The following is a 72,089-nucleotide window of genomic DNA, read 5'->3' on the forward strand; positions in this document are numbered from 1 at the left end:
TCACTATTAGGCATAAGAATAATACGAATATAAACATGTCACGACATGTATATTCTCCCGCGTTTTGCTGGTGTCTCACTCTAGTTTGGTAGTTTATTATACATCAGGATTAAAATGTGATAGCAGCAAACACGAAAGAATACATGGCAAAATGTTTATATTCATATTATTCTTATGGTGAGGAATATACTGCATGTGATTCACATTTCATCAGGTTCCTATTAGCAACCATCTCTTCTCACAGGTAGGACAAAATTCAGATCGTAGAGTTTGCCACATTGACAAATATCCCAGTCTTGCCAGTCGGATTTTCGTACTACATTGAAGTTCTGCTACATTCGAAGATGAACAATACGGAATTTATATTTACTTCGTTGGATAATGTATGAAAATGGAGTGGTCGAAACTCTGGGCGGAGAAAAAAATCTAGTCTTCCACATTTTTTTAAAAATTTATTTACTGACACAGAGGTTTTGGCACCAGTATTTATCCTTGTGCCTACAAAGCATGCCTGTGCAGCGCTAATTATATACGACGGCAGAAGTTAGTTGTGGCGGCACCTAGCAAAGAACTTCCGCTTGCTTAGCACTCGATTCTAAACCGCAGGCGTTTTTTGGATTACAAAAAGCGGGAGATAGTGCGGCTTAGATTCGAGTAAATACGGTACTATGGCTTAAGTGGGAGGTGAGAGAACTTAGATATCATGGACGAGCAGCTGCTCATAAGCCACACCACACAGCTAAATAAGACGCCACCTCACCTGGCAAAGAGTGTAAACACTGGCAGTATGTGTGCGAGTGATGAATCACGGTACACAATGTGGTCATCCAATGACAGGGAATGGGTACGGCAAATGCCCGGTGAATGTCATCTGCCAGCGTGTATAGCGCCAACTATAAAATTTGGAGGGGTTGGTGTTGTGGTCATGTTTTTCATGGGGGGGGCGGGGGGGGCGGCTTGCACCCCTTGTTATGTGTGGTACTATCACAGCACAAGCCTACAATTTTCTTTTAAAACCTTACTTCCCATTGTTTAAGAGCAATTCAGGGATCGGGATTGCATCTTTCAACATCATCGAGCACCTGTTCATAACGCACAGCCTGTGGCAGAGTGGTTACACAACAATAACACCCCTGTAATGGACTGGCCTGCAGTCCTGACCTGAATCCTACAGAACACCTTTGGAATGTTTTGGAACACAGACTGTGCCAGGCCTCACTGTCCGACATCTGTACTTCAGTGCAGCACTGCATGAAGAATGGGCTGCCATCCCCCAAGAAAGCTTCCAGCACCTGATTGAACACGTTGCAAAACCAAATTTAATTCCTGCATTACCGACTTAGGGCACCATGAACATTATCACGTCCTCTAATTTTTCTTCAAAAGTTACTCATAAATTTCCCGAGCAGCATGAATGTTGTTTCAAGTGTACTGTCCATATAGACTAGCAATCAGTCACCTTCATAGTAAAAACCTATGAAGCTATAAAACAAAGTTTTTGGGGGGGGGGGGGGGGAGAAAGACAATGAAACCGTTCTAATTTTTTAACTGTACAAGCTTGTCCGGCCATTTTCCAGCACAAAGTTGCCTATAATTATGTTCATCTCAGCAATGAGAGTTCCTACACCAACAAAGGGACATTGCAGATAGCAATCAAGACATATTCAGCAAATGTCGAAAGGCAAAACACCCACATAGCCCCACTGCAAACAGAAGCTCTAAACTACACATTCAAGCATGCTTGCCACTGGTAAATGGAAATACCATCACAGTTATGGCAAACATTCATGAATATGCAAGGGTCAGCATCTAAACCTAATACACAAACTTCTACTGAAACTGAATAGTTAGCACTCCAACTCTAGCTTTCGTAACTTCAACTGACAGCATGCATATCTTGGCACACAATAATCCAATTTTCTGTTGCATGCACTAGCAGTGGAAGAGCATGACAAGTTCAGACAGAAGTGCAACAGGCCTCGAGTTTCCATCCTACCAAAGGCTATACCAGTATGCAGGTGACAAATTTTTAAACTAACAAACTGTACAGTTTCAAGACAGCTCAATCTCAAGTTACACAATTACGTACAACAAACTTGCTTTGTAATAGTTACTCTGCTCTACAGTGACCCACAAAATAATTTCTACAGCATCCGAGATCTGTTTTACACTCTGTAGCCAAAATTACACATCACATACACAGCAAGTTGCTCATACTGTCAAATCACAATTAAGAAGTGCCAAACATGAAGAGAAATAACATTGACATGTTTACGAACTTCGGAAAGGACAAATCTTTGAATCTCAACTTCATTGATACAAGAAGAGCGGCTGTAAAGTTGTATTTCCACAAGTCCAACACCAACATTCTGCAAAGATTCAAAAGCTCCTCTACACAATGAAGCTAAAAGAATTTTGTACATTCAGCAGTTAAAATATCTATTCAGTATTTACTGCCATAATGTCTGCTTCCTATACTGCAATACAGAAATTTAGTTTATCACACTCAATAAAAACTCGTGCAGCAGCTGCCAAGGCTGTGTATAATTGTCTACTCTTTCAATTGTGAAAGTATATTTGCACTGAACATTATCTATTCTGCTATGGTTTAAAATGGTAGATAACCAGTTTTTCAATACAGATAAAATTTTTTGATAACATGCAGGCTCAGGCACACCAAAAATTGTTTTAGGCTTTACAAATTTCTTGATATAGAGTAGTTGCAATACAAGAAACCCAGCAAGCTACAACCTGAGCATGCATACAAAGGGCAAGGGTAAGCCTATTCCAAAAGGGTAAGCTTATTCCAAAACAAAATGTTTGCCAATTCTATTATACTGGCCACATCTATTTCTTTTAGCTGTTTATTGGAGCTGAAATGGGAGAATTTAGAATGAATGTGCAAAAACTTCCTAGTATCATTTGGTTCTATTTATTTTACTTACATGGGTATGTCCATACACATGCTCAAAGACAAGTTTTCACTGCATTTTGTTTGTGCAAAAAATTATAATGGTGAAAAATGTAACTACAATTCAGGTAGTTACTTGTCTGTCCTCATAATAACCAACAGCTTATGTTTGTGGTAAGTATATCCAATACAAATTTGTACCGTCTCACAAGCAAATCCTTAGTTTATGTCAATAAAAAGTGGAAGAACCAGTATGTTCATTGAATCTGAACAAATTAAACCACTGGTATATATGTGGGGATTTTAACTTTATTAATAAACAATGCATCTTGTCAATTCCATTTTATTTCAATCAAAACATTATGCAACAGCTGTATCTTCCTTAATACGATCTTTTTTAAGCAAGCCCATAAATGATGTTTTGTCAGCAGCAGTTTGGAACCGTCCATGGCCAAACTTTGATGAAGTATCAATGAATTTCAAGTTTATCTTTTCCAATGCCTTCCTCTTCGTGTGCACAAGGAGCGACTGCAAAAATAAATACATGTTGTCATACATTTGCAGTTCTTAGTACAGCAAACTTCATTAATCAAGTTGAACTCAGTCCTATCATTGATCATCAAATTTATAGCAGAATCCTTTTGGCTCTACTGTAAAATCATCATGTTAATTCTAATTACAAACTATTCTTGACGATTTTATCACTGCCTTACCTTTCGCAGAGTTATAACTCTCTTCTTTGGCCCCATACAACAGCCCTTTATCATAACGAAGTCATTGTTGACTTCGCCATAATGTGGGAAACCTCCCATTGGAGTAATGGTCTTCTCTGTTAAATCATATTCAGTAGATGCATTGTTTTTCACCACCTGAAAAATAAATAAATAGTAAAATTATCTGTACAATCAAGACAGCATACAGTTCTGTACAACATCAAAATATGGAACTCACCTTCCCATCTTTTGCATGAATTCCCTGACCAATGCGATATATTTTCTTGTTCATTTCTGTTCTGTGGTGGTAACCCTTTTGGCCAGCTCTGGCTACTGTGAATGATACTCTACTAGGATGCCATGCACCAATACAAGCAACCTTACGCAAACCCTTGTGAGTTTTACGAGGCAGCTTCTTTGTGTGCCAACGAGATGTAACACCTGAAACAAGTAAGATTTAGCAGTGAATAATACCTAGGTGACAGTGCCTTTATCAAGACAATTAAGGGGACAATAAAAGGAATGTATATACAAGTAATCTATAAGGCAATTAGTATTCATTGTCACACTTAATGGGTTCAACATAGAGTTCATTTACTCCCAAAACTTTGGCACACTTCACAAACATGCATAAGACTGAGGCTGTCAGTAGGAAGGCAACATTGTTAATATCAACATAAAAATGCATCTGCAATGCACAATTTGTTTCATCACATCCTCAAAAGTTCAAAACTTGTATTGAAATAAACTGTCCTCATACCTTTGTAGCCATGACCTTTTGTAACACCAATCACATCTATCATCTCATCAGGAGCAAACACTTGCTGAACAGGTATAGGTTTTTCCAGGTGTTCACGTGCCCATTTAACTTTGTCTGCAATGGAACCACCATTCAGTTGGATTTCCATTATGTGGGCTTTCTTCTGCCTTTGCTTTAACAGTTTCATCTGGTAATAGAAATTAAAGATTAACTTCTTGATCCACAAAATGAACAAATTAGAAATTAAACAAACTGATATGGCGTAGGAACTAAAACACTAAACCCTTTCACACTTCTGAGTGACTCGGTGAAGTTAATTTATTTTTGAGTCTTATTAGAATTGCTTACAACTGCTTAAATTTTGCAGTTTGGAACTAAAAAACTGCATGTGTGCATCTCTCAACCCTTTTGTGAATATATCTTTGTGGTCGTTTTCCCATTGACGAAAAGGCAAATTCCCCTCCCCAACTTCACATGACAACATTAATCACTTGACAAAACTTATTGTTGGAGCAGTTTTATAGACCTGCTGCAGTGCCAGGCAAATCCAGAGGCAGTAACATTTCAAAAACCTATGGGAAACCCAAGTTGGTAGCAAGCAGACTTCCCACAGTGTATATTGTGGCAGCCTACTTCCTGAGCTTTCTGGGAAAAAACTCCACTGAAAAGCAGAGTTCGCAGGACGTCTAAAATGTTTTTCGGTCAGATGTATACTTCCAAAAGTTACATTCAACATATACAACAGTGATATGCTTACCCATAAACACAGTAAAAAAATTACTGTTAAGTAACTCCCTCATGGCCCAAAAAGAATTAACATTGCTATGTAGTTTAATGCATTGTTATTAAACTAGAAAGTTCACACGCCAAGTGCAAAATAAAATCCAAGTTCCCTTCCATTCCACACGTGGTTGACTCAATTACTATACGACAAAGCACACCAGTCAGTCATCCTTTTCTTTCAGGCTTTATTGCGTAAATCTGGATTTCAGTTCGTACTTGCCCATTATCAGTGCACTATTTCATAGTATCAATGCCCATTCTAGCGGAGTCAGTCCCCAGTTGTTGGGGACTCAACAAGCTGCAACAGAAGCCTGACATACCAAGAGACTGACACTATGAAAAGTGCACTGACAAAGGCTAGTCACTAGCTGATATCTAGAGTTGCCTCACAAAACATGAAAGAAAAGGCAAGCTGCTGTGTTTTATCATTTGAAAATCTAAAATTCAACATGTGTACTGAGTCAAATTGGTCCCAGTAGTTACAATTGGCACCCTAAATGATCTATTACAGTGCCAAGGCAGACATTACATTTGCCATCTACTACATACATATTAAGAAGTGCTTCCAAAAGAAAATTCACATTACATTACTTAAGTCAACAAGAGCAGCTGTACCAGGCATGGTTTGTCTCCCAGGTCCCCACCCAATGGGCTCCTGAAAGCTTATGGAATATGCCGTGCCTCTGCACACTCCCAAAAAATGGGGGACAGAGATTCTGTATGATGCTGCGGCAAGGAATAGACTGCACAAAGCAGCTCCAGGGCCACAATGGTAACAGAGTTCAGCCGAAACTGTTCCTCAGCACCAAGCATCAACTGGGAAAGTTAACAAAATTTCAACTCAACTCACCTGTGTGTGGGCAATCACTCTGATCACCTTGCAGTATCTTTCAATTTTTTTGAAGTCACGATCAATTGATTTACGACCCAAATCATCTTGCCACTTCTTTGAAGCTTTTGTAAATGCCTTCTTCTTCGACTTGTACCTGTTGAAAAAACAACTCAGGGGATTGTACAAGGTATGATGGAATGCTGGGATAGGGAAACCAGATTGACACAGAAGAGCATCTCTTCATTATGAGCGGAGATGAATCTTCTTCGCCCAACTGGAATAGTTTCCATGATGAGCTGTTATTGCTCTCATCATCTGAGCGGAGAGCTTTAATATGAATCATTAGAAGCTGTGCATAATTTCTTTAACAACTACACTTATGATGGCTTTCCAGCTCAAAACTAGTTTTAATTAATTTAAAATAGCCATATACTAATGGAAAAGCAAATACAGAGGCAAAAATTTAACAGCGAGAACAGAATGCTCAAATCAGACATTCACATATATCAACAAAGTGTGCACACATCCCGCCCCCCAAAAAAGAGCTTTAAAGCAAAATTACACTTCACCTGCTATGGACCGCCTCTCAAACCACTACCTTTATCTATATTTCACACACCCCTTCAAAGTGTAGTGGACTGTACTTTCCTACTGGTTGACAAGTTACACATCACAAATCTTGCTTTGTTGTTGATCTATAGGCCTTTAGTCAGATATAGTATCTGAATATCACTGTTCTGTTCAATACTACCAAGATTTTCCATGGTCGGAAAAGCTGGATCTTATATGGACAGTGTTTTACATGTGACTTATGTGGACATTCAAGGACAGCTCAGTGCAAGAGAGTGATAATGACCTTAATTCAGATATCTTCAGTGATCACAACACTAATTCAGAGCAGAAAACAAAGTGATGAAGATGTGACAGCAGATGACAAGGTAGAAATTTAGTTCTTTGGCAGGAACAGATGCTTTCCCTGGAGAAAACAGCAGCCACCAGCAAACTTAAGAAAACAAACGTTGTCTTTTAGGTTCCAGGACTGCAACAAATGGCACAAAGTCTGAGTAAACACTGTTTTGGAGGCCGGAGGTTCATTTGATCAGTTGCCAGCAAGCCCATGCATACACAGAGCTGAATTCGTGAACGAGTAATGCTTCTCCCACTTCAGGAGACTGAGAATGGCTGTTTGCCGTATGAGCACTAGCAGCAAGTAGCCAGATGCTACCCGAAAACATTTTTATGGCCTGCCCAAGCTGCCAGATTCCCACGTGCACAGAACAAGCCAGGTTAAGTTTTTTTTTTTTTTTTTGGGGGGGGGGGGGGGGGGGGTGTTCCTCCACGTAACCCCTGCATGTTTCATGATATTGCTGGTCTTTTCGTTTACAGCTCCCATGTCAAATGAAAAAACATTTTTGTGGCTGGGAGCCATCAAGTGAATTAATATACCTTGTTAAAGAACAAATTAAGTTAGTTTCAATTTTCTGAAATCGTATTATTTCCGCAGCAACAACTACTTTATTCGAACAAGTTGTTCCATTCCGCACTATTGGCTACTTTCAACTTCATTCAATTTTAAGTGCAAATTGAATTTTCTGGGACTAACGACATACCACAATAAAGTATTAAACATGAGAATGCAGTATTGGACCACCAAGGAAGTTGGTGTCCCTAATACCACATAGAAAAGCTGAACATCGGCTACCTCAGAGTGCATCTGGACAGATGTGCAATTAGAATGGAATGGAGCTTTTTAGTATGGTTTATGGAATGCCAATGCTGTTGGAGTAGTCCTATGTCCCATTTGTTTTATGACAAAAAGATTTCAATGATATATACGTACGAACATACGTAGCACTGACTTGAAGCTGACTAAGCAGGCAAATTTGACTTATTCGTAGAGTAGAATATATACCGCCAGTTTAACAGTTTCTTTGCCTGACAGAACCTTGTTAATTTCTTTTTTTTCCACACATTTTGAAACAGCAATGAAATTTATTGTCCTTTATTCTGGTGTGAGCTACACAAACTATTTCTTCTTACTAGTTCATTGCAGTGCTGCAAACCTGACTGGAAATGCTACGTAACAATATTGCAGAATACAAATTAAAAAAAAGAATCTGTCAGTTACCACATAGCAAAATGTTATAGTACTTTGAGCTGTCGAGTTTAGTTTTGAAATGAATCATACGACAAGAACTCCTTTTTTGTATTCCTTATATGGGTACAACTGATAAAACAACTGCTCCAGGTACAACTCCCTGGTCACATGATGCCCACCACACAAGACATTCCACACAAAAATGAGACGGGCTGCCTACATCATGGTAGCTGTGCATGCACTGTACAGTCTGTTGTCCATTACTCTGTGGCAACTGCTCACACAAAGCTAATGGAATGCTTGTACCCTTCCGTAGAGGGTGCAGCTTTCGAATGTATATGCCAAACTTGGCAAAATACAGCTTGAAAATTTAGTTCCCGACATAATTTACTTTGATAATGTATACATTTATTCTGGATATTGGCAGCAATGGGCGCATCCTTGCCAACTATGAGAAAGGGTTACAGTGTACCCACACATGCTGTACTTGAGACTGGTGGAACCTATTTAGAACAAATATTACACATAACAAGTGGTATTCATCATCATTAAACTAGTCAAACTTTTGAAGAAAGACCTCTCATACATCAGCACCCTGTATAGAAAAAGCAGGTACCATAGAACTTTCTACCTATACAAAATGAGGTGTGATGACAACTGTTGGGCAGAAATGCACAGACGTTCAAAAGTAACAAGTGGGATTTAGGACTCCGTAAGACTGCATAACTGATATGTGCTGTTGCTATAAGTTTAAAGGGGCAAAATTTTTCCATTATTTAATTATGGAGTGCGCCACTCCACTTTTGAACAATGAGCAGTAAACTCTAAACTGAATCTTCATACAACTTCCACCAAATGAAAGTTTTTCCAACTTTTGAGAAACTCAAAAATCCTGCAAATTTTACCGAAGTTTCTTTTTCTCTGAATGTATGAAAACTTTGCACTGATTAAAAACATCCAATTTTCCATGAAGTCTACGTCTATGAAGTTTAGTGATGAAAAGAAGCCCATGTGAATATATGTTCAGAAAAAATTGTTAAAATAAACAGGTGGCCCGAGACCCTCCATTGTAACTGTGCTGCCAATTCCCATAGTAGTTATGGGGTAACAATATGCAATCCAACGTTCCAACTACACAAATCAACAGACAACATCCAAAAACCTAAAACTTAAGTGAAAATTCAGTAATTGGGCATAACTGTGTCAAATGTTACACCAACTTTTCAGAATGAGTCAAGAGTGAAGGTGTAAGTGCAGGTGCAGAAGGAATGCAGCAAGTCAATGAAGCTACCCCAGATGCAAACCATATTAGGGGCAGTTATTTCTCAATGGCTACTAAAAATTGTATGTACCTTCATCCCTGAAAATTAATCTAAAAAACCCTAAATAAGAATCCACTTAATCCTTTATAACGAATTTTATCCACCGAAACAGGCTACCAAGTCTTTCAATGTAACAAAAACTAGAGGAAGCCTAACAAGGATTTAAACACTACAAGAAAAGAACAATGGTCAAATTCTGAAACCAACTCCAGTGCAATTGCTCTTCATAAGAAAACGCTGCTAATTGACATAGATTTGTCAGAACATTATGGAACCTGGAGCCTCACATAACGACTACCAGCCCTAAAGTATCTCCCTCACTTTATTGTTATTGTGTTATAACCAAGTCACATCAAAGCAGAAACATGTTAACTACAACAAAGGGTGTTCCTATCAATTTCTTGGAAGACAAAGCCTGTCACAAGATTTTCAACAGTTAGCTTCTTTCTTGAAATTTCAACTAAAGCCAATTTAAGGACTAAATTTTGAAAAACCCACTCAAACTTATAAAAATCTAAATCCAAGACCACAACAAAAATCTAGCGTCCTAGCAAAGAATCAAACTTACCAGTTTTTGTAAAAACGTCTCCTGCAGTCCTCTGACAAGTGCTCTGCCCACACTGTCTGAAGGGCTCTTAAACCATGTGGAGTTTCAATGTACCCAACAACACCAACAATGATCATTGGAGGTGTCTCCAAAATTGTCACAGCTTCGACAATTTCCTTTTTGTTAACCTCTGGGAAAAAAAAGGAATTGCATAATAGAAAACGAAAGCCTTTAACGCTAAGTTATGAATAACATTATTGGTATTTCCACATTAAACAAAGTTATTCTAAACAATTAGATAGTGACAGCATCATTTTACAAACATTCAGCCAACAAAATTTTGAAAAATTGTATTGTGCAAAGCATGGCTTTTCTCCCAGGTCATTACCCAATGGATTCCTGAAAGCTTATGGAATATGCCGTGCCCCTGCACATCTTTCAAAAAAAAAGCAGCAGAGTTGATCTACGACACCACAGTTAGGAATGAACTGCACAATATCAAGCAGCTCCTAGCCTGTAGACATGGACCACAAAGTTGTGCCTTGCCTTTATGTCGGGCGTGCAAACAAAAGACATTGATGTACAGCAACCAATGCTCTGCATTGCTATTTTCCATCAAATCTAAATGGTACATACGTATCACAACAAGGAATAGACTTTTTTCCTCAACAATTCTAACACATTCACTAAGGGTGTCTGTAGCAATTGTTAAATTCAAATCTTACTCAAATTATGAAACAAACGCAAAACTAAGATTACTTAAATACGCAAAGAAACTTTCGTTTCTCGCGATATGTGCCACGAGGCTGAACTTAACACAAGAATTCAATATTTAACTTACTTGAACCAGGTCTGTCTGCTTCTCTCACCACGTGCGTCATGCCAGCTTTATAGCCAATAAATGCAGTAAGATGAACAGGTTTCGTTGGATCATCTTTTGGAAACGCTTTCACTTTACCACGATGCCTCTGTGATCTCTTTTTCGGATAAAATCCCATAGAGCCATGGCGAGGGGCGCTGAACTTTCGATGAGACTTAAAATGAAAACATACATAATTATTTTTACGCACAAGCATTACATAGCTAACAACATATTTTATTAGTTACAAGTCTCAGACCGCCCTAGACAATTTCCTCACACGTGGTCAGAAAGTCTAACCATGTACACAGCTAAATCATCATAGACTAAATATCTTTGCAGCAACAGCGTAATTAACTAACAATTTCAACTTTCTATAGAACTTACAAGAGAAAATATTCAAACCACACGCAAAACACTCCCGCTGTCACAAATTCCTTTACCCACGATACTCACCATCTTGCCTACGTGAACGAAATGAGACACTTCCCGTCCACGGCTCCCCTATTTAGACTCACGTGTCTACCCACAATTCAGTCCTCTACGTCACTGCCGGTTGGGTACGTTCAGAAAAGTACACCTTTGGAAAAAAGACACCAACCCAACAAAATGTTTAAAAATAAAATACGACACTCTTCACTACACCGTTAATTTATAAATCTCATAATCGACTATTTACTTTTTTAGCTCAGTTCTTCAATTTCAATCAACATTATGTATTCATGAACAATTTCATGGATTACCATTGGTTCATGTGTGTTGACAAAACGTAGAATGCCGTTTCTTGAAACGAAACATTTTTTTGGAAACCACAATAGTACGGCAGTACCGTTAATAAATAACCAATATCGTTTCCCGCTCAGCAACTCCATTCTGCTCAGGAGTGTATCGTGCAATTGTCTGTACCTAATTCTTTCACAATAACTTGAGCTTCGGCCTTTATCATTTTAGTGAACAACGATCATTTTTCTTCAATTTCTTCTTTGTGTCGTAAAAGGTACATTTCTATAAAACAAAAAAAAAAAAATCTTCCTTAAAAACAGCAAAGTATCGATGACTCTGAAAATAATTTTCTTCCACTGGTCGAAAAATATGTGTATACACTGAGTCTCTAGGTTTATTGAATTTCTCCACTCTTCCACCAAACACCAGCCGATGAAATCTACTACTGAAGCAGCCCCCACAAAATTTACTATCTCTCACCAAACCATGGGGCTCTCAAAAACTGGTGAACATGGTGTTAATTCTGATCACCCATTTTTTCATTCCGTCTCTGTAAAGTGTCATCTGTTTCAGCAACAAAACAAGATTTTCCTTAACGAACAATCTTCACAGCTAAACGATAAAGTTAATTTTCGTCACTGGATGTAGCATCAGAAACTGCAATACCGGCTTTAAAAAATAATGAATTTCTGTCTTTATTTCAGGAGGAAGAGCATTGAAGAGTTTTGCTCCAGTGTAGTGGACACCCTTTTGTGCCAAGCTCAAATTTCTGAGCTCGCTATATATATCATTCTTCCTCCATGTGTTATGCTCATGATAATTACTGTTTGGTTGAAATATCTCTATATTTTTACAAAAAAAAGACATGAGAGAAAAGATATAATGGCATGTAGTTGTGTATATTTTAAGTTTACGAAAACTATTTCTACACGAGTCTCTTGGGCGCAATCCACATATAATTCTTAAAGCTCGCTTCTGTGCAATGAACACTTTCCTTGCTAATGACTGGTTGCCCCAAAAAATAATTCTGTACTCAATGAGAGAGTAAAAAGATCCATAGTATGCTATTTTTGCAGTGTTAGGTTCAACACATGTAGTGACAACCCGTAAAGCATAGGTAGCAGAGCTAAGCCTCTTGCAGAGATCAATAATATGTGAAGACCAATTCATTTTCTTGTCTATGTGCACTCCAAGAAATTTTGTTGTTTCCATTCTTTCTATTGGTTGATTACGACATGTCACACTTATCTCTCTCTCTTTATCTGTTTTTGTACAGAATTGAATAAAGCTGGTCTTATTGGAATTTAATGAGAGACCATTCACCATGAACCAATTAACCACATCTGACAGTACGTGATTAATGAGTTCCTCAAGATGGTTGTCTGTTCTACTGCTCATAAAAATTGTGGTATCATCAGCAAATAATGTAAATTTACACCTCAGGCTTGTACATGATGGTAGATAATTTATAAAAAATCAGGAACAATATGGCCCAAGAATTGAGCCCTGAGGCACTCCACATCTAATGGAACTCCATTCAGGATCTGAGGAAGCGTTACATATTCCACGCGAGCTATTCAAGACAACTTATTGTTTTCTGTCTTGGAGGTACGACTGACGCCAATTGCCTGCAACACCACTTATTCCTAGTTATTTTGCTTTTTGCAAGAGAATCTGGTGATCAACACAGTCAAACGCTTTGGATAAGATATGCCAGGAATAGTTTACTTATGAGTAAACATGCATATGACGTTACAAGTGTGATTCTCGATTTATACGTGTAATGCCTTAATTGATGAAAGGTCACCTTTGATTTGATTGCATCTATTGTTTTATTTCAGTATGCCAGGAAAGAGGAGTCTATTTGTGCGAAAGGTGGTGCAAAATTACGTGGTATGCCAGTTTGGTTGTGTGGCTTGAACGTATCTAACTACAGACGTCTGTTTTATAGCAACAAAATCTAGCAGTGAGGCAGACATGGTTTGGCTCATATCATCCTATGTTTTCCTGTGCTAAGATGCCTTGCGAAGTCCACATCACCCTAGTAATTCATAACGCAGCTGACAGCCCTCCCACACAGCAAATTTAGCTTAACTTTCATTTCTTCAAATACAAAGCATAGGTATTTTGCTTTTAATGTGTCTGGGAATCAACCACTGTCACCACTATTTACGTGAGAAGATGGCATACTTCTAAACAGTAGGATTCAATCGTATACAGCGACATTACTTCACTAAAATTTAATATGAATCTGAACACGATAACTCGAACTTGTAATTATTAACTAAAAAACTTTTGTTTAAAGACGGTATTACACGGCGATCCGTCAAAAAAGGTATTGGTTAGAGAGCCTACATTCGCTCTGTAATATTGGTCTAGTGCGACAGTCATTTAGTGGCGGCACTGGTGGAACTAACAGAATTAGCAAATTAGCCGTGAAGTAATGTCGCTGTATGCGATTGTATCCTACACTTTAGAACTATGTCGTCTTCTCACATAAATAGTAGTGGCAGAAGCAAGTTCTCAGACAAATTAAAAGCAAAATACCTATGCTTTGTATTTCGATGAAACAAATGTTAAGCTAAATTTGCAGTGACAGCTGCTTTATTATGAAATATAAGGTGTTGTGGAATTAGAATGAGCACTGAAAAACGTAGGATGATGTGAATCCGGACATGTGCACTAGATAGGGATAGCTCACACATGCGCACAAGGGGGTACTACAGTCAAGTTTCTGCTCATTTGTTTGTGGTTTACTGTTGCTATTAACCTCTGTGACCAGATCCCAACTTCAAGTTTTTATATTGAAGATTTTGTTCATTCTTTAAACTTTCATAAATACAACAACTAAACATTTTTTCCAACAGACTTCCTTTACTCAAGCTATTTTCGAAATAGATTCTTTGTACTTTGATTGCTTCGTATTCTAGAAATAGAATGGATCAAACAAGCCTTAATCGTCTTAATTCAGGCATATTGCGAAGAAAGGTGTTTGCATTCCTCTCAAGATCCACTGTATCGTGATAAGCTACGCCACCAATCGTTTATTTCTGAGTAATCATGCATAAGACTTTACAAGTGTCATTTTCGATTTGGATGGGTAATGTCTTAAACTTGGCGAAAGGTCACGTTTGATTTGATTGCATATTTTGCTTTATTTTAGTATGCCAGGAAAGAGAAACTGACAGAAGTCGGTGAGGTGGTCCGATCACGAAATGAATGAATAAACTGTGTGGGCTTAACTTCAAGCTGTTGTGTGTTGTGTTACTACAGACACTTGGACTTCGGCTGCTGGCGAAAATTATGTCGCTATAACTGTGCACTATTTAGATGAAACCGCTAAATCATGCAGCGCATGACTTGATTGTTTTGCGTTCAATGAAAAACACACTGCCGAAAATATCTCCCACGAAATAAGGAGTGTTTGTTAAGAGTGGGATATTGACAATAAAATTGTTGCAGTTGTGACTGACAATGCCGCTAATATGATTTCAGCTGAGAGATATGTGCAGTGGCAAAGTATTCCATGATTTGCTCACACCCTAAATCTGGTTGTGTAAAATGCAATAGCTGAAATAAAAGAGCTGCAAACAAAAGTAAAAACAGCAGTAGAATATTTTAAGCGAAGTCCAAATGCACTTCCAAAATTAAAGGAAGTACAAAAACAAATGGGTCTTCCAGAGCAGACTGTGAAACAAGATGTTCAAACAAGGTGGAATTCAACCCTGGCAATGTTTGAAAGTGTAGTGAAGAGCAGGGATGCTATTGTTGCAACTTTAGCAATAAATAATCCTGCAATAGTAATTACTAAGGAAGACCTTGAAATGCTCGAAGAAATGTGCAAAATTTTAAAGCCATTTTTTGCATATCACTGAGGTTGCAAGTTCTGAGAAACAAGTAACTATATCTAAACTAATTCTATTTTCTCGGTGCTTGAGAAAACATTTTGAGAAATTCGATACTGCCAACAAACCTAGACAGGTATTATCTGTTATTAGAAAAATCAAGGACGAACTTGACAGACCTTTCAAAGATATTGAAGATAGAGCTACGTTGGCCGAAGCTACCTTGCTTGATCCCAGATTTAAAAACCAAGGGTTTCTGTCAACAAATTCGTACAACAAAGCAAAACAGTCTGTTATACAAAAAGCTGCAGTATTAAGAACATCCATCGATGATGAGACAAAACAGCCTGAAGAATAGGACAATCAGCAGACACAGAGGGAGATTTATTTTGGGAAGATTTTGACTCCAGTGTTCAACACTCTTCGAGTCAAACTATTACATCCATGACGTCTACAATAATATAGTTCGACAAGTATATCGAAATTCAGCCTTTAGGAAGAACGGCAGACCCTTTTAGATGGTGGAGTGAACATAAGATATACTACCCGAGACTGTACCAGCTCATGTTAAGACGCTTGTGTGTGGGAAGCTCAGTTCCTTGTGAGTGTGTTTTTTCAAGGGCTGGAAATACTCTCACAGACTTACGACGACGTCTAACATCGAGGAGCTTAAGAATGATAATGCTTTTGAACTATAATTTATAAACTCTGTGTGTGTGTGTGTGTGTGTGTGTGTGTGTGTGTGTGTGTGTGTGTGTGTGTGTGTGCGCGTGTGCGTAAAGCGGCTGGTCTGCGACCTTCCTCAAACGATTTTAAAGAAACTATTCAGTAATATACTCACACGTCTTAGAGCTTAATTCTTCATCTTCATAGTGAACCGCCAATCATTTCGTTAATTGTCATGGTGACTGTGATATTTCGATACTATTTAAACTACCACAGGAAATTATTAGTTTCAAGTGAAAAATAGGTGTCGCTATGAATTTTTGTTCGGTGCATGTTAGGTTACATGTTGCAGCGTATTAAATGTAGATAATATATTGAATTATTCTTTAAGCTTGGAAGGATATCAATGTCTGTTTCCACTCTCCAGAAAATGGAATGTACGTATAGCACGCTGTCACAGACTCATACATCAGTAAAAAAAATAGAATTAAATATTTATAAATTCCTCATATCACATACATGGTTTAAGATATCGAAATAAGATTTGGCAAACGGTAGTGCACAAAGACAAGACTGTTTTCCGATATGCTTAACATGTGACACTACCATATCTATCGTGATGTTCAAGTGACTACAGATTTTTTTCAATGAAATAATATAATTATAAAGGTTTATTGATAGCTGGTGAAAAGAGAATAGCTGTAGGTTTTGTAACAACATAAGTGGAGAAGTTACAAGCTTAATTTTATACTGAGAATGGGCTGTTTCATAAACTGTTGACCTGACTTGCACTTAGTTGTTAGTTGAATAATACAGGACTCTGTCGCACTTTTAAACTGCATTAGAATGTTAATGAGATGAATATTTCTAAACTCTGGTGTCTTTTGACAAAAGAAGCAGATTTTAATATGGCAACAAGTGAAATTATGTATTCCTCAGCAGGCCGCTGTGGTCGAGCGGTTCTAGGCGCTTCAGTGCGAAGCCACACTGCTGCTACGATCACAGGCTCGAATCCTGCCTTGGGCATGGATGTGTGTGATGTCCTTAGGTTAGTTAGGTTTAAGTTGTCTAGGGGGCTGATGATCTCAGATGTTAAGTCCCATAGTACTTAGAGCCATTTTTGTATTCCTCAAAACTCGTCACAGTCCTTCATGAATCAATGCCTCCTCGGCTACCTCCTTGGAATGGCTGACAAGTTAAGGCCGTCCTGTCGTGTAATATCTGCAGTAGCTTCTTTTGTCAGCATTTCGACCTCAATAAGCGAAAACTTCTTCTTGTTTACTGCCATATTACTTTTCATCTACACCCATATATTGTGTCGGATTCAAATGAGCATGATATGCAGGAAATCTGATTAAACTATTCATTTTACTGTTAACCAGTTCATCGACCTGGTAGCAGGAAGTTTTGGCTTCTACCGCACTACAAGTTCCATTATCTTCGTTTATACACACTGGGTTCAACTTTATCTCATGGAACATTTCTTTGTATCCAGTACAAAACATCTGCTTTCCTCTACTGCCTTGTTGGAGCTTTGTTCATCACAACAGAGTGGTCTGGCGTGTTGCCCGTTACTATTGCAGAATTCTGGAATGTTTTGCAGCAGAACCTTATCCTCCCAGCAGCTGAATGTGTTCTCGGATGACACTTATTGCAAATCTCGTATTTAGATGTATTGCACTGTTGTCGTTGTTAATAAAACGCCAATGTTCACAATATATAACACTGCAACGCCAGAAAATACGACTTTACAACGAGGGCTGATGAACGTTGATGCGTCTAATACATGGTACAGTTTATTCATGATGTGTTAAAAGGGGCGCTTTGCCAGCTGAACCACTGGCGGCGTGGTAGGGGAAGCTGACTCGCCATTGGTGTTACCTGGGTAACAGCGTCAGTCTCCCACCGGTCAGCCAAACGTCAAAAGTCGAAACTAATTTTAAATGCACTATAAGTGTATTTCTAGCCATGTCGAACATGTATGTTACTATAATATGTACGAGTATATTTGTAGGAATTTTGAACTTCGCACTCTTCACCGAGTTGTGGTTTTTCATACTGACTGACAGCTGCAGCGCTCATTTTGACTAGTTTTGCTCTATTATAAGTATTTAAAGCATCTTCATTAGTAAGAGAATTAATGATTTGTTGAGTAGCTTACCAGTCTCTGGGCTTAAGACCACCATCTCCACAACAACAATAACAGTTTATAATTTAACCATTATTTTTATGTTCGGTTGCTTTTAATTTATCCATTAGATAAAAATGTGGATTATATAAAAAGTCTAATTGACTGATGGATAAACTTTTAATTCAGTACTTTTTTCTTTTTGTCATTTCAGAACAATTTTCACTTTTTGGCACATTGAGACAGCATTGGAGGCAAAAATGTTTATATTTTAGTCATTTTAAAACGGTTCACACTTTCATTTACGTTTACTTGACAAGGTAGCCAACTGAGCTACTGTCAGTGAGCCTCTATTATGAGCTATTGTAGAGGCCTAGCGATTGAAAACCGTCCATGATTACAGCACCGAACTCGCCGAATTCGTGTGAATGAGGACATGAAAAAGTTTATTGTATTTTGTTTTGTATTGTTGCTTGTCATTGTTTATAAATAGCACTCGGAAGTCAGTCAAGTTGAATAGCCTTCTGAACGCTATCCAGTATTTTGTGGTTGTGTAGGAATCTATGTATTTATATTGTTGCACTACACAGTTTTAAGAGTTTTGTTATTCAAAAACTACATCGTTCGGCAGATACACGTTTCTCAACTTTTTTTTTCCTTTTGAGGCACACCAAAGTACATTTCACACATTCACAACACCACTACATCTCACTTTTTTCCTAGATGGAAAAAAGCAGACACATAATGTACATACAATACTTTGTTAAATTATGGAATGACTGTGAGTACAAATTTTACTAAGTTATGACTCCACGAAACGATTCAGCACCACATTTTTTACGTTCTAGATATTTTATCTGCAGAAGATTAGGAGACATTAAAAATCGCGACGCATGTGTGTCACGACACGGCATTTGAGATATGCTGAGTTAAACATTTCGCTTATAAATAATTAATGTTGTAGAGTAGATACTTAAGAATGAATCTGTCCTGCAAAAACTAGTGTCAATTTTTCCAATTTTGCAGATGTTTGTATGCAAGAAGAACGTTGTTTGGGATCATCTTTAGCATCAGCGGAACAGAGACTGGACCACCTCAATCGAGAGAGAGTGAAGTAAGGGTGGTATTTGTATTGAGGATTAGTGCACAAAAAGAAGTTTAAGTGATAGTACCACAGCAAGTGACAGTGGCGCAATCGTTCCTGAAATCAAACCTTTTTTTAATAGCTAAGCGACAGGGAATGAAGTGGGTTTAGATTCCAATACTGAACTGTGGAGTGAAAAAAGTGCTTCAGCAGTTTACATGTAGAAGAAGCTGATCAGAAAAGAACTGAGCAAACACTGGAAAGAGTGTCTCAGGACCAAAAAAGCATTCAATCTTTCACTTCAAATGGGTCTAAGTGTATCTTAAAAGGGGGAAATTTCAAAATGAAACTGGCTTTTCTGGAGCAAAGTAAAGCCAAGTTTCGTACTGATTTTCTCGCCAATTGTTTCTGCAATGCATGGAAGCCTTCAAGTCTGCTTTGGCTCTAGGCTAAGGCTGGAGATTATGGAGTGTCTGGTTAAAGCTAAACCAAAAAGTGAATCAACATTAAAACAGTGCTGATGACAAAAGTCGTACTTATAATGGAGAAAATTAGAAAAATGTGCTAAATAGTAGATCCCCCATACAAAACTTTTAAACAGAAACAGTGTAAGAGAAGGGTAGATTTGGATAGAACAGCATTGCACAACCAAAGTGATTTTTTTTCTTGTGGAGAGGGGTTTAAGCCGGGTTCACACAAACAACTAATATGGCACCACAACTTGTGGCTTTCTGTAGTTTCATCGAGAGCTTCCGTTCACACACGACGCCACGGATTCTACGTAGGTGCGCAGCTTTCAATACAGCATCAGCTGAAGCCATATGGGCAGGTGTTAAGCCCCTATCACGTGACCATGTGAAGCCTGCGACATGTTGTTGAGAGGACATACAGAGTTGTACTTAGAGCAATTGTTTTAGCATATCCCACCCAGATAAAGGATGCAAATAAGGAAGCAGTTTCTGGAGTAATATCATTTCAAAATTAGACTCTACAGTTCAAAGTACCATAACATTTTGCTATGGGGCGACTTTGACAGTTTTTTTTTATTTGATACTCTGCAATATTGTTACGTAGCATTTCCAGTCAGGTTTACATCTAAACAGTACTACAAAAAGCTAGTAGGATGGAATACAAATTTCTTGGAGAAAAAAATGAAACTGTTTCTTGTGTAGCTTACACCAGTATAAAGGACAATAAGTTTCAAGACTATTTCAAAATGTGTAAAAAACTAACAAGGTTGTCTGTGAGGCACAGAAACTGTACAACTGACAGTTTAAATTCTACTCTAGGAATAAATATAAAGCCATGTGGGGAGTTAAAACGATAAAACACGGTATGCTGCCAGTCTACAATTTAGCATAGAATGGCGTTCTATAAATTTAAGATGTAAAAACAAATTAAGAAATAACTTCAGGCCTAGCGCAAGTACTGGACAAGCGCCTTGTCATCGCAAAACGCTGTTTCACAGAAGGCAGATTTGTAAAATTCTGCTACAGGTGTCAATACATTTGAAACAAAAATTTAGTTCAAAACTGCTGACCAAATTTGCCTACTTAGTCAGTTTCAAGTCAATGTTTACATACGTTCGCACGTATATAGCATTAAGAGAACTTACAGTGTCATAAAAGGAACAGGACATCAGAGATTACTCCAGAAGCATCGGAATTTCATAAACCATACTAAAATGCTTCATTCCGCTCTAAAATTGCACATTTCTACGTCCAGATGCACTCTGAAGTAGCTGATATTCAGCTTCTCTATGTGGTTTTCTTGATACCAATTTTCTTGGTGGTCTAGTACTGTATTCTCATGTTTGGTACTTTATTATCTTATAATGTCATTCGTCCCAGAAAATGAAAATTTGAAATTGAACGAAGTTGAAAGTAGCCAGTAGTGCTTCGTTTCAAATAAACTAACTGCCTCAGCGGAAAAAAGATTAATAGAAGCAAATTTCTCTACAAAACAGACAGAAATTGCTTCATTAATACATTAATGCCTGATTGCTAACAACGTGGAAATAATATAAAGTCCACGTTATTAGCAATCAACCATTAATGTCTTAATGAAGGTAAAGTCCGAACTATCAGTTTAATAAGTCACAGCTGCAAAATACTAACGCGAACTCTTTACAGACGAATGGAAAATCTGACAGAAGCCGACCTCGGGGAAGATCAGTTTGGATTCCGTAGAAATCTTGGAACACGTGAGGCAATACTCACCCTACGACTTATCTTAGAAGAAAGATTAAGGAAAGGCAAACCTACGTTTATAGCATTTGTAGACTTAGAGAAAGCTTTTGACAATGTTGATTGGAATACTCTCTATCAAATTCTGAAAGTGGCAGGGGTAAAATACAGGGAGCGAAAGGCTATTTACAATTTGTACAGAAAGCAGATGGCAGTTATAAGAGTCGAGGGACATGTAAGGGAAGCAGTGGTTGGGAAGGGAGTGAGATAGGGTTGTAGCCTCTCCCCGATGTTATTCAGTCTGTATACTGAACAAGCAGTGAAGGAAACAACAGAAAAGTTTGGAGTAGGAATGAAAATCCATGGAGAAGAAATAAAAACTTTGAGGTTCACCGATGACATTATAATTCTGTCAGAGACAGCAAAGGACTTGGAAGAGCAGTTGAATGGACAGTGTCTTGAAAGGAGGGTATAAGATGACCATCAACAAAAGCAAAACTAGGATAATGGAATGTAGTCTAATTAAGTCGCGTGATGCTGAGGGAATTAGATTAGGAAGTGAGACACTTAAAGTAGTAAAGGAGTTTGGCTATTTGGGGAGCAAAATAACTGATGATGGTCGAAGTAGAGAGGATATAAAATGTAGACTGACAATGGCAAGGAAAGCGTTTCTGAAGAAGAGATATTTGTTAACATCGAGTGTAGATTTAAATGTAAGGAAGTCGTTTTTGAAAGTATTTGTATGGAGTGTAGCCATGTATGGAAGTGAAACGTGAACAATAAATAGTTTAGACAAGAAGAGAATAGAAGCTTTCGAAATGTGGAGCTACAGAAGAATGCTGAAGATTAGATGAGTAGATCACATAACTAATGAGGAGGTATTGAATAGAACTGGGGAGAAGAGGAGCTTGTGGCACAACTTGACTAGAAGAAGGGATCGGTTGGTAAGACATTTTCTGAGACATCGAGGGATCACCAATTTAGTATTGGAGGGAAGCGTGGAGGGTAAAAATCGTAGAGGGAGACCAAGAGATGAATACACTAAGCAGATTCAGTAGGATGTAGGCTGCAGTAGGTACTGGGCGATGAAGAAGCTTGCACAGGATAGAGTAGCACGGAGAGCTGCGTCAAACCAGTCTCAGGACTGAAGACCACAACAGCAACAATATAAAGTCAGAAAATAGACACTACTAACTTATTTTGGTCTTTCATGATTATGAGCATGCATATTAATTCAGTTGATGACTCTCAGCACAGAAATCTGTTTTGATTTCATTTGACGTGGGAGCTGTAAACGAAGAGACCAGCAATATTATGAAGACACAAAACATATACACGGGTCACGTGGGGAAGGAACCCCCCCTCCAACAACACTATAACTCAGCTTGTTCTGCGCATGCGCAAAATGGGCAGCTTGGGTGTGCCGGAAAAATATTTCCGGGTAGCATCTGGCTACTTGCTGCTACTGCTCATAGGCAAACAGCCACGCTTCAAGTAGCCAGAAGCGGGAGGAAGGCACTGATCATACTCTAATTCAGTTCTGCGAATGTGCACGAGCCGGCTGACAACTGCTTCAAGTAAATATTTAACCCTATTCATACATTTGTAAACCATACTAAAATGCTTAATTCAGGTCAAAGTGCACATTTCCATGTCCAGATTCACACTGAAGTACCTGAATTCAGCTGTCCTATGTGGCTTTTGGGATACCAATTTTCTTTGAGTACAAGCACTATATTCTCTCATGATTGTTCCCTTATTATGATATAATGATACTTATGCCGGAAAATAAAAATGTGCATTTGAAATTGAATGAAGTTGAAACTAGCCAATAGTGTGGAATGAAACATCTCGTTACAAATAAACTGAATGCCTTGGTGGAAAACATTAATAGAAGAAAATTTCTCTAGCAAACCGACAAAAATAACTTCATTAAGACGGTTAATGGTTGATTGCTAATAATGTGGAAATAATATAAAATCATAAAATTGAAACTACTAACATATTTTAGTCTTCCATGATTGTGGGAATGTATATTAATTTACTTGATGGTTCCCAGTCACAGAAATCTGTTTTGTTCTCATTTGACATAGGAACTCTAAACGAAGAGAGCACAGAGACATCACCAACTAATACATGGGTCACGTGCCAGAGAGCACCAGAAAACAGGTTGTACTGCACTTGTGCAGCTACAATGATGTATGTAGCCTGTGGTTGGTGTTTGTTCTGCCCACCCCCCCTCCTCCTGCCTATAACTAGATTACTATGCGCATATGCCTGCCCACCCCTCCTTCTGCCTATAACTATATTACTATGCGCATATGCCAATCTGGCAGCTTCGGCACAACAGGAAAATTTTTCTGGGTAGCATCTGGCTCCTTCTGCTACTCTCATGGCAAACAGCCACATTCAAGTAGCCAGAAGTGGGTGTTTGCCAAACTACTTTAACTGAGGTAAAACATAATAAATACTTACGTTTTATGATAGATGACTCCTGATGAAGCCTAAGTCGAGTAAAATATTTTTATACTGTGCTGCATTGCCTTTGATTAAGAAGATCGATACAGAACTAGACATTGCTGACTGTGACCAAAAGACTGGTCAGTCAAAATGATTTGTGATGAGCTGAAGCATTATGGCTTTCAGCTTTCAGACGTTTGTGAGCAGCAATACGATAACGGCAGCAATACTAGTACCGCGAATCAGGGAGCTCAAATTTATATACTAAAAGAAAATCTGTTGGCAGTTTCTACTCCTTGCAGTGCTCGTCCCCTAACAGGTTGACAAGGCTGGCGGTGTCTACAGCAGAGTCACACCTGACGCCACAGTCTGGCCTCACCCGGCAGTTAAGCATCTGTCACTATGTACGTAGCAGTCAGCCTATTAAATCTTTGTGATGTTGCGGAAAGATGCAAGGATTTAGCCACTTTTTCAGAATTGTTTGGGTAACATACATTTATTTTCATTCTAATCCCCATAGATGAAAGCTTTAAAAGGAAATATCGGATCGTCCCTTCACGGGCTATCAGAAACAAATAATCTACATGGAGAGCTGCTCTGTGTCCATTTGTTAAGTTGCCAGTATGATGAGCTACATGGAGAGCTGCTGTGTGTCCATTTGTTAAGTTGCCAGTATGATGACGGTGCCTGAATTTGCTTGTAACTTTAATTTAATTGTGAAGGCAGGTATTGAACTAAAGGGCATTCAAAAACATTTGAAATGATTTCATTGTTTCTCTTTCTTCAGTGTGGTGCAAAGTACTACCTAACTCTTCTTCTTTTCCCTCAGTGTTTGTCCCATGTGCCTTCGGGGTCCACTACATGGGTCCGTTGTCTCCATTTCGCTCTATCACGGGTTCCATCTGGGTGGATGTTCATGCATTTAAGGTCTTTATGAATTGTATCAGCCCAACGTTGCTTAGATCGTCCTTTGGGTCTACTGCCAATGACTTCAAGTGTGTAACCCGCCCTGGCAATAGTCATCACTGGACTGTAAAACATGCCCAAACCATCGAAGATGACTCTCACGCATATTGTCTTGGATCAGTGCAACACCAAACTGTTTCCTAATGCTGTCATGAGAAATGTGATCTAACTTAGTCAGGCCCACTGTCCATCTTAGCATCTTCGTTTCCATTACACTTAGGCGGTGTTCAGTCTCAACTGTAGTCAGCCAGCACTCACAACCAAACAAGGCGACTGGTCGGATGACAGTGCGATAGATTTTTGATTTTAAATTATCTTTCATCCTGCAGTCACAAGTGACGAAGTGTGCCTGAGTTCTGGTGTTAACCTCTTCGGTGAGTCAGTCCCCCTCTCACCTCTGGTACGTACAATGCACTTAGCTTTTCACTCTTATTGACTCATGCATGACGTTTCGGCAGTAATCTCTGTCTGCTTATTGCCCTGTCTTCCACCTTTAAGCTCTCAGGTTTTCATATCTCATCTGATGCAGTCCCAAACAATCAGTCTCTCCTTCACATTACTGGTGAGTGTAGATACCATCAAAACTGTATGAGAAAATTTTTTTGCCTGTACGTTCAACAAAAATCAAAGGTAGGCTCCAGGATAACGACATCACTAATGCTTTACAATATGTTTGCAACTACATTGAGGGCATGGAAGATGAGTGCCAATTTTCTTTGAAAGACATCATGAAAGACTTCCCTAGGCCCCAAAGTAAGTGAGAAAGCTTTGAAGAAAAGATTGCAAGACTATCATGGGAGGGACATCATTATATCAGTTGGTCAACACTGAGAGACAGTACTCTGCTTCCGCAATACTGATTACAAAATCTTGTCTCAGAAATGGTATACATCCGAACAGGCAAATGAGGAGGAAGAATGTCTCCGAGTTGTTCGAGAAGCAGCTAACATAATCCGGGAAGATATCCATTCAAAATTGTATCGTCTTGACAGTTACCAAGATCCCCAACGCTTTCTGGAAAACTGTGAGGAGGATATTCCACAAACCCTACATGTGTTGCTTGACACAATCATATGAGGGGGGACCCAAAAGAAACTGAATTGTTGTCATAAAAAATTTATTGATGAACCTTTTTACAAAATTACTTCCATCACCTTCAAAATACTCTCCATTACACGCGATGCACTTGTCAAGTCTCTTTTCCCACTTTTGAAAGCATGTTTGGAACTCTTCAAGTTTGCCCTTTTGCAAAGCTCTTTTTACTGCCTCCACATCGTCACAACGCTCCCATTTTAGAGTTGTTTTTTTTTTCATTCGTGGAAATAGGAAAAAGTCGCACGGGGCTAGATCTGGTGAATACACAGCATGGGGAACGACAGACCACCTCTGAGATGCTAAATAGTGAGTCACTCTTAAGGCCGTGTGTGCTGGAGCGTTGTCGTGATGCAGAAACCAGTCACCTGATCACCAAAGTTCCAGGCGTTTCTTCCTCACATCCTCTCGCAGACGCTGCACAATTCCACGACCATCAAAAAAGACAATGATCATTGTCTTAACATTTGACCTCACTTGCCTTGCTTTTTTTTGGTCTGGGAGAGTTGGGAGTCCTCCACTGGCTTGACGCTTGCTTGGTTTCTGGGTCATACCTGTAACACCAATTCTCATCCCCTGTAATGACTTTTTTCAAGAAGTTTGGATCACGTGCAATCTCTGTTTTCAAGTCCTGACACACATTCATGCGAATGGTTTTTTTGCTCCTGTGTGAGAAGGCACGGAAGAAATTTAGCAGCAACTCGTCTCATGTGCAAATCCTCACTCAAAATCCGCTGGCATGAGCTCCAACTGATTCCTGTCTCTGCTGAAATTTGGCCAATCGTTTGGCGACGATCCTCGATCTTTTGGCGGAACTTTTCAATGTTCTCTTCATTTCGCGATGTTGAAGGGCGTCCAAAACGAGCTTGGTCTTCCACACACATCTCACCATGTTTAAAGCACCCAATCCACTCAAAAACCTGTGTACGGCTCATAGCGACCTCCTGGAAAGCTTCCTGAAGCATTTGGTGTGTCTCAGTTGTAGTTTTTTTTAAGCAGGAAACAAAATTTCACACACACTCTTTGTTTTTTTTAAAGTTGCCATAACGACTTCGCAGAGGTAACCCGCCAAGTCAGAGAAACACAATACCACACTTGCACGTTCAGCTCTACACTGACACTGTCTGCACAGCTGATTCATGAAGGTCTCTACTAACACCATCTAGCGTGAGAACCCTGCACTACGTCTACGAGTGGCACCACCCTCGGAGTCCGGTTTCTTTTGGGTCCCTCCCTCCTACACAGAGGCAAACGAGGCCAATGGCAGAAAGACAGAACCAAAGTAATTTCTATTGCTCATGGTGTAATATCTGCCACTAGACCGAGATCTTTTCATTCTTCCCTCCAAGCTGGGGTTGGAGCCCTCCTGTCCAGGAAATATGGCTCAAGGGAGTTAATACAAATAGCAAGTGGACTTGGTTTCTGCTGTTCCTACGACGAGACCAGGATGTTTGAGGTGTCTTGTATGAACCTCCACCAGAGCCCTATCCACCCAAATTCTCTCTCTCAATGGGCATTTGACAATACAGATGTGTGGTGACACTATTGATGGCCATAATAATTTCCATGCTATGGGTGGTATCCAATGTGTAACTCCAGCAATTTCTCCCTCTTCAAGAGGTACAGTAATTTCTAGAGCAAGTAATGTTCCAAAAGCCAGCAATGTTGCAGATTTGTGTGTAATTCCAGTAACAACATTTGAGCATACTGGAGCATCTTCAAAGAGTATTAAGCTTGAGGACTTGATGGAAAATTGTTCAACAGTGGACATTAAACTTGTTGATTTCAAGTGGATTTTTGGTAAATGGAAAGAAAGTGATCTTCCAGGTTGGAATGGCTTCATGGAGCAAGTAGTGCTCTGAACCTTACTCTATATCACAGACACTTTTCCTTCCATTCATTAATGCACCTCCTAGCAAGTATGACATTGTGTACACTTCACTTCTCACTGCAATAAATAAATGCAAAACCATCAAGCAAAATGCCTGTTTTGTTACACTTGACCAGCCTCTCTATCTTAAGGCACTTGAGATAGTGGCATCTTTGCCTCCTGACTCCAATTTGGGCATGGTCTTAGTACGGTTTGGAGGGTTTCATCTTCTCGGGTCATTCTTGGGAGCCATAGGCTACATTATGAGTGGAAGTGGGCTGCAATAGCTATTCTGTGTTGCTTATGCGCACGAATCAACAGAAAAAATGATGACTGATTGTGCTTATTCAATGGCAGTTCGTGCACGCATCTTTAGCAATTTGTCTCTCGCACATGTCATCCTCACAAGAATGAGTGACAGCGAGAGAACTGTTCAACACCTTGAAGAGGAGTCTACCTCCTCAAGTGGCTTGAAAGCCCTTCATTATGAAATTTTGAAGCACGTGTTTGCACAGAAACTTGGAGAGCTGGAACTAAATGGTCCCACTGCCAAGTTATGGATTCTCTACTTCAACATGACTACTCTGATGAAGCAGTTCATTCAGGCTGAGAGGAGTGGCGCCTGGGAACACCTCACAGCTTTTAAGAAAATGTTACCCCATTTTCATGCCAGTGGACATTTTCTGTATGCTAAATCTGCACAGCTGTATTTACAAGACATGATGGGCCTTGAAAAGAACATATCAGACTACTACACACAGTTTGCACTCAAAGGCTGGTTTACTATCAGAAGGTCTGATAAGTTTTGGAGTGGAATATGGTCGGAATGACGATTGAGCAAACACTAATGCGCTCGTTGAAAAGTACCAGAGGGCTCAGTCATGGACGCGGCATTTCACACAGTACTCTGAGTAGATGGATTCTAAACATGCCAACTGTTACTACAGTGACCCAGGTTGAAGAGTTTGGTGGGGTATCACTCATTACTTCAGAGCTACATGTTGATGCAAGGGATGCTAGAGTTCAGTGTGACAATGCAGACCTCCAGAAAATTTATTGAGTGGTTTCAATCGCATGATCCTTTTCCTGTTACTAAATTTGTTGTGTCCATCAGCACAGGAATCGTCAGAGATGACTCAATCAACTGTCCCAGAGCCTTTGAAATGGGCAAATCTTCAATGCTCGCCCTAGTTGGTCAAACCTTTGACAACATCAAGTTTGTCCGAAAGAAAAGAATGGTGAGTATACAGGGATTTAATGTTCGACGCATCTGGAATGAGGAAGACTCCCAAGTCAGTGTTATATGACTTGTTCACACCACTGAATGATGTAAACCTGGAAGAAGTAGCATTTGTCATCAATGGTGAATTTCTTCTCCACCAGGTTGTATGGAAGATTGGTGAAACATTCCACTTAATGCTAACCAAATATGTTGAATATTTAAAAAGACACTACAGCTTATTTCGAGGCTTGAAGATGAAGGCTTCTCAGTAAAGCAAGCTAATGAAGATGCAGACCACCTAATTGATGTCACAGTGCTTGAGGTGTCACAGGAACATGAGAAGGTTGTGGTTGTTGGTGAGGATACGGACCTTCTCATCATGCTCAATGCCCTAGCCACTCCATCAGCAAATATACATTTCTTGAAACCTGGAAGAGGAAAGACCTCATCAAAAGTATTTGGTTCTGACAGTTTCAAACTGGCAAACATCAGAAGGCCACTCATATTTCTCCACGCCATAAGTGGAAGTGACACAACTTCAACACTCTTCGGTCAGGGCAAGAAGAATGTGGTCAATCTACTGGTCAAAAATAAATGTCTTCTGGAAGATATCAAACCTTTCTTACAGCATGACACTCAAGCTGCAGTTATTGTCGAAGCTGGCCTCTGATTTTTAACAACACTCTATGGAGGTACGGCAGGAGATAAATTGTGATTCAACCTGGTTTCCAAAGCGATTGTGAAATCCAGATTCACCCTAGCATCCCTACCACCAACGTCGGAAGCAGCTCGCCAGCATTCCTTGAGAACCTACTTACAAGTACAAATGTGGATAGGACACCGGATGGATCCATTCCTCTGCAGATGGCAGCCTTCAGAGTTTGGTCTTGGCCCCGATCCTACCTCCAAAGAACCAGCTCCACAGTCTCTTCTCTCAACAATTTCCTGCAAATGCAGCAAGGGCTGTGAGGGTAGTTGTGGGTGTCGGAAAGCTGGTATTAAGTGCTCATTAATTTGTGTCAACTGCAAGCGGAACATGTGCACTAACTCCCTCCAACCAGATGAAATTGATGTTGATACAGACCTGGACTGCATATAAAAGGCTACGAAAAGTACTGACTTTGAGGAGCCGAGTGATGGGGTGTCTGACTCGGAAATTACAGACTGCGGAGCCGAGTGGTGCAATGACAGTCAAATGTCAACAAATGTGAAATTTGTGTACATACCTACTTTTACCCTTTTCATCTCCTAAATTTAAGTGAAATTTTGTAATTACGAAATATAATAACTACTTAATTTCAATGAGTGTCTCTCTCTTCCTGCCTCCCTCATATCAGTTGAATGGGTATCACTGTATTAAATCGAGGGTTAAGAACGGAGACCACGTATCTGACAAAAGACAAATTTTACAGGGGAGCTAAAAAACATAACTTTTTAATAAAAATTTTGATTGCTTTGATTTTTTATTTAGAGCATAATCATTTATTACCCTCAGGTTGTGAATTGTCTTTTTTACATCATTTTGTTATAACAAATATTTTTCACTTACAAGTTTTATTGAGCCAGGAGTTTTTCTGACATCTGTCAGATACGAGGTCTCAGTTCTTAACCTTGATATATGAAAAACTTTAACATCATTTTTAAAATTTTACAAAATTTTTATATTTTATTCTATTACTATATTAAATAAATACAAGACAATGGGTTGCTTTAGTTCTGTATTTAAAAGACTGTACATAAGAATTACTGAAGAACTACATTTGAAATTGTTTTAATTGAGGATGAGAAATGGTCCAACTTCAATGAGGAGCTGTACACAAATGGGTGGTCCAATAAATTTACTTTTGGTTTCATCGAATGCGGAATTTATCTCTCCATGTCTTTCTTATGAACGACATTATTGGCAGGTGTGTTAGTTTCAACGATATTACCAAAAAACAGAGGTTAAAACAATTTTTCAAGAACATATAAAATTGGTCCAATTTTGAAGATCACTAATATGGAAATGGGTTGTCCAAAAAATATGCGGATGGTCTCATTCAATGCAGAATTTTATGCCGTACAATTTTTAATTCCACTATGTTTTCGATATTGTGAGTCATTTATGAAATATGATCACAAAAACAAAATATACAGGTAATAAAAAAATGTATGAGCACACCCAACTTCAAAGCACCACTTCACCAGTCTCCTTATATGAATATCGCAGTAATAATAATTACCATTCTTCCATTCACAACCACGGTGACATTTTAGACGAAAAAAGTAAAAGAGCAGAGCAGTATCCATGAAATACAAACTCTAGTTATTATTGCACAAATAGCATATCTGAATTCTAGATGTTTGCGTGGGGGGGTTATCTCAACAAGACTTGTGTTTAATGTTTTTGGCATTTTGCTTTCGAAATTGTTGCTGTATCTGTGTTTGCAGTAGTTCCACACTTACACTTCACTGTATGATTCCAATGTTTAAACACAAATGAACTAAGAAAGAGAGAGAGAGAGAGAAAGAGAGAGAGAGAGAGAGAGAGAGAGAGAGAGAGAGAGAGAGATTTTTTTTAAGTACCGATAATTTATCCTCATTATATTATGACGACGATTCCTACATCACTGTGAGGTGGAAGGCTCGTAAATTCTGGCAATCTGTGTTCACATGAGACCTAGTAATTCCATCGTTATCCACATCGTGTAAAACAAAACAACTGCTTCCTCAGGATACTTTAATATTTCTCACAATAAAGCATGGTTAACAGCAGTTTTATGACGTAGTTACCAATATCTCAGTTACATTCATGTATTTTATTTGATGCCCATGAACCATGGACCTTGCCGCTGGTGGGGAGGCTTGCGTGCCTCAGCGATACAGATAGCCGTACCGTAGGTGCAACCACAACGGAGGGGTATCTGTTGAGAGGCCAGACAAACGTGTGGTTCCTGAAGAGGGGCAGCAGCCTTTTCAGTAGTTGCAGGGGCAACAGTCTGGATGATTGACTGATCTGGCCTTGTAACAATAACCAAAACAGCCTTGCTGTGCTGGTACTGCGAACGGCTGAAAGCAAGGGGAAACTACAGCCATAATTTTTCCCGAGGGCATGCAGCTTTACTGTATGATTAAATGATGATGGCATCCTCTTGGGTAAAATATTCCGGAGGTAAAATAGCCCCCCATTCGGATCTCCGGGCGGGGACTACTCAAGAGGATGTCGTTATCAGGAGAAAGAAAACTGGCGTTCTACGGGTCGGAGCGTGGAATGTCAGATCCCTTAATCGGGCAGGTAGGTTAGAAAATTTAAAAAGGGAAATGGATAGGTGGCAAGAGGAACAAGACTTCTGGTCAGATGGCTACAGGGTTATAAACACAAAATCCAATAGGGGTAATGCAGGAGTAGGTTTAATAATGAATAGGAAAATAGGAATGCGGGTAAGCTACTACAAACAGCATAGTGAACGCATTATTGTGGCCAAGATAGATACGAAGCCCACACCTACTACAGTTGTACAAGTTTATATGCCAACTAGCTCTGCAGATGACGAAGAAATTGAAGAAATGTATGATCAAATAAAAGAAATTATTCAGATAGTGAAGGGTGACGAAAATTTAATAGTCATGGGTGACTGGAATTCGGTAGTAGGAAAAGGGACAGAAGGAAACATAGTAGGTCAATATGGACTGGGGCAAAGAAATGAAAGAGGAAGCCGCCTGGTAGAATTTTGCACAGAGCACAACTTAATCATAGGTAACACTTGGTTCAAGAATCATAAAAGAAGGCTGTATACATGGAAGAAGCCTGGAGATACTGACAGGTTTCAAATAGATTATATAATGGTACGACAGAGATTTAGGAACCAGGTTTTAAATTGTAAGACATTTCCAGGGGCAGATGTGGACTCTGACCACAATCTATTGGTTATGACCTGTAGATTAAAACTGAAGAAACTGCAAAAAGGTGGGAATTTAAGGAGATGGGACCTGGATAAACTAAAAGAACCAGTGGTTGTACGGAGTTTCAAGGAGAGCATAAGGGAGCAATTGACAGGAATGGGGGAAAGAAATACAACAGAAGAAGAATGGGTAGCTTTGAGGGATGAAGTAGTGAAGGCAGCAGAGGATCAAGTAGGTAAAAAGACTAGGGCTAGTAGAAATCCTTGAGTAACAGAAGAAATATTGAATTTAATTGATGAAAGGAGAAAATATAAAAATGCAGTAAATGAAGCAGGCAAAAAGGAATACAAACGTCTCAAAAATGAGATCGACAGGAAGTGCAAAATGGCTAAGCAGGGATGGCTAGAGGACAAATGTAAGGATGTAGAGGCTTATCTCACTAGAGATAAGATAGATACTGCCTACAGGAAAATTAAAGAGACCTTTGGAGAAAAGAGGACCACTTGTATGAATATTAAGAGCTCAGATGGAAACACAGTTCTAACCAAAGAAGGGAAAGCAGAAAGGTGGAAGGAGTATATAGAGGGTCTATACAAGGGCGATGTACTTGAGGACAATATTATGGAAATGGAAGAGGATGTAGATGAAGATGAAATGGGAGATACGATACTGCGTGAAGAGTTTGACAGAGCACTGAAAGACCTGAGTCGAAACAAGGCCCCCGGAGTCGACAACATTCCATTGGAACTACTGACGGCCTTGGGAGAGCCAGTCCTGACAAAACTCTACCATCTGGTGAGCAAGATGTATGAGACAGGCGAAATACCCTCAGACTTCAGGAAGAATGTAACAATTCCAATCCCAAAGAAAGCAGGTGTTGACAGATGTGAAAATTACCGAACTACCAGTTTAATAAGTCACAGCTGTAAAATACTAACGCGAGTTCTTTACAGACGAATGGAAAAACTGGTAGAAGCCGACCTCGGGGAAGATCAGTTTGGATTCCGTAGAAATACTGGAACATGTGAGGCAATACTGACCTTAAGACTTACCTTAGAAGAAAAATTAAGGAAGGGCAAACCTACGTTTCTAGCATTTGTAGACTTAGAGAAAGCTTTTGACAATGTTGACTGGAATACTCTCTTTCAAATTCTGAAGGTGGCAGGGGTAAAATACAGGGAGCAAAAGGCTATTTACAATTTGTACGGAAACCAGATGGCAGTTATAAGAGTCGAGGGACATGAAAGGGAAGCAGTGGTGGGGAAGGGAGTAAGACAGGGTTGTAGCCTATCCCCGATGTTATTCAATCTGTATATTGAGCAAGCAGTAAAGGAAACAAAAGAAAAATTCGGAGTAGGTATTAAAATCCATGGAGAAGAAATAAAAACTTTGAGGTTCGCCAATGACATCGTAATTCTGTCCGAGACAGCAAAGGACTTGGAAGAGCAGTTGAACGGAATGGATAGTGTCTTGAAAGGAGGATATAAGATGACCATCAACAAAAGCAAAACGAGGATAATGGAATGTAGTCGAATTAAGTCGGGTGATGCTGAGGGAATTAGATTAGGAAGTGAGACACTTAGAGTAGTAAAGGAGTTTTGCTATTTGGGGAGCAAAATAACTGATGATGGTCGAAGTAGAGAGGATATAAAATGTAGACTGGCAATGGCAAGGAAAGCGTTTCTGAAGAAGAGAAGTTTGTTAACATCGAGTATAGATTTAAGTATCAGGAAGTCATTTCTGAAAGTATTTGTATGGAGTGTAGCCACGTATGGAAGTGAATCATGGACGATAAATAGTTTGGACAAGAAGAGAATAGAAGCTTTCGAAATGTGGTGCTACAGAAGAATGCTGAATATTAGATGGGTAGATCACGTAACTAATGAGGAAGTATTGAATCGGATTGGGGAGAAGAGAAGTTTGTGGCACAACTTGACCAGAAGAAGGGATCGGTCGGTAGGACATGTTCTGAGGCATCAAGGGATCACCAATTTCGTATTGGAGGGTAAAAATCGTAGAGGGAGACCAAGAGATGACTACACTAAGCAGATTCAGAAGGACGTAGGTTGCAGTAGGTACTGGGAGATGAAGAAGCTTGCACAGGATAGAGTAGCATTGAGAGCTGCATCAAACCAGTTTCAGGACTGAAGACCACCACAACAACAACAACAACAACAACAAGTAATTAATTCCCACAAATGTGATGTAGTAGGCTATCACCCCAGTTCCAAGTATGCATGTTCCTTTTTACTGATTTATAGAAGATTTGCTTGAAGATGCACTGTCACTTTTCTACATTGGTACTAATATTGAGTCAGCAGTTCAGTTCTGTTTGTTTGTCTGAGTTCAGCCTCACACCATGAAAATAATTAGAAAAGTAGAAAAAAAAATAAGTTTTAGTGAGAAATTACAGTGTCAACTTTCAGTGTTTGATCAGGATAGTACTACACAGCATATTTTCATTCTACTGTGTTCCACATTAGTACTATTAGCAGGCAATTTTCAGTTAATTTACAGTCTACAAGATTATGATATATGATGAATTTATTCCAGAAATGTATTTGACAGGTAAAATATTTTCAGGGAACTATTTGCTCTGCTTTTAATTCTATTATAGGGGGTAATGCCACTTGACCTTTTAGGCAGGTTTTGTGCAACAACTGAAATTAATAAATCAATTGCTTGGAAAATTTTCCACAAGATTTCTACAACTTTGTCACAAATTCACATTATGATGGAATTTGCAGCCATTAATATTCATAATAAAAAGAGGTCACAGCAGGGACAATTCACACAACTTGCATGATGAAAGTAAAGGCAAGTTTCTTCTTTATCATGTTGTTATTGTTGTTGTGGCCTTCAGTCCTGAGACTGGTTTGATGCAGCTCTCCATGCTACTCTATCCTGTGTAAGTTTCATCTCCTCTCAGTATATACTGCAACCTACATCCTTGTGAATCTGCTTAGTGTATTCATCTTTTGGTCTCCCTCTATAATTTTTACCCTCCACGCTGCCCTCCAATACTAAATTTGTGATCCCCTCATGCCTCAGAACATGTCCTACCAACTGGTCCCTTCTTCTCGTCAAGTTGTGCCAAAAACTCCTCTTCCCCCCAATTCTATTCAATACCTCGTCATTAGTTATGTGATCTACCCATCTAATCTTCAGCATTCTTCTGTAGCACCACATTTCGAAAGCTTCCATTCTCTTCTTATCCAAACTATTTATCGTCCATGTTTCACTTCCATACATGGCTACACTCCATACAAATACTTTCAGAAACAACTTCCTGACACTTAAATCTATACTCGATGTCAACAAATTTCTCTTCTTCAGAAACGCTTTCCTTGCCATTGCCAGTCTACATTTTATATCCTCTCTACTTCGATCATCATCAGTTATTTTGCTCCCCAAATAGCAAAACTCCTTTACTACTTTAAGTGTCTCACTTCCTAATCTAATTCCCTCAGCATCACCCGACTTAATTCGACTACATTCCATTATCCTCGTTTTGCTTTTGTTGATGGTCATCTTATATCCTCCTTTCAAGACACTATCCATTCCGTTCAACTGCTCTTCCAAGTCCTTTGCTGTCTCGGACAGAATTACGATGTCATTGGCGAACCTCAAAGTTTTTCTTTCTTCTCCATGGATTTTAATACCTACTCCGAATTTTTCTTTTGTTTCCTTCACTGCTAGCTCAATATACAGACTGAATAACATCGGGGAGAGGCTACAACCCTGTCTCACTCCCCTTCCAACCGCTGCTACCCTATCATGCCCCTCGACTCTTATAACTGCCATCTGGCTTTTTAGTCATCAGTCTACTAACTGGTTTGATGCGGCCCGCCACGAACTCCTTTCCTGTGCTAACCATTTCATCACAGAGTAGCACTTGCAACCTGCGTCCTCAATTATTTGCTTGACGTATTCTAATCTCTGTCTTCCTCTACAGTTTTTGCCCTCTACAGCTCCCTCTAGTACCATGGAAGTCATTCCCTCATGTCTTAGCAGATGTCCTATCATCCTGTCCCTTCTCCTTAACAGTGTTTTCCACATATTCCTTTCCTCTCCGATTCTGCATAGAACCTCCTCATTCCTTACCTTATCAGTCCACCTAATTTTCAACATTAGTCTATAGCACCACATCTCAAATGCTTCGATTCTCTTCTGTTTCGGTTTTCCCACAGTCCATGTTTCACTACCATACAATGCTGTACTCCAGACGTACATCCTCAGAAATTTCTTCCTCAAATTAAGGCCGGTATTTGATATTAGTAGACTTCTCTTGGCCAGAAATGCCTTTTTTGCCATAGCGAGTCTGCTTTTGATGTCCTCCTTGCTCCGACCGTCATTGGTTATTTTACTGTCTAGGTAGCAGAATTCCTTAACTTCATTGACTTCGTGACCATCAATCCTGATAAGTTTCTCGCTCTTCTCATTTCTACTACTTCTTCTCATTTCTACTACTTCTCATTACCTTCGTCTTTCTCCGATTTACTCTCAAACCATGCTCTGTACTCATTAGACTGTTCATTCCGTTCAGCAGATAATTTAATTCTTCTTCACTTTCACTCAGGATAGCAATGTCATCAGCGAATCGTATCACTGATATCCTTTCACCTTGTATTTTAATTCCATTCCTGAACCTTTCTTTTATTCCGTCATTGCTTCCTCGATGTACAGATTGAAGAGTAGGGGCAAAAGGCTACAGCCTTGTCTTACACCCTTCTTAATACGAGCACTTCGTTCTTGATCGTTCACTCTTATTATTCCCTCTTGGTTGTTGTACATATTGTATATGACCCGTCTCTCCCTATAGCTTACCCCTACTTTTTTCAGAATCTCTAACAGCTTGCACCATTTTATATTGTCGAACACTTTTTCCAGGTCGACAAATCCTATGAATGTGTCTTGATTTTTCTTTAGCCTTGCTTCCATTATTAGCCATAACATCAGAATTGCCTCTCTCGTGCCTTTACTTTTCCTTAAGGCAAACTGATCACCACCTAGCACATTCTCAATTTCCTTTTCCATTCTTCTTTATACTATTCTTGTAAGCAGCTTCGATGCATGAGCTGTTCAGCTGATTGTGCGATAATTCTCGAACTTGTCAGCTCTTGCCGTCTTCGGAATTGCGTGGATGATGCTTTTCCGAAAGTCAGATGGTATGTCGCCAGACTCATATATTCTACACACCAACGTGAATAGTCGTTTTGTTGCCACTTCCCCTGATGATTTTAGAAATTCTGATGGAATGTTATCTATCCCTTCTGCCTTATTTGACCGTAAGTCCTCCAAAGCTCTTTTAAATTCTGATTCTAATACTGGATCCCCTATCTCTTCTGAATCCACTCCTGTTTCTTCTTCTATCACATCAGACAAATCTTCACCCTCATAGAGGCTTTCAATGTATTCTTTCCACTCTATCTGCTCTCTCCTCTGCATTTAACAGTAGAATTCCCGTTGCTTTTAATGTCACCAAAGGTTGTTTTGACTTTCCTGTATGCTGAGTCTGTCCTTCCGACAATCATATCTTTTTCGATGTCTTCACATTTTTCCTGCAGCCATTTCGTCTTAGCTTCCCTGCACTTCCTATTTATTTCATTCCTCAGCGACTTGTATTTCTGCATTCCTGATTTTCCTGGATCATGTTTGTTCTTCCTCCTTTTATCAATCAACTGAAGTATTTCTTCTGTTACCCATGGTTTCTTCGCAGTTACCTTCTTTGTACCTATGTTTTCCTTTCCAACTTCTTTGATGGCCCTTTTTAGAGATGTCCATTTCTCTTCAACTGTGCTGCCTAATGTACTTTCTGTACAAATTGTAAATAGCCTTTCGCTCCCTGTATTTTACCCCTGCCAACTTTAGAATTTAAAAGAGGGTATTCCAGTCAACATTGTCAAAAGCTTTCTCTAAGTCTACAAATGCTAGAAATGTAGGTTTGCATTTCCTTAATCTTTTTTCTAAGATAAGTCAAAGGGTCAGTATTGCCTAAAGTGTTCCAACACTTCTACGGAATCCAAGATGATCTTCCCTGAGGTCGGCTTCTACCAGTTTTTCCATTCGTCTGTAAAGAATTTGTGTTAGTATTTTGCACCTGTGGCTCATTAAACTGATAGTTCGGTAATTTTCACATCTGCCAACATCTGCTTTCTTTGGGATTGGAATTATTATATTCTTCTTGAAGTCTGAGTGTATTTTGCCTGTCTCATACATCTTGCTCACCAGACAGTAGAGTTTTGTTAGGACTGGCTCTCCCAAGGACGTCAGTAGTTCTAATGGAATGTTGTCTACTCCCAGGGCCTTGTTACAACTCAGGTCTTTCAGTGGTCTGTTGAACTCTTCACGCAGTATCGTATCTCACATTTCATCTCCATCTACACCTTCTTCCATTTCTATAATATTGTCCTCAAGTACATCACCCTTGTATAGACCCCTCTATATACTCCTTCCACCTTTCTGCTTTCCCTTCTTTGCTTAGAACTGGGTTTCCATCTGAGCTCTTGATATTCATGCAAGTGGTTCTCTTTTCTCCAAAAGTCTCTCTAATTTTCCTGTAGGCAGTATCTACACTCCTGGAAATCGAAAGAAGAACACATTGACACCGGTGTGTCAGACCCACCATATTTGCTCCGGACACTGCGAGAGGGCTGTACAAGCAATGATCACACGCACAGCACAGTGGACACACCAGCAACGTCTCCATGAAGCCGGGCTACGGTCCCGCACACCGTTAGGCCGTCTTCCGCTCACGCCCCAACATCGTGCAGCCCGCCTCCAGTAGTGTCGCAACAGGCGTGAATGGAAGGACGAATGGAGACGTGTCGTATTCGGCGATGAGAGTCGCTTCTGCCTTGGTGCCAATGATGGTCGTATGCGTGTTTGGCGCCATACAGGTGAGCGCCACAATCAGGACTGCATATGATCGAGGCACACAGGGCCAACACCCAGCATCATGGTGTGGGGAGCGATCTCCTACACTGGCCGTACACCTCTGGTGATCGTCGAGGGGACACTGAATAGTGCACGGTACATCCAAACCGTCATCGAACCCATCGTTCTACCATTCCTAGACCGGCAAGGGAACTTGCTGTTCCAACAGGACAATGCACGTCCACATGTATCCCGTGCCACCCAACGTGCTCTAGAAGGTGTAAGTCAACTACCCTGGCCAGCAAGATCTCCGGATCTGTCCCTCATTGAGCATGTTTGGGACTGGATGAAGCGTCGTCTCACGCAGTCTGCACGTCCAGCACGAACGCTGGTCCAACTGAGGCGCCAGGTGGAAATGGCATGGCAAGCCATTCCACAGGACTACATCCAGCATCTCTACGATCGTCTCCATGGGAGAATAGCAGCCTGCATTGCTGCGAAAGGTGGATATACACTGTACTAGTGCCGACATTGTGCATGCTCTGTTGCCTGTGTCTATGTGCCTGTGGTTCTGTCAGTGTGATCATGTGATGTATCTGACCCCAGGAATGTGTCAATAAAGTTTCCCCTTCCAGGGACAATAAATTCACGGTGTTCTTATTTCAAATTCCAGGAGTGTATCTTGCCGCTAGTGAGATACGCCTCTACATCCTTACATTTGTCCTCTACCCAGCCCTGCTTAGCCATTTTGCACTTCCTGTTGATCTCATTTTAGAGACGTTTGTATTCCTTCTTGCCTGTTCCATTTACTGTTTTTTTATATTTTCTCCTTTCATTTCTTCTGTTACCCAAGGATTTCTACTAGCCCTCGTCATTTTTACCTACTTGATCCTCGGCTGCCTTCACTACCTCATCCCTCGGAGCTACCCATTCTTCTTCTACTGTATTTCTTTCCCCCATTCCTGTCAATTGTTCCCTTATGCTCTCCCTGAAACTCTGTACAACCTCTGGTTTAGTCAGTTTATCCAGGTCCCATCTCCTTAAATTTCCACCTTTTTGCAGTTTCTTCAGTTTTAACCTACAGTTCATAACCAATAGATTGTGGTCAGTTCACATTGCCCCTGGAAATGTCTTACAATTTAAAACCTAGTTCCTAAATCTCTGTCTTACCATTATATAATCTATCTGATACCTTCTAGTATCTCCAGGATTCTTCCATGTATACAACTTTCTTTCATGATTCTTTATCATATATCATATAAGCAACATATCCTTCAGCTATCACTGTCTCGTATTTCACACTCTTTTAATGTTCTGAAGTGGTTGTACACAACTACTGGCACCAAGCTGCTAAAATGTGTAATTAAAAGAACACTGGTTTAAATACACAATCTAGCATTTAGTTCCTGTAAAGTAAATCAACACACACCACAACATCTGAATTGTCTGGAATGGCTTCTTTTTTTTAACTGCCTGCCTAAAGTAGACAGGTAAGTTATGCCAAGAAATGCCTCATTATTTTGCATTATCTAGACAGTATGTGATAAAATAATTGCTGAGTGCAGTAACTCTGTATGCCCAACTGAACAATATGGCACAGTGCTGCACATGGTCATTTGATGCTCCCATACGTTCGTAATTCCAAGCAGAAATGAGATGAAATTTTTGAACAGTGGAAACACTCAGCACAAAATTCCTATCTCATTGTAGCTGAACATGCACTGTAACGTCTGCTTTCTGGCACTGGAAAGTAGCTCCCAGGCAGCTGCTCAAACAAACCTATACTAGCAGGTGACGACTCAGTCAAGTTCAGGGTCTTGTGCGTGTGTTCTCAGTTGAGGGAATCTGAACACACACTCGGGTATGTGACTAGGCTGTTACTTAATAACTTAAGAACTTTAGACATTCTTATTTGAATTGTGATCTGCTACCAGGAATCATCTGTCCTGAAGAGAATAATAATAATAATAATAATAATAATAATAATAATAATAATAATACAGACACTGTAATCTCGTTATTACTACATACTTTCTGAGTAGAGAGATGAAGCACTGTGTGTTACGATTGTTTTTCAGTCCACCCACTGCTCTTCACTTCCCCTGAAAAATCACAGGTATCTATAGATTTTCAGCACAATACCAATGCCCTATGGCGATTAATAACTCACCTAAATATTTAGCTTAGTTTGGAGTCAAACTTTGACTCCTAAAATACTGTATTACGGAGTATGAAAAGAGTTTTGTGACTGGACTGATGTTTCTTGTTGGGGAACACAGCATTTTATGATGGATGGAGAGTTACCAACAGATTTACGAAACTTCAGATATGTCCCAAAGAAGTGTGTTGTGATTTTCTCTCATCACGTTCATATTAATGGCACTGCAGTTAAAGTAATTTCAGAATTTTTATAGATTATGCAGTTACCTATAATTAAGTACTGCCTGGGAAAAAAAAAAACATGCACAAATATTCTGTAAATACTGGCAACTTGCTTTAAATAAGTGTGCACCAAAAATTTTGATGTCAGAATACATAATGTTCCACGAGACTTGTTGCATTTGTTCTAAAGATGCTGCTTCAGCTTCTTGTATGAGGATTCATGAACTAACTACCCCCCACCAAACACACACAATGTTTGTGTCCATCCTTGTATAGTTTCGTTTCCTGCAACATGATCCTCTTCCATTCTCTGAAGAGGGCAAGCTAAATTCCAGAATCACACAATTCTATCAGATTTAGTATGCACCTTTTGTGCCTAATAAGTAATCTTTTTCAATCTGCTTTTGGTTATATTTATTAAAAATCCATTGCATCTTTAGACACATTTTAATTACAAGAATAAAGGGATGGCAATGAATGCTAAAAGGAACAAAAGAGGACAAGAAAACAAGAGAGAGCTAGAAACAGAAGGGAGAAAAACACGAAAGCAGATTACAGTGGCTGGCCAACCACGAGAATAAAAAGGGAAAGCCAGCCGCTCTGCAACACCTTAAAAACTCCACCCTAAAAGCACTAGGGTAGAGGACACGGAGGGACAAGGGACATGCACTAAAACCTACAAAGAAGTATAAAACCCACTCTCACGGATAAAACTAAAGCTGCTGTGGAGGCATTTGTCTGAAGTGATTTTCCTGAATCATGGAAAACCTAAATCTGGATGACCGGATGTGTATGCGAACCATCATCCTTCCGAATGTGTGTCCAGTGTGCTAACTACTGTCCCACCTTGCTTGGTGTAGCAACATGGAGCCATGTGTTGGAAGGCTATTACGCATGAAAAACTTATATGGTTGACAATGATTATTTTACGTTGTGCCATCTCAATCTTTGCTTGCATTCCTGTTGCTGTGCTGTGTAGTCCTGTCTTGGTTATCATTAAATAAGTTCTCTTAAAAACTTATTTTCTTCAGAAGAGAAATTTGTACACCACTAATCATTTTTAAAACCACAATGTCCTTTTTAATTCAGAATAACCATCACATGCTCTTCTGAAATTGCAAGTGAAACTACATCATTCAAGACTGTAACTCCTTTCCCTTGTATTCCCACATTCATGCTCGACTCAGTGTGATTAACGATAATTCATAATAAATACTGAGTGGTATGGGACATAGTTCTTGCACATCTATTCCCACTAATATCAAACATGTAAGAATATCACAATGTAGGAAAAGACAGATTGCTACTTACTGTAAAGAAGATACGTCAAGTTGCCCATAGGCACAATTAAAAGGCCCTCGCATATAGCTTTTGGCCACAGCCACAGCCTTTGTCAATAAAAAAAAAAAAAAAAATAAAACACACACACACACACACACACACACACACACACACACACACACACACACACACACAAGGACTTAGTCTGATAGCTGATAATATCTAGCAGTCTTCTTTCAATGCACCTGTCTTCCACTCAAAACCTCTTTATGGTGAGTAGTGATTTGCTCTATTTTATATTGTTGCTATTTTCTAGTTTAAGTGCTTCTATTGGCCCTACTGAGAATTAAATCTCCTGAAAGTATCAGCAATTTTAACATAGTAGGTTTTGTGTTTATCATGCCATCAGCTTGAAGGTCACTGCAGACAAGAGCATTCACTCATTTCAAGAAGAAATGAGAAAATGGAACCCACCACTGATGTATTAAAGACTCATCCAAATATTCAATTCCCAATTCCTTAAAATAATTTTAGTGCTGACAAATGTCTAGTTTCAAAAGCATCAGCTGATAAAACAACACACATTCATCATTATCCTTAAGGAATCACTACAATCTATTTGTAAAAATTACAAATGATATACACCACACAAATCCCATACATTTAGACACTAATATTAATTATCAGAGTCCCATATCCTGTTATTACTCCTAATGAAAGTAAGTACAACATTCACCCGTCACACAGTACACTAAAAACAGAATTTACAGGAATGTATATACAAAATTCTTAGTGCAGATTTGTGTAGCAACAGCCCAATCTTGTTATTAAGCCTAACAGGCAAGGAAGTAATTGCTGCAAACAAACACTTCAGTCCGTAAGGTGTTATACAGGAAGCTGAGTGTGACACTTTGTGATGGCCAGACAGAGAATAACACTGTGCAAAATTCAAGATTTAACATGTTGTAATTGTATTACTGTCAGTGGCAGCGTTAGGCATCGGAGACATCGGCAACCGCTGATGGCCTCGCACCTGTGGAGGATCTTGCAAAAAACTTGTTGAAGCTGTTAAAATTTTAGCTACTTCACTATCAGTATTTTCGTATGTTACACGATTTGTGTGGGATATACCTGTCACGATCCAGCGCATGTGCACTAGACAGTAGTAATGCATGGAACTTATTAATACTAGAGAGGAAGCTGATCACCCTATTAAAGAAAGATGCATGTTAACGGAAAACACACGTACTTTTCTTTACACCGAATTCACAATCCACTTGGTATGCACAGTTTTTCCAAACTGACACGTTGATCCAACAACAAGCAAATGCAAAAATGCTCTGTGGAACAGAGAATACAGGCAGGAGCATTGACTTGGCCAGTAAAGGCAGCTCTCTGAAACCAATCCTACCAAGTGACACTTCACTCTTTTTTCAAGTTATTGAACTGGTGCAAGTGAACAACTGGCATCACTGAAGGTGTGTGTGTGTCTCTGTCTCTTGAGGCTCCTCCAGACATGATGATCTCAAAGGCATTTTGTGCAAAGTATGTTGGTAAGTACAGTAGAGTACTTCAAGTATTCAGAGTCATAGTATAGAGTGAGTAGGCTGTGCAATTACATGTATGGCAGAATATTAGATCTGGGAAAATAGGTATTTCCAGTAACAGATTTGCACCATCATGATTTAATTCAAAATGCTCCTCAACAAAACCTAGCGAAACCTGATGAAAGTTACCCCAAAGGTGCAAATATAAGGCGGTTTACTAAATTTCATTTTACTATAAAATTGAATAATGGCAAAAAGCAACATCACAGGTGATTAGCTTCCTCCATATCTCAAGACAAAGTTCATTGCTTTACATGTCGACTTTTTCACATTTGCAGACACAGATGGTGAAAGAAGGATGGTGTGACTGGAATGATCTGAGTAGGATATTGCAAATGCATGAATAAAGTCAAGGACACAAGGAGTGCATGAATAGATGGATGGAATTCTGTAAAGGAATCAAATACAGAAAAACGATAGACAAGGACAATGAGAGACTGACTAGGTAACCACAAAATTATTGGTATAAACTGTTTAAAGTCTCCTCAACTGGAGAACGTTTCGTTCAGTTTATTGTCATCACAGGAACAAGAGGAGAGTATTTAAAAAATGCATTTTAAAGGAACTAGAAAATAATGGCATAGGCATCCAGATCTGTCATCGACAGGGATACGATAATGGTATCAATATGGTTCGCATTAATAAAGAACAAGAATACTCAACATCAATCCACGAGCTTTCTTCATGCCGTGCAGGTGCCATTGTTGGAATTCGCTACTGCTAAACGCTGCTAACAATTCCACAACAGCTAAAAAGTTATCAGCTTCATCAATAAAGTTCATGTGGTTCAAAAAAATCAAGCAAGTGTTGTTGTTGTTTTTGTTGTTGTTGTCTTCAGTCCTGAGACTGGTTTGATGCAGCTCTCCATGCTACTCTATCCTGTGCAAGCTGCTTCATCTCCCAGTACCTACTGCAGCCTACATCCTTCTGAATCTGCTTAGTGTATTCATCTCTTGGTCTCCCTCTACAATTTTTACCCTCCACGCTGCCCTCCAAATGCTAAATTTGTGATCCCTTGATGCCTCAGAACATGTCCCTCCAACCGGTCCCTTCTTCTTGTCAAGTTGTGCCACAAACTCCACCTCTCCCGAATTCCATTCAACACTTCCTCATTAGTTATGCGATCAACCCATCTAATCTTCAGCATTCTTCCACAGCACCACATTTCGAAAGCTTCTGTTCTCTTCTTGCCCAAACTATTTATCGTCCACGTTTCACTTCCATAAATGGCTACACTCCATACAAATACTTTCAGAAACAACCACCTCACACTTAAATCTATACTTTATGTTAACAAATTTCTTTTCTTCAGGACCGTTTTCCTTGCCATTGCCAGTCTACATTTTACATCCTCTCTCCTTAGACCGTCATCAGTTATTTTGCTCCCCAAATACCAAAACTTCATTACTACTTTAAGTGTCTCATTTCCTAATCTAATTCCCACAGCATCACCCGACTTAATTCGACTACATCCCATTATCCTCATTTTGCTTTTGTTGATGTTCATCTTATATCCTCTTTTCAAGACACTGTCCGTTCCGTTCAACTGCTCTTCCAAGTCCTTTGCTGTCTCGGACAGAATTACGATGTCATTGGCGAACCTCAAAGTTTTTCTTTCTCCTCCATGGATTTTAATACCTACTCCGAATTTTTCTTTTGTTTCCTTCACTACTTGCTCAATATACAGACTGAATAACATCGGGGAGAGGCTACAACCCTGTCTCACTCCCCTCCCAACCGCCGCTTCCCTATCATGCCCCTCGACTCTTATAACTGCCATCTGCCTTCTGTACAAATTGTAAATAGCCTTTTGCTCCCTGTATTTTACCCCTGCCACCTTTAGAATTTGAAAGAGAGTATTCCAGTCAACATTGTCAAGATCTTTCTATAAGTCTACAAATGCTAGAAATGTAGGTTTGCATTTGCCCAATCCATCTTCTAAGACAAGTCGCAGCGTCAGTATTGCCTCACGTGCCCCAATACTTCCGCGGAATCCAAACTGATCCTCGCCGAGGTCTGCCTCCACCAGTCCCTCCATTCGTCTGCAAAGAACCCGCGTCAGCATTTTGCAGCTGCGACCCATTAAACTGATAGTCCGGCAATTCTAACATCTGTCAACACCTGCTTTCTCTGGGATTGGGATTATTATATTCTTCTTGAAGTCTGAGGGTATTTCGCCTGTCTCCAACATCTTGCTCACCAGATGGTAGAGTTTTGTCAGGACTGGCTCTCCCAAGGCCATCAGTAGTTCCAATGGAATGTTGTCTACTCCCGGGACCTTGTTTCGACTCAGGTCTTTCAGTGTTCTGTCACACTCTTCATGCAGTATCGTATCTCCCATTTCATCTTCATCTACACCTTCTTCCATTTCTATAATATTGTCCTCAAGTACATCGCCCTTGTATAGACCCTCTATATACTCTTTCCACCTTTCTGCTTTCCCTTCTTTGCTTAGAACTGGGTTTCCATCTGAGCTCTTGATATTCATGCAAGTGGTTCTCTTTTCTCCAAAGGTCTCTCTAATTTTCCTGTGGCAGTATCTATCTTCCCCCTAGTGAGATAAGCCTCTACATTCTTACATTTGTCCTCTACCCATCCCTGCTTAGCCATTTTGCACTTCCTGTTGATCTCATTTTTGAGACGTTTGTATTCCTTTTTGTCTGCTTCATTGACTGCATTTTTGTATTTTCTCCTTTCATCAATTAGATTCAATATTTCTTCTATTACCCAAGGATTTCTACTAGCTCTCATCTTTTTACCTACTTGATCCTCTGCTGCCTTCCCTACTTCATCCCTCAAAGTTACCCATTCTTCTTCTGCTGTATTTCTTTCCCCCAGTCCTGTCAATTGCTCCCTTATGCTCTCCCTGAAACTCTGTACAACCTCTGGTTCTTTTAGTTTATCCATGTCCCATCTCTTTAAATTCCCATTTTTTTGCAGTTTCCTCAGTTTTAATCTACAGGGCATAACCAATAGATTGTGGTCAGAGTCCACATCTGCCCCTGGAAATGTCTTACAATTTAAAACCTGGTTCCTAAATCCCTGTCTTACCATTAGATAATGTATCTAATACCTTCTAGTATCTCCAGGATTCTTCCATGTATACACCCTTCTTTCATGATTCTTGAACCAAGTGTTAGCTATGATTAAGTTATGCTCTGTGCAAAATTCTACCAGACGGCTTCCTCTTTCATTTCTCTCCCCCAGTCCATATTCACCCACTACGTTTCCTTCTCTCCCTTTTCCTACTCTCGAATTTCAGTCAACCATGAATGTTAAATTTTCGTCTTCCTTCACTACCTGAATAATTTGTTTTATCTCATCATACATTTCATAAATTTCTTCATCATCTGCAGAGGTAGTTGGCATATAAGCTTGTACTACTGTAGTAGGCATGGGCTTTGTGTCTATCTTGGCCAGAATAATGCGTTCACTATGCTGTTGGTAGTAGCTTACCCGCACTCCTATTTTTTGTATTCATTATTAAACCTACTCCTGCATTACTCCTATTTGATTTTGCATTTATAACCCTGTATTCACCTGACCAAAAGTCTTCTTCCTCCTGCCACCAAATTTCACTAATTCCCACTATATCTAACTTCAACCTATCCATTTCCCTTTTTCAATTTTCTAACCTACCTGCTCGATTAAGGGATCTGACATTCCACGCTTCAATCTGTAGAACACCAGTTTCCTTTCTCCTGATAAGCAAGTGTTGGGATCTTATAAAAACTAAATTGAAATTGACATTAAAACCTCTATCTGAAATGCGATGGGAAAGTAGGCTCGGAGCTGTAAAAGCGATATTTTTGTGTGAGTGACCTGAAAAATAGAACTGATGATTCTGAAACTCTTAGCGACTATGAAGGAGTCTTGAAGGAAATGTTAACTTTTGAGTTAACTGTCACAGTACACATGTGGTACGGGATTTTACCATTGAAAGTTGTTACTGATACTTTACGTTCATTTTGTGACTGGATTCAAGAACTCCCTAACACAGGACTTGAAACAAGTGTTGTTTGTAGAAAAAAGCAGTTACAAAACTGAGTCTCAGTTTCAAGAAAAACATATAGTACAGAAAAAACAAATGTTTGGTTATGAACAAATTGGTGAACATATACTATCTGCTGAAATGAAGTACAGAGTCAACATTTTTAAAACAATGATAGCCGCTGTAACAGTCGACACAATGTCGATTCAAAGCACTTTACTAAGAATGACATCAGAACCAAAGAAATGTTAACACTTTTTTCAGTTACAAATGTTAGAACTTATGACAGACTCAAATATCTGTGATTTAATCTGCAAGAACAATACAGTACATACAAACACCCAATCATAATATGGCAACTGTACAGTCGGTACAAACAGTAATGAGCATAAGGCACATATTTTTCAAAGGTCAAAGTCAATGTAAACTATTGTTTTAGCTATCAAATAAAGTATATTTATTATCATCATTTTGGAAACTCAAAAGAACTTTATTAATAATTTACAACAAGAACTACACAACTGCACCAACACGTCATTTATGCTGGCACATTTGTTTCTCGCATCCCTGAACCCACTGGTCCATGTCTGCGCTCCCATACCATTCGGTGTTTCTGCTTCATAAAGGCATCCCTGACATCTCCAACGAAACCAAGGTCACCATCTGCGAGGAAGCCAATAAGTGCTGTTACGTACACTACCGCAGGAAGTGCTACTGCATTTTGCATAACAAACTACCCTAATTAGCAACTAAATTAACACTAAAACACAACTAATGTCTGACACCAAACAATGAAGAATGTTACAGAAATATCTCTGTACTCATACTGTTTACAGCACACAGATTAACATCATCAGATCAAAGATCAAGATCAAACAGGCAACTCAATAAAATGTACATATTACTAACAATATCACATAATTTGAGTTCTAGGCAATATCCAACTTCTGCACATTTTGTATGCAACAATACAACTAGCATGCATAAATAATGTTAATTTTTCCATTTAACATTGTCTGGCTACAACTGCCCAGGAATTATTTATGTTGTTTAGTATGTTAATATGCATACACTATATACTTACTTAATATGTTATTTTACTAAATTTAAAAGAAAACAGTTGTGAAACTTTAATTTTGTGGGCAAGTGCTCTTGGTAGAGCACTTATCCACAAAAGGCACAGGTCCTGAGTTCGAGTCTCGGTCCAGCACACAGTTAATCTGCCAGAAAGTTTCATATCGACACACACTCCGCTGCAGAGTAAAAATTTCATTCTGAAAACAGGTACAGTGTATTTCAAAGGTTCCAAACCCATGTCATCTCATTACTATGGATCAACAGACTGAACATGTAACCTTAAAGGGAGAAAGAACGAAACTAACCCAAATGACTAAGATATTCAGATTCACAAGTTAAAGAAATACAGATGGCTACCAACTGAATGGAAATCGTAAAACGAAAGGAAAACTTTAAACAAGCTATTATACACAAGGATGGCTAAAATTGTGAGAGAAGGGATACATCTTGAGGAAGAATGGTGAATAAATAAAATTAAAAGGATGAATTGCTGCTCACCATATAGTGGATATGTCGATTCACAGATAGACACAACAAAAATACTGTTAAATAAGTAAGCTTTTGGCCAATTGGCTATCTTCCCAATTAGACATCACTCACACACACAACCACTGTCTCTGGCTGCCAAGGGCAGTTTGTGCTGATGAGAGAAGCAATCTGCGTGGTAGGATTAATGTGGAGGCTCAGACGGGGAGTGGGATGGATAGCAGGGAAGGGGTGAGGGCTGGTGGGGGGGTGGTGGGCAAAAAAAGGAGAAGTAAGAAGACTGTGGGTGCACAGGTGGAACAGAGAGGGCTGTGTAGTGCTGGAGTGAGAACAGGGAAGTGGACATATGGATGAAGGGCAGGATTAACAAAGGGTGAGGTTGGGAAGGTTAAAGGAATGTAGGATATATTGCAGGAAGAGCTCGATATTGTGCAATTCAGAAGAAACAATGTTGTATTGGGCAGCGTGCACAGCAACTCATTGGTGCAGCTGTTTCTTGGCCACATTTTATCAGCAGCCATTCGTGCGGACAGACAGCTTGCTGGTTGTCATGCCCATGTAGAATGCAGCACAGTGGTTGCAACTTAGCTTTTAGATCACATGACTGATTTCACATATAACCCTGCCTTTGATGAGACAGGTGATGCTTGTGACCTGACTGGGGAAGGTAATGGTGGGAGGACGTCTGGGGCAGGTCTTGCATCTAGGCATCAGAGATATGAGCCCATGAGGCAAGGGGTTGGAAGCAGAGGTTCCATCCCTAAACAACCACTGGAAAATTGCCATGCAAACAAATATATTACTTTAAATGTGTTCAATCCATACTTAGTTATGGCCACATCAAGAAAGAAATCGACCAGTATGCAATGAACATGTCTCTACACAAACATGAACCCAGATCCAGCTACCACTTACACCTCACGAGGAGAAAAGAAAAAAAAAACACAAACCCAAAATAGTGTGCCACACAATGGATTTAAATCGTATAATGAACTTCCACAATTTATCAGACTAAAGTGAAATACATGCCTTCTGGAATTCCTTAAAAATTAACTTTTAGAAAAATGTTTTTACAGTATCAAGGATTACTTGAAATGATAAATTATGTTGACAATTATGCCAATAATTAACTGGTATGATTAAAAAGTATTTCACAACACATGCAACAGAGTAAAATAAGGGAAATATTGGGTACAAATATGTATCATACTAAAGCAAATAATGATGTACCTATTTTGTCATCTGTATTTATAAACATTTATGAATGTGTGTTTCTGTACTGCATATACTTGTGTGTTAAGGATATCCATACAATTCCTAATGTCTACAGATGTTTGGATAAATAAATAAATAAATACATAAAATAAAAAATATCTTGTTTCAATTATTCTCATCCTTCATGAACTCTTCCACATAGTGGTAACATTTTAACAAAACCAACTGTACCAAAAGTACTGAAAGGCGATTAAAGAAGATTCTGTATCATGGTGGCATGTAACTTCTTTTCCATGTATGGAATGTTCTTAACTTTTAGGCTTTTGAAAAAGTTTGGTTTGCATACGCTGGGGAATTTGGCAACATAATTTCAAATAATTAAAAGGAAGCATAAAATTACCTTGTATCATATGAATGAGCAAATCAATTTTCTGTGAATAACTATGGTTTGCTGCATGAAATTTTATTATGCCTTAGATGTATAGATAGGGGACTATTGAAAGTTATAGGGTTTCTTTAGAATTCCTTGAAAAGTGCCTACAAGGCGGCCATGGATGAACAGTACACTACTTTCATTGTTCATTTCGGCAAAATAAATAGTTCCAAATGACAAGTCACCCCAGAATTAGGCTTCTTATATTTTTTGGATAAAACTCAAAACATATTACCACATTTTTTGTGTCCAACCCTGGACTTAGTTTTTCAATATGAATAACTCAGAAAGGCTTAGCAGTTAACTGAAATATTAAACTTACTTTACTCAGTGGTATTTTTCTCTAGACAAGAACTTTTTCAGAAATGGATAGTTTGTTTTAATCACATCATAAAATTCACCTCAAGAAAGTTCTGAATTAAATTATTATCCTTTTCCCGATGTTTCACTATAGATACAGAAAGTCTACCCCTTTCTGCAGTCCAAATGTTTGCCATAACTGAAAAAAATGCTCTCAACTAGAGCAGATGCACTTAATATCAACCTTTCCTTTATGTGCACCAGAACATTCTCCAGTACATGTTCATTGTTACTGTCATTACACAATTCCAAAAATGTGTGTTTCTGTTACACATTAACAGTAAACAAGCACTTTCATTTGTCAAGAACTGAACCATGAGACTTAAGAAGAAAAAGATGAGTTTTGTTGCTAAACTGCTAAGTGAAAAGTTGTGGTGGAACCAGTAGCCAGAAACATACCCAGAATGTCAAAAAATAATAAATTAAATTAGTAGGTTAAGATATCGACAGCATTATACTGGGAAGTCCTGAATGGAATATAGATTATGGAACAAGTAGAAGCTGTAAGTCGAACACACACATAAAGATTGCACACACGAGTGAGAACATGCATCTACATTCCCTAAATACTACATTGGCATGATGGAGGGGAAGGGGGAGGTATCCTGGGAGAGAGGCATTGAGAGAATGAAATAGGAATGTGGAACCAGTGGCTCCACACTGGCACAAGCAGGGGAAATCACACAGATCACATGAAGTGGAGGAGTTTGATGGGAGGGGGAAGATATAACAGAGGAGAAGGGAGCTCATGGTGAGAAAAGTGGAAATGTAGATTAAGTATGAAACATGGGGGTGTATGTGGAGATCAATGTAGGTCAGGGGCTACCAGGGAACAGGAGGGATGAAGAATCAAAGGATGTGTTCAAAGTCAGTTTTTGCCACCATAATTGATGCAAACAAAGAAATTAACTTAAAAAGCTTGTGTGTGAACCTAGATTTGTTGACTCTCCAAATGGTAACTTTAAAAATTTTCTCACCTAAATGTAATCTTACCTATGCCACCCACTTAACGCACTTGAAATCAAAAATTGAACCCTGTGGTGATGATTTCAGCATGTTGTTGTTGTGGTCTCCAGTCCAGAGACTGAATTGATGCAGCTTTCCATGCTACTCTATCCTGTGCAAGTTTCTTCATCTCCCAGTACCTACTGCAACCTACATCCTTCTGAATCTGCTTAGTGTATTCGTCTCTTGGTCTCCATCTACGATTTTTACCCTCCACACTGCCCTCCAGTACTAAATTGGTGCTCCCTTGATGACTCAGAACATGTCCTACCAACCGATCCCTTCTTCTAGTCAAGCTGTGCCACTAATTTCTCTTCTCCCTAATTCTATTCAATTCCCCTTCATTAGTTATGCGATCTACCCATCTAATCTTAAGGATTCTTCTATAACACCATATTCTGAAAGCTTCTATTAGCTTCTTGTCTAAATTATTTATCGTCCACATTTCACTTCCATACATGGCTACACACCATACATATACTTTCAGAAATGACTTCCTGACACTTAAATCTATACTCGATGTTAACAAATTTCTCTTCTTCAGAAACGCTTGCCTTGCCATTGCCAGTCTACATTTTATATCCTCTCTACTTCAACCATAATCAGTTATTTTGCTCCCCAAATACCAAAACTCCATTACTACTTTAAGTGTCTTATTTCCTAATCTAATTCCCTCAGCATCACCCGATTTAATTTGACTACATTCCATTATCCTGGTTTTGCTTTTGTTGATGTTCATCTTATATCCTCCTTTCAAAACACTGTCCATTCCGTTCAACTTCTCTTCCAAGTCCTTTGCTGTCTCTGACAGAATTACAATGTCATTGGCAAACCTCAAAGCTTTTATTTCTTCTCCATGGATTTTAATTCCTACTCCGAATTTTTCTTTTGTTTCCTTCACTGCTTGCTCAATATACAGACTGAATAACATCGGAGAGGCTACAACCCTGACTCACTACCCTCCCAACCACTGCTTCCCTAGTTTCTGTACAAATTGTAAAAAAGCCTTTTGCTCGCTGTATTTAACCCCTGCCACCTTCAGAATTTGAAATAGAGTATTCCAGTCAACATTGTCAAAAGCTTTCTCCAAGTATACAAATGCTAGAAACGTAGGTTTGCCCTTCCTTAATCTAGCTTCTTTAGATAAGTCGTAGGGTCAGTATTGCCTCACGTGTTCCAACATTTCTACGGAATCCAAACTGATCCTCGTCGAGGTCTGCCTCCACCAGTCCCTCCAATCATCTGCAAAGAACCCGCGTCAGCATTTTGCAGCTGCGACCCATTAAACTGATAGTCCGGTAATTCTAACATCTGTCAACACCTGCTTTCTCTGGGATTGGGATTATTATATTCTTCTTGAAGTCTGAGGGTATTTCGCCTGTCTCCTACATCTTGCTCACCATATGGTAGAGTTTTGTCAGGACTGGCTCTCCCAAGGCCATCAGTAGTTCCAATGGAATGTTGTCTATTCCCAGGGCCTTATTTCGACTCAGGTCTTTCAGTGCTCTGTCAAACTCTTCACGCAGTATATTATCTCCCATTTCATCTTCATCTACATCCTCTTCCATTTCCACAATATTGTCCTCAAATACATCGCTTTTGTATAGGCACTCTATATACTCCTTCCACGTTTTTGCTTTCCCTTCTTTGCATACAACTGTGTTTCCATCTGAGCTCTTGATATTCATGCATGTGGTTCTCTTTTCTCCATAGGTCTCTTTAATTTTCCTGTAAGCAGTATCTATGTTACCCCTAGTGATATATGCCTCTACATCCTTGCATTTGTCCTCTAGCCATCCCTGCTTAGCCATTTGCACTTCCTGTTGATCTAATTTTTGATACGTTTGTAGTCCTTTTTGCCTGCTTCATGTTCTGCATTTTTATATTTTCTCCTTTCATCAATTAAATTAAATATATCTTCTGTTACCCAAGGATTTCTACTAGCCCTCATCTTTTTACATACTTGATCCTCTGCTGCTTTCACTATTTCATCCCTCAAAGTTACCCCCATTCCTGTCAATCGTCCCCTAATGTTCTCCCTGAAACTCTGTACAACCTCTGGTTGAGTCAGTTTATCCACGTCCCATTTCCTTAAATTCCCACCTTTTTGCAGTTTCTTCAGTTTTAATCTACAGTTCATAACCAATAGATTGTGGTCAGAGTCCACATCTGCCCCTGGAAATGTCTTACAATTTAAAACCTGGTTTCTAAATTTCTGCCTTACCATTATATGATCTATCTGAAACCTCTGAGTGTCTCCAGGCCTCTCCCATGTCTACAACTTCTTTTATGATTCTTGAACCTAGTGTTAGCTATGATTTAGTTATTCTATGTGCAAAATTCTACCAGGCGGCTTCCTCTTCCATTTCTTACCCTCATTCCATATTCATCTACTACGTTTCCTTCTCTTCCTTTTCGTACTACCGAATTCCAGTCACCCATGGCCATTAAATTTTCGTCTCCCTCCACTATCTGAATAATTTCTTTTATCTTGTCATACATTTCATCAATCTCTTTGTCATCTGCAAAGCCAGTTGGCATAGGAACTTTTACTACTGTGGTAGGCGTGGGCTTCCTGTCTATCTTGGCCACAATGTGTCCACTAAGCTGTTTGTAGTGGCTAACCCACACTCCTATTTCTTTTATTCATTATTATTATACCTACTCCTGCATTACCCCTATTTGATTTTGTATTTATAACCCTGTATTCACCTGACCAAAAGTCTTGTTCCTCCTGCCACCGAACTTCACTAATTCACATGATACCCAAGTTTAACCTATCTATTTCCCTTTTTAAATTTTCTAACCTACCTGCCGGATTAAGCGATCTGACATTCCACACTCCGATCCGTAGAACGCCAGTTTTCTTTCTCCTGTTAATGACGTCTTCTTGAGTAGTCCCTGCCCGGGATCCGAATCGGGGACTATTTTACCTCCGGAATATTTTACCCAAGAGGACGCCATCATCATTTAACCATGCAGTAAAGCTGCAAGCCCTCGGGAAAAATTATGGCTGTGGTTTCCCCTTGCTTTAACGTGTTTGCAGTACCAGCACAGCAAGGCCGTTTTGGTTAGTGTTACAAAGCCAGATCAGTCAATCATCCATACTGTTGCCCCTGCAACTATTGAAAAGGCTGCTGCCCCTCTTCAGGAACCACACGTTTGTCTGGTCTCTCAACAGATGCCCCTCTGTTGTGGTTGCACCTACGGTACGGCTATTTGTATCGCTGAGGCACGCATGCTTCCCCACCAACAGCAAGGTCCATGGTTCATGGAGGGATTGCACAAAAGAGACAGAATTTATAAACTTAACAACCAGTTACTGACTGTTTGTAGAAAACCATCTACCAACTAGAGGTAATGCCTGCCCTTATACTGGCCACAAATCCATATAGTTAGGACGACAAGACGACTGTAGTTAACCCAATTATCTATGATACAAAACGAGTTAATAAGCAACCAGCTGTTTCCTGGAATTCTATTTATGTATTCATAAAATGGTCATAAATAAGGAAACATTAATTGCTTTTCAAACAGCACTATCAGCAGTAGAATGGCAGCCCAGACTACAGTAAATGGCATTTAAGGAGTTCTTCTAGACCATAAAAACCAAATTTGACGATATATATCTAAAGAACGCCAAAAAATGTCCTAAAAACACATTAACTGATGTTTCCTTTTAAAAGTTGAATTATTTCTGTAAATATTAACAGTTCCAGTTTACTATAATGTATTCACCTATTTTGATACTCTCCTAAGAAATGATCATGGTAGTGTGTATTATATTCAAATGTTTTATGTTTTTCATGTTATATTTTATGACTTTTTCCAAACCCATGAGTATCAGCTCATCTTTAGGCCTATGGAACAAACACTGAATCTAATCTAATCTGATGAATTCTTATACGCCTTCTAATAGAATATATATGGAATGTCCACAAAAGTTTTCAAGAAAATTGTCTATAAAACTGCTGACATATTAACTACAGTAATTAATAAGTGTTTCTCCGTTGTTATTTTCGGACGTTCTGAAACTTGCATGGACAGTACCTGTTTGTAAAAAGGGTGACCCAGGCATGATAGCAAGCTTCAAACAAACCTAAATAATTCCAGTCTTTCCTTTAGTCATTGAGACTGCAATAAAAGACCAAATCCCAAATTACTTTGAAATTAATGAACCCTTTACAGATGCACAACTCAGTTTCTGGAAACACAAGTCTTCAACAATAACAACACAAGGTCCGGTTACTAGGATAAAGCAGTTTTGAAGAAAAATAATCTTTAACTCTAACAACTTCATGACTTAAGTAAGGTGTATGACTGCATTCCCCACACGGTCCTTCCAAACGATCTGAACCTGGCAACCCTCATTTCTTATTTAGAAAACACAAGACAGAATGTATCTGTTCATGGAGTCTAATATTACATGCACAGGGTTCAGTAATGGACCATTCTTTTTCCAAGTTTTTGTAAATGATTTAAGCTCTCACAGACAGTTCTTGCAGTTTGCAGATGACAATTTTGTATGCAAAACACACCAGTGCATGCATAGCTCAAGAAGAAGCAGATATTTTGTTTGGTGTGACAAAGGAATGGTTTGCTATAAACAAAATGAAGATCATGGAAGACAACATCCAAAAATTGGTATTTAGCCTTAGTGGCAAAGGACCATTGAACTGTGAAAGGGCTGTGAAACTTCTGTGTTTTACGGCGATAGTAGACTTTGGCAACGACACACCACGCATGTGTGTGAAAAAACTCTCACAAGTCATAGACCTCCTGAGAAAACAAACATGAGACAACTGATCAGTACCCACTAATACTATGTTATTCACTATTTTGTAGCCATATCAGCTATGGCCTGTTGCTATGGGATCAGCTTGACAAGCATCAGTCCTCCTCATCATCAAACCCACTAACAAGCAACAGTACCTCCATTATGACAGCTGCCACCCATTCCATATCAAACAGTCTCTCCCCTACAGCTTAGGTCTTCATGGCAAACGAATCTGCTCCAGTCCTGAATCCCTGAACCATTACACAACGCATCCCGCAACTACACTCCCGACCTGCTATAGAAGCAAATAGCTAGAGCCACTTCTTCATCCCCTCAAACCCAGAACCTCTCACAGAAGAACCCCAAAAGTGCCCCACTTGTGACAGGATACTTTCCGGGACTGGATCAGACTCTGAATAAGGCTCTCCAGCAGGGATACAACTTCCTCAAATCCTGCCCTGAAATGAGATCCATCCTTCATGAAATCCTTCCCACTCCACCAAGAGTGTCTTTCCACTGTCCACCTAACCTTCGTAACCTCTTGGTTCATCCCTATGAAATCCCCAAACCACCTTCCCTAACCTCTGGCTCCTACCCGTGTAAACGCCCCCAGTGTAAAACCTGTCCCATGCACCCTCCCACCACCACCTACTCCAGTCCTGTAACCCGGAAGGTGTACACGATCAAAGGCAGAGCCACGTGTGAAAGCACCCACGTTATTTACCAACTGACATGACTACACTGTGAAGCCTTCTATGTGGGAATGACCAGCAACAAACAGTTCATTTGCAGGAATGGACATAGGCAGACAGTGTTTGTTGGTAATGAGGATCACCCTATGGTGAAACATGTCTTGGTGCACAGCCAGCACATCTTGGCACAGTGTTACACTGTCCGGGTTATCAGGATACTTCCCACTGACACCAAGCTATCAGAACTCACGAGATGGAAACTTGCCCTTCAATATATTCTCTCTTCTCGTTACCCACCAGGCCTCAACCTCCGCTAATTTCAAGTTGCCGCCCTCGTACCTCACCTGTCATTCAACAACATCTTTGCCTTTGTACTTCCGCCTCGACTGACATCCTTGCCCAACCTCTTTGCATTTACATATGTCTGCCCGTGTGTGTGTGTGTGTGTGTGTGTGTGTGTGTGTGTGTGTGTGTGTGTGTGCACGCACGGTGTATACCTGACCTTTTTTTTCCCCTCTAAGGTAAGTCTTTCCGCTCCCGGGATTGGAATGACTCCTTACCTTCTCCCTTAAAACCCACATCCTTTCATCTTTCCTTTTCCTTCCCTCTTTCCTGACAAAGCAGCCGCCGGTTGCGAAATCTCAAATTTTGTGTGTGTATTTGTGTGTTTTATTCTTTGTGCCTATCTACCGGCGCTTTCCCGATTGGTAAGTCTTGGAATCTTTGTTTTTAATATATTTTTCCCATGTGGAAGTTTCTTTCTATTATATATATATAAGCGCCAACACACACACAGAATTTCGAGCTTTCGCAACCGGTGGCTGCTTCGTCAGGAAAGAGGGAAGGAAAAGGAAAGATGAAAGGATGTGGGTTTTAAGGGAGAGGATAAGGAGTCATTCCAATCCCGGGAGCAGAAAGACTTACCTTAGGGGGAAAAAAGGATAGGTATATACTCGCGCACACACACATACACGCATATCCATCCATACATACACAGACACAAGCAGACATATTTAAAGGCAAAGAGTTTGGGCAGAGATGTAGGTCAAGGCGGAAGTGTGGAGGCAAAGATGATGTTGAATGACAGGTGAGGTATGAGTGGCGGCAACTTGAAATTAACGGAGATTGAGGCCTGGTGGATAACGAGAAGAGAGGATATACTGAAAGGCGAGTTCCCATCTCCGGAGTTCGGATAGGTTGGTGTTGATGGGAAGTATCCAGATAACTCTGATGGTGTAACACTGTGCCTAGATGTGCTGGCCGTGCACCAAGGCATGTTTAGCCACAGGGTGATCCTCATTACCAACAAACACTGTCTGCCTGTGTCCATTCATGCGAATGGACAGTTTGTTGCTGGTCATTCCCACATAGAAGGCTTCACAGTGTAGGCAGGTCAGTTGGTAAATCACGTGGGTGCTTTCACACGTGGCTCTGCCTTTGATCGTGTACATCTTCCGGGTTACAGGACTGGAGTAGGTGGTGGTGGGAGAGTGCATAGGACAGGTTTTACACCGAGGGCAGTTGCAAGGGTAGGAGCCACAGGGTAGAGAAGGTGGTTTGGGGATTTCATAGGGATGAACCAAGAGGTTACGAAGGTTAGGTGGACAGCGGAAAGACACTATTGGTGGAGTGGGGAGGATTTCATGAAGGATGGATCTCATTTCGGGGCAAGATTTTAGGAAGTCGTATCCCTGCTGGAGAGCCACATTCAGAATCTGATCCAGTCCCGGGAAGTATCCTGTCACAAGTGGGGCACTTTTGGGGTTCTTCTGTGAGAGGTTCTGGGTACGAGGGGATGAGGAAGTGGCTCTGGTTATCTGCTTCTGTACCAGGTCGGGAGGGTAGTTGCGGGATGCGAAAGCTGTTTTCAGGTTGTTGGTGTAATGGTCCAGGGATTCAGGCCTGGAGCAGATTTATTTGCCACGAAGGCCTAGGCTGTAGGGAAGGGACCGTTTGATATGGAATGGGTGGCAGCTGTCATAATGGAGGTACTGTTGCTTGTTGGTGGGTTTGATGTGGACGGATGTGTGAAGCTGGTAATGGCCAGGAATGAAGGAGTGAAGGAATGAGTCCTGAATAAAGGAGAAGACTGGAGCAAGGAGAAGACAGAGATGGTGTCAGGACAGAAGACAACGGAGAGGTTTACGTTCCAAACAGACCTGGTCAGAGGCTGGAAACTGTCCAAGATGATGTTATTAAGTATTATACTATACTTATGCTAACTTGTTATTGTATTAGAATTGTGCATAATCTCAACTTAGTAACACTGACACAGTCTGTCCAGTCATGACTGAAGAATAGCGTAAGTATAGTGATAAAAGTTAATAAAAAAATTCTCTTGGCCGCAGATGGTAGTGGCCATTTATTTGGGTGCCCACATAAAAACTGGGTCTTATGCATCCGTGAAGTCTCCCCTGACCAGGGGACTTCACCCCTTTTCCTAAACCTCAACAGCACTTTTCCTTCATCCTCCCTTCCCTCCCACCTTTCTGCCAGTAGGAGCCACTGGCTCCAAAAGCTTCCAAATTACAATATCTTCTATATGTTCATTCTGTCACTGCTTGGTGAGTAGATTTTTATCTATCCAGTTACATGAAACAGGTTTTGAGATTGTTTTCTCCAGTTTAGGCTGAAATACATTTCCACTCAATAACATTTTCAAATTGGGCAATACAAAAACAAAAAGCCATGTTCAATGTTAATGATATATGTACTATTCAAGAGCATATTTAAATAAAGTTATGGGAAAGCAGTAATATTAAACTCACATTTAATGAACCAATTTTCTGCAGCCTTGTTGTACTGATCCAGAAGCAGTTTACATTTAGGCACATGATCTGGAGTTTCATAATGCACACAGTCCTCATACCTCTGTCTCAGTATGCTCAAGATTTCACTCTCCACCATTCTAGAAGAAATAATACATTCCTTGTTGAATTTCACATGCTAGACACAGAAGAATGATAAGGTGAACACAAGCCGAGCATTCTTAAAGTTAAATATAATTCCATACATAATTTAATTTAGGTATACCTTAAAGCATAACCTTTTATTAATTCCCTCAAAGACCACGTGCTGTGCCTTTATTTCAGAACAGAAACCATTATTAAAGCAACTACTCCAAACTGGTGGTGCAACTCAACATCAGAAGGTAGTTCAAATCATATAATATTTTTAAAATGTTGCTATCTTGCTTTCAGCTGTTTGCATTTTATTTCACAACTGCAGTTGCAGCATTAAGAGATTTTCAAGCATAAGATTTTGACATACAGGTTTATGTTACGCCTTTATGTCAAAACCCTGCACCTGTAAATGGCTCAATGCCGAAATTTCAACCATAAAACAAAAATTTAACAGCTAAAAGCAAGATGGCTACATTTAAAAACTTTATAGAAGTTGTGCACCTATATTACAAGGAAGTGATTCATTATTTTAGCATGAGTGGTGATGTGATAAGCAAATAACTAAGCAAAAAACTATGTGCAAGAGACAAAGTAATGTTGATAACCATTACCACCACTATCCATCCATTTGGAAATGCAAGAGCTGACAAAATCATCACAACTTCTCACGTGATTGGAAACAGCGCATGGAATTAAGTGCCCGTTTCAAAGGAAAGCCTTCATACCACACCCTTGCCTCTCAATTGTCCACACTCACTGGCACAGACGGGCAAACAACTGACGCACAGGCAGTCAGGTCATAGCCCACGCCATCCTCCTGGATTCTCTGTGAGGTAGCCAAATGCGTCACATATGTGCAGTATGCGTGCAAATGGACTGCCTATACCAGATGCTCCCGCCTGAAGGTGGAATGGGGCCATCGGGGAGTGCCATGCCCTATGGGGCTGCGTTGGAACATCCTGTTCTATACCACACCACAGATTGTGAGAGAATAGTGCCACACCTATGCACTGCTTAATATTTGCCTTTTGAAAGCTATCACATAATCAGAGAATTGTGTCACAATGTCACTTTAGAATAAATTATTGCATTTTGCGATATTTTATTCTTTCTTCCTTTAATAGCCTAAAATAATTATTTGTTGCCCATTACCATGATGTGTTATCATGATTTGTTATTAGGTTCTACATACTCTGTATGTATTTATAGATACCTGTTTCAATCAAGAGATGTACCACTTTTGTAATTTGGTCATGGGTGCATGGAATGTAGACCAAAGGCCAACGCAATAAAATAAAATCAAAGAATATGGATCCTGCACACATTACTTGATTTTTACAAAAATAAAATCAAAGAACTTTGACTGTGCACAATAACTGGTTTTTAAGGCTTAAATATTATGAAAGCTTGGCACGCTGCAAAGTGAGGTAAAACAAAGTTAGTAAATAAATCAACAGGACACAAATAATGTACCCAAAACTCCTCATGAACAACGTAGAACAGACATTTGGAAACATATTGCAGCAGCCACATTTCTCAATTTCGGCCTTATTGCCTATTGTGTATCGGTTGCTTGCACCCAGCTGCCACATTGCACACACACTGCAGTAGCAAAAATGTGGATATGGTTTTGAATGGTAATGCTTCTCACGTATTTTAATGCAATCCAGCTGTATTCATGACTGATCTCTTGCATTATGGTTCATACAATGGTATTAATTTTCTGGGCTTGCTCATGACAACAGCTGCCGTTCACTTGTTATAATGGAAGAACAGCTCATAGGCACTGATATTTTATTAAAATCACTGTCCTCAAAACAGACAATGAATTATATGTTGCAGGAATCTTAACAGTTCTAACAAGCCTTGTGCCTGCACAACTTTGGACATGAAGTGTGCTAGAAATCTAGTACTGGTAATTTGACTGTAGTAAAATGTGTCATATTCTCATTTCTTACCTATTCTGTGACAGTGACAATTTAGATTACTTTTAGATAGAATGGAGGACGCTTGAGGTCTTAAAGTCAGATATACAGTGGTAACAGGAGCCGCAGCGCAAGAACATGGAAGGAAACTGGCCTCGCTCTTCTTAAAGAAACAACCCCAACATTTGCCTTTAGCAATTTGAGAAAACCACAAAAAAGCTAATTCACATTGGCCAGAAGGTATCTGAACTTTCTTCCTCCCAAATAAAGTATAATATCTTAAAACTTCACCTTAAGAGAACAACACTGGAAGTAATGGCGCATAATAATTCTTTTTCTTGTGCCTGTGTTCCATATTCACGCTGGGTCAGCATGGTTATATGAACTGTAGCAGTTACCGCATAAGGTAATTTTAGTGTGAAATTTGTGGCAGTGGATTGCAGCCATAACTAAGTCAGGTGCGGGCTTGTTGATGATAACTTTGTGCAATGTGAAGTAGCCCAGTATGTCGGGCTGACATGGGTGCAAGAGTTGCCAAAATGGCATGCTCAGCAGGACTGCAAGTAACTCTTGCCACAAACCACCACTGAAATCAGCACACCGGTGCTAATCTAGTATGTGTCAATACACGACTTGAAAAGGTATATTTGCAAAACATATACACACTGCTAAGTATAAATAGGAGGCAGTCAAGTAATGCCAGTGTCTTTAGTGTTACATCTCTCATTGATGATGGGGCTGTGCCACATGAAGCTTCTGATGGGGGACCACAGTTCCAGTCTGTGGCAGGGCCACAATTCAACCCCAAGATTGCACAGGACTCCAAGCTAGTCAGGAGCAGGCCAGACCAGACCAGGCCTCCTAGCAGCTTGGTTGAATCCTGCCTGTAGGCAGGGGATTGCATTCCAGCTGCTGCAGAGGACATCCGCCATCTAAGAGAGCAGATCAGCAGGGCGTCAGTGCCACTTGTCACTGGAGGCCAGCGTACAACTGCCATCAAAGAGTTCATTGCTGGGGTAGTGTGTCTTGCTGGGGCTGTTGCAACTGGACCACAGGCAACAGAGCTGTATCCTCAGCAAAGTACATCGACCAAACAGCCAAGAGAGCGGAATTCGACATGAGTGCAATGAGGGAAACCTGTACTGTCTGGGGCAAAAGAGGAAAAAATGTTTACAGATTGGCCCAGCTTCTCTCTGTAGCTGTGCACTCCCCTGTGCCCTGGCCCACAGCCTACACCCCAGCATCCCCGTACCTCTGGTGATTTCAGAATGCATCTGACAGGTTATATTTAAAGGGTGGTCTGGATGCCCTTCCAGTCACCACTCCGATGTTATCCATTATGCTAGATTTTAAAATTTCTAGACAGAATGTAATGTAATTTCTACACAGCATGTAATGTTCATTTTGTGCCCACCTCATCTTCTGCATTTTCCTAAAGCACCATATTTCAGAAGCTTCTGTTCTGTTCTTGACTGAACTGTTTATTGCTCACATTTCTCTTCCAAACAAGCCTACATTCCAGGCAGATATATTCAGAAGAGACTTCGTAACTTTGAAATCTATATTCAAAGTTAGAAAATTTCTCTTCCACTTTTCTTGCCACTACCAAGTAGAAGAGCTCATCCACTGTTAGTGTCTCATTTCCTAATCTAATTCCCTCAGTATCACCCAATTTAATTCCACTACATTCCATTACCCTTCTTTTGCTTTTGTTAATTCTCATCTTATATCTTCCTTTCAAAACACTGTCTATTCTGTTTAACTGCTCTTCCAAATTCTTTGGAGCCTCTGACAAAATGACAAGGTCACGGCTTTTATTTCTCCTTACTTGAAATGTAATTCCCTCCCCAAATTTCAGCTTTATTTCCTTTACTGCTTGCTCCTTGTATAGATTGAACGACATCTGGTCTCATTGCCTCCTCTAGCACTGCTTCGCTTTCATGGCCCTCAACTCATAACTGCCATCTGTTTTCTGCACAAGTTGTATTCACCATTTCACTCCCTGTATTTTATTCTTGCTACCTTCAGAACTTCAAAGTGTGTATACCAGTCAACAATGTCAAAATCTTTATGTGTACAAGTGCTATAAACATATGTTTGGCTTTCCTTAACCTGTTTTCCAAGAAAAGTTGTAGGGTCAGTATGGTCTCGTGTGTGCCAACATTTCTGTGGAATCCAAATTGATCTTCCCCGAGTTTGGCTTCTACCATTTCTCCATTCTTCCTTAAAGAATTTGCGTTAGTATTTAGCAACCATGACTTATTAAACTGACAGTTCAGCAACACTCAGACTTGTCAGCATCTGCTTTCTTTGTAATTGGAATTATTACTCTCTTGTTAAACCATCTCTTACATCTTGTACACCAGGAGGAATAATTTTCTCATGGCTGGCTCTCCCAAGGATATCAGTAGTTCTGATGGAATGTACTCTACTCCTGTGGCCTTTTATTGACTTAGGTCCTTTAGTGCTCTGTCAAATTATTCTTGCAGTATCTCCCATCTCTTCCTCATCTATGTCCTCTTCTCTTTGTTTAGCACTGATTTTCCATCTGAGCTCTTTATGGTCATTACATGGTTCTCTTTACTCCAAAGGCCTCTTTAGTATCCTGTAGATGGTATCAGTCTTACTCCTAGTGACATATGCTTTTATGTCCTTACATTTGCCCTCTAGCCATTCCTGTTAGCCATTTTGCGCCTCCTATCAATATCGATTTTTAGACATTTTCGTATCATCTTCCAAATGCCAGACAATTTACTTCTATTTTAAATCTTCCTGATTTTATCCGTTTTTACTACAGTTTTTGTCATCTTGTTCCTATATCTCTTGCCACCTTTCCAAATTCAAAGTGAAAGAAATCCCAACCCCTTTGTCGGATGTCGGTTCATATTACCAACAGTTGCACGAATTTGACTTGTTCCAAAGAAAATTTCTTCTGACAAAGTCTTGGTACTCTTTACTCAGATGAAGCTAAGCTTGTAGGTGGTAAATAGCACACTAGCTTAATACTGACCACACAGAGGGTGATACTGTATAATGGAAGTGGAAAGATGAATAGCTATGTGATATAGCACTTGCTAAGCTAAATTTGAACACTCCTGATAAAGTCAAGAGAAATTTTATTAGCCTGGTGGCACCTATTTTGCCATTACACAGTAGTGGTTCAAAGCTCCGCTTCATCTGAAAGGTTCCATATTGAAATTTAATTGTCACACAGAAATTCCTTGTCCAGTCACATGAGACAGCTGCATAAGATATTACCAATATGCTACTCTTTCTAATGCTAAGATGTAATTGTTTGGATTAAGACAATACAAGGATATCACAAATGTTTACATAACATGAGATCCACAATTTTAACACACATTAGTCCACGATCTGCAACTCTATGGTGAATAGTTCAATTTTTTCAGATCATAACCCTGTTCTCTAGAGCTCCTGTATAAAAATTAAGTAGAAGTCCCAACCTTTGACAGCACTACTGATTTGTTTAAACAATAAGGACCATAAAACCATTCTCTTCAGTAAGATTACTGAATGGCAACATTGGAGGTTAGCAGTTCCCAACTAATCAATTATTTTGGAAGGAAAATAAATTGAGAAGTGTTTATTGACATTCTGAGAGAAATTTTCAGTATTTTCACGAAGACAAAAATGTAGATATGGTTCTCCTTAAAACAATGTGTCGCATTTAAAAGTTCAATTTACTAATAATGTTGTACTGGACTGATCCATGATATTGAATGTAGTAAAGCCAATGAAAAAGATCAATCCCCAAGTGTTAATATTAAGGAGGGGCGTGTAAGACTGGTACCATAGTAGTCTTTTTTTAGAATGAGTTAGAAACATATCAGTAAACAAAATTAGTTGCATTATGAATTTTGGTTCCAGCTTTAACATGATACCAATCACAGTAATAACTGGAGCATCTTGTCGTAAGTATGGGGTCCCAAGAGAAATTAATAGCATGAACAAACAACAATAGTTACAGAAGCTGTCCAAGTGGGCACTCCAATAGCTACTGCAGCCAAAGATTATGGTGGTCCAGTGGATAACATTGTGATACAGACTGAGTGACAAGTCCCAAATTATTTAAGTTTAGTCCTTCAACCATATGGATGAGAATGAAAAAAATATTCCAGTCCAGTAGCTTTTGTCAACCACAACAGATCACTATCCAGTAACAAAGGAAATACTGTTGGGCAGTGTACAGCAAATAATTAGTAAAATGAGAGGACAAAATCAATTTACTAACAAAAGACTAAACACAGTGGTCACACCATTTTTGAATAAGGAAGGGGAAAAAACACATCCTCTTCTAAATGACAAAAATTTGACTATTCCCACGGAAATGTAACTGAGCAACAACTTTGTAACTGGTTTGCAGAAAGAGAATAGCCTTTGGAAAAAAAAATTAGAAAATTACAAAACTCGAGCTTTCGATTTAGATTTGAGTGCACTTTTTTGTTTTGTTTTGCCTCCTAAAGGGAGGAAATGATCTCATGTGTGAGGAATAAAGTTGTATACAGTGTTGCTAATGAAGGATATCGAAAAAGCTGACTACACCTTTAACAGCAAGGCTACTGGTAAGCTTGCTCCACTTACAACTGTTATTTCATTTGAAAGAACTGGTAGTGCAACAGCTAACAGCATACAAAGAGGGAGGGTTAGTGGTCAAGCACAAAGCTCTGTTTAGCCCAGAAGTGTCTAATCAGAAGACTCTCTGTCGCAGAGTGAAAATTCATTATAGAAGTAAGTAGAGTACACAAATCTCTTCACTATACTGTCGAAGAGTGGTGTTTCTGCCTTAATACAGCACATAAATAGGGAGTCTCAGCACGAGGATGCAAATGTTGATAAATTATATTTTAACAATATTAAACGGCTATCAATTTACACAAAACACTGGTATGGGTGAAAATGCAGATTTGTACAGCTCCCTTTCTCAATTCAACATAATCCAATGACTCCTATTAGATTGTTAGGGTGTGTTTCAATGTCACTCAGAATAAGTGTTCCATTCTTTGTGTGTCTGGGGTATAGTCTTGTTTGGAAGTGAAATGTGGGCAATAAACAGCATGGCTAAGCAGAAAGATAAGCTTTTGAAATTTGTTGTTATAGAAGAATGCTATTAAGAGTGTGTGAGTGTGTGTGTGTGTGTGTGTGTGTGTGTGTGTGTGTGTGTGTGTGTGTGTGTGTGTGTGTGTGTGTGTGTGTAATGCTTTGCGACATACATACTTGTCTCTCTTGAACTGTGCATTAGCCTCTAAGTAGCACACAGCGTCGTCCGTATAGCATTCATCTATTGTTGGGACACGTCTCATTTTACGATGATACCAATAATAAGTGGGTCGATTTGGTTCGACTACCTTTTCTAGAAAAATAGATAATAATAATTTTTCATTATATGGGAAATACATAAAATTATGCAAAATTTCCCTAGAAAACAACGAACTAATCTAACATTATTTGCATTGTTATTAACGTCAAAACAAATGCTCAAGATTATTTCGAATACCTCTAAACCATATTACGGGGCCTTCAACTACTGATGAAACTGCATTAGCAAATCTTTGCATCGGATTTCTTCCTGGTGGATTGTCACCCATTATAATTGGATTTGTGTACACTATCCTACACTTTAAACCCACACCTTCAACTTCCACCTTCACCTACTGGTCTCCTGCAGACGATCCGCAGATGTTACGTAATAATTACACTGTAGGTCCAGAGGTGTTACAAACAGAGTAGTGCCGTTCGTATTTTTTTAGTGCTTGTTTGATAATAAATCTGTCGTATTAAATTCCTTAATTGACTGGAACTTGTATGAATAGAGAAATCTGTTAGTTGATGAGACTAATAACACTGTCTTCTCATATATTTAACACATATTTTTATTTCGAAAACCGTCATATATGTCGCCGACATATTTTAGTATATAATTTTGTACACACCTGTTCATGGAATTGGTGTGCAAATAATACGTTTCCAATATCTCTGCATTTGCAGAACTGGAAGAAATTCATTAAACTTGATTTTGTTCGAGGAAGACTGACTTACATAACACAACAAAGTAAACTTTAGTTCCATAAGCAATAACCTAAAGTGCCTTACGAGGCCTGCAAGGAAGACAGGCCGTGGCGCGTACAAACAAGAATTGTATCTTCTACTGGAACCCATTATTATGGACCCCGAAACAGTGAAACATTATAAAAACTACTGCACTATATTAAGAAAAGTTATTTAAAAAAGTCCAGAAGCATGTGCATTCTGTCTGAGCACATTTGATAATAAAATTAAAACAATTTGGAATATTGTTAAAAGGGAAACAGGGCAACCGAGAGCACAGGAAGACAGTATTTCTATCAAACACAAAGAAGTCAGAAGCAGAAAATATTTTTAATAATCATTTTTTAAGTGTTGTATAGAAAATAGAATCCAGTTATTCATTAGAAAATGCAAGGCAGTTTATGGAAGAGGCAGTTTCTATGCAATTTGATAAAACTGAAATTCAACCCACCTCTCCTACTAAAATTAGGAAAATAATAAATTCACTCAAAAGTAAAGGCTCACATGGAATTGATGGCATTTCCAACAGATTACTAAAAGCATGTTCCCAACAAATTAGTAGGATTCTCAGCCACATATGTATAGTGACTGACTGAAACAGGGCATTTTTCCAGATAGACTGAAATACGCTTTTGTTACACCATTGCATAAAAAAAGAGGATAAGTATGATGCTAACAACTACCGCCCAATCTCACTTCTGACAGCTTTATCCAAAATCCCTGAAAAAGTAGTGTATTCAAGAGTAGCATCACATATTTATAAAAATGAAGTACTAAAAATATGTCAGTTTGGTTTTCAGATATCTTTCCAACAGAAAATGCTACGTATATTTTCACTAATCAAATACTAAATGCATTGAACAACAGAACGTCACCCATTGGGATATTTTGTGAACTCTCAAAGGCTTTTGATTGTGCGTATCATGAAATTCTTCTAGATAAGCCTAAGTAGTGTGGTATGAGAGGGACAGTGCACAAATAGTTTAATTCAAACTTACCTGGAAGAATGCAGAAGGTCGAAATTATCCATCTTCAAAAATCAACAGAGTCGTCAACAGGGGAGGTATCAAGAATGGTGTCCCACAGGGTTCAGTCTTGGGTCCGTTATTGTTCTTAGTATATATTAACTACTTACCACTCTATATTCATGTAGATGCCAAGCTATTTCTTTTTGCTAGTTATATACGTATAGTAATCACACCCAACAAACAAGAATCAGCTGAGGAAATTGTAAATAATGTCTTTCAGAAAATTATTAAGTCGTTCTCTGCAAATGGGCTCGCACTGAATTTTGAAAAAACGCATTTTATACTATTCTGTACAGTAAATGGCATGACACTATTGATAAATATAGACTATGAGCAGAAGTGTGTTGCTAAGGCAGAATACTCAAAGTTTCTGGGCGTATGCATTGACGAGAAACTGAACTGGAAGAAAAGCATCATGATCTGCTGAAACGGTTAGGTTCAGCTACTTATGCTATTACGGTTATTCCAAATTTTGGTGATAAACATATCAGTAAATTAGCCTACTATGCCTATTTTCATTCACTGCTTTCATATGGCATCGTATTTTGGGGCAATTCGTCATCAAGAGAGAAAGTATTCATTGGACGAAAGTATGTAATCAGAATAATAGCTGGAGCCCACCCAAGATCACCTTGCACACATTTATTTAAGGAACTCTGGATATTCACTTTACCTTCGCAATACATATATTAACTTATGAAATTTGACATTAATAATCTATCTCAATTAAAAAATAACAGCGAAGTGCATAGCTACAGCACGAGAAGAAAGGATGATTTTTGCTATTCTGGATTAAATCTCGCTATGGCACAGAAAGGGGTGAGTTATGCTGCCGCAAAAATCTTTGGTCGTTTGCCAAATTGTATTAAAACCATGACAGACAGTCATCTAACTTTTAAAAGCAAATTAAAAGGATTTCTGAACGACAAGTCCTTCTACTCAGTATACGAAGTCTTAGACATGAAGTAGTAAAAAAAAATATTTTGTGTAAAGAAAACTAATGTGAAAGTGGCTCATTCCACATCATTACGAAATT

At 39.4% G+C, this 72,089-nt stretch overlaps 2 protein-coding genes across 2 annotated transcripts; both read right to left on the reverse strand.

The window, feature by feature from the left end:
- Positions 1-3,238: 3,238 nt before the first annotated feature.
- LOC126335216 (60S ribosomal protein L3) lies at positions 3,239-11,371 on the reverse strand. The gene is made up of 8 exons (XM_049998243.1): positions 11,282-11,371; positions 10,808-11,000; positions 9,988-10,156; positions 6,018-6,153; positions 4,385-4,571; positions 3,863-4,065; positions 3,625-3,780; positions 3,239-3,439 (listed from the first exon to the last, which is right to left on the reverse strand). Exons 1-8 carry the CDS (start codon positions 11,282-11,284, stop codon positions 3,272-3,274), a joined length of 1,215 nt encoding a protein of 404 aa, XP_049854200.1. The 5' UTR covers positions 11,285-11,371; the 3' UTR covers positions 3,239-3,271.
- Positions 11,372-49,287: 37,916 nt separating this feature from the next.
- LOC126335217 (NADH dehydrogenase [ubiquinone] 1 beta subcomplex subunit 10) lies at positions 49,288-69,674 on the reverse strand. The gene is made up of 4 exons (XM_049998244.1): positions 69,475-69,674; positions 69,195-69,330; positions 61,900-62,039; positions 49,288-49,749 (listed from the first exon to the last, which is right to left on the reverse strand). Exons 1-4 carry the CDS (start codon positions 69,563-69,565, stop codon positions 49,625-49,627), a joined length of 492 nt encoding a protein of 163 aa, XP_049854201.1. The 5' UTR covers positions 69,566-69,674; the 3' UTR covers positions 49,288-49,624.
- Between the last annotated feature and the right edge of the window lie 2,415 nt (positions 69,675-72,089).

The sequence above is a fragment of the Schistocerca gregaria genome, chromosome 2 (assembly GCF_023897955.1).
Source record: "Schistocerca gregaria isolate iqSchGreg1 chromosome 2, iqSchGreg1.2, whole genome shotgun sequence".
Lineage (NCBI taxonomy): Eukaryota > Metazoa > Arthropoda > Insecta > Orthoptera > Acrididae > Schistocerca > Schistocerca gregaria.

Bases quoted from the DNA above. Each gene is read 5' to 3' on its own strand.
- LOC126335216 (XM_049998243.1), bottom strand. The intron at 10,157-10,807 runs GTAAGTTAAATA...TTTTTTTCCCAG, and splicing joins AGCAGACAGACCTGGTTCAA to AGGTTAACAAAAAGGAAATT. The intron at 3,440-3,624 runs GTAAGGCAGTGA...TTATTTTTGCAG, and splicing joins GAGTTATAACTCTGCGAAAG to TCGCTCCTTGTGCACACGAA.
- LOC126335217 (XM_049998244.1), bottom strand. From the start codon at position 69,565: ATGGGTGACAATCCACCAGGAAGAAATCCGATGCAAAGATTTGCTAAT. The intron at 62,040-69,194 runs GTATGTATGTCG...TATTTCTTCTAG, and splicing joins GCACAGTTCAAGAGAGACAA to AATGGTGGAGAGTGAAATCT. The intron at 49,750-61,899 runs GTGAGTTTAATA...GCTTCCTCGCAG, and splicing joins AGAAAATTGGTTCATTAAAT to ATGGTGACCTTGGTTTCGTT.